The following is a 70158-nucleotide window of genomic DNA, read 5'->3' on the forward strand; positions in this document are numbered from 1 at the left end:
ATTTAAACTCAATTTAATTAACATAAACTGTATCGTTAGCTTGAGAGATAGAGTTTAGCAGTTCATCAGTTGCATTTGACACCCAGCGCTCATTACATCAGGTGCCCTCCTTAGTGCCCATCACCCAATTACTCCTCCCCCCACCCACCTCCTCTCCAGCAACCCTCAGTTTGTTTCCTAGAGTTAAGCATCTCTTACGGTTTGTCTACCTCTCTATTTTCATCTTATTTATTTTTCCTTGCCTTCCCCTGTGCTCATCTGTTTTGTTTCTTAAATTGCACATAGGAGTGAGATCATATAGTACTTGCCTTTCTCCGAGTGACTTATTTCGCTTAGCATAGCACTCTCTAGTTCTATCCACGTCATTGTGAATGGCAAGATTTCATTCTTTTTGGTGGCTGAGTAATATTCTATTGTATATTTATATACATCCCACCTTTATCCGTTCATCAGTCAATAGACAGGTGGGCTCTTTCCATATTTTGGCTATTGCAGATGTTGCTGCTATAAACATTGGAGTGCAGGTGCCCCTTCAGAGCACTATGTTTGTATCCTTTGGATAAGTCCCTAGTGGTGCAATTGCTGGGGCATAGTGTAGTTCTATTGTTAGCTTTGTGAGGAGCCTCCATACTGTTTTCCAGACTGGCTGCACCAGCTTGCATTCCCACCAACAGTGTAAGAGGGTTCCCCTTTCTCTGCATCCTCGCCAACATCTGTTGTTTCCAGAGTTGTTAATTTCTGCGTCCTTGCCAACATCTGTTGTTTCCTGAGTTGTTAATTTTAGCCACGCTGACTGGTGTGAGGTGGTGGTATCTCATTGTGGTTTTGATTTACTATTTATTTTAGGATCTTGTTTCCCGTAATTATCCCAGTATTTTACCTTGTTTGACCCACTGTAATTATTCTAACAATGACTAGTGACATTCCTGCCATGCATCCCACAGAGGTTTTAAGGTCAATTTACTAGGCATTTCATCAAGATATTTCATCTCTGATCCAGAAAGTATTGTATGTAATCTTCTATTTGTTCCAAAGAATGTCATTTCTTTTGACACAATTGGTTGCATGTCTTCTAGTGACAAATTTAAATTATGCAATTTGTATGTCACCAAAGAAATCTTCTGAATTTTCACCTAAAATTGTGTCATAGACACATTAACTTGAATTGGATTCTATTTTGCACAAAATGTTAATATCATGTTGTAATAATGCAATGACCATTTTCTAAGACTTTCATCCAATAAAGTGCAAGAGGGTTAGTTTTCCTCAGCTATGAAATTTGCCAGTTCCACTAATGAAGTTTTCTTCATCTTCAGATGGGCAGGTCAAGATTACATTTGCTGTTTCCAAATTGTAACTTTGAGTAATTCTCTTTTTCATTATCATTGTTTGTATTAGTAATTCAATTTTCATTCAGTAAGGGATAGAGAGTTGTAGGCATTTCATTTCACCTGTTCCAGTTGCAGATTTGATGAGGATAGTTTTCTTACTCATGTATGTTGTTTTTGTAAATGTTGAAACCTTTCACTAGAAGTTGTAATATGATCATCACCAATCTTACGTTGGCCATACACATCAGAAATGGGTTCACCTTCATTGTTTACAGTCTAAATAGTTCAGCCTCCTTTTTTTTGCTCTTCGAAAATTTATTAGACCAAAATTTCCTTTTTTCCTCTAGGTTTATTTATTTATTTTTCCTCTAGGTTTATTAAGATATAATAGACATGTAACATTGTATAAATTTCAGGTGTACAACATTTTGATTTGATACTGACATGTTGCAAAATGATCACCACCGTAGTTTTCGCTACCAGATCCATCATGCCTGGTGAGAACATTTAAGATCTGCTCTCTTAGAAACTTTCAAATACATAATACAGTATTATTAGCTATTATTACATTAGATCCCCAGAACTTATTCACCTTATAACTAGAAGTTTGTACTCTTTGACCAATATCTCCCCATTTCCTCCACTTCTGGCCCCTGGAAACCAATAAACTGTTCTCTGAGTTTTTATTTTTATTCCATATATAAGTGATATCATACAGTATTTGTCTTTCTCTGTCTGACCTATTTCACTTAGCCTAATGCTCTCAAATTTCATCCATGTTGTTTCAAATAGCAGGATTCCCTTTTCTCATGGCTGAAAACATTCCATTTTGTGTGTGTGTGTGTGTGTGTGTGTGGACACAAACATTGCCCACCTTTATCCATTCATCCATTGACAGACACTTGAATTTATTAATTTTTATTTCTATCCTTGACTTATTGACCTAAGAATTTGTAAAAATGTCTTCATTTAAACTGTGTTAAATTTGAACATATTTTCATTAAAAATTCAAATTAAATTAAATGTGAGAGATTTTTACAAACAAAATAATTTGTTTTCAAGAAAGTCATTTTTCTTCTAAAGTGTTTAAGTATGTTAAAAAGTAAATATGAATTCTAATAAATATAAAACTAATTAAAAGCATTTAAAGCTGAAAGTTTTAGTTGATATTTGAAACTTTGTTAGAATTATATTGAATATCAGGGTGCTTGGGTGGCTCAGTCGGTTAAGCCTCTGACTTCAATTCAGGTCATGATCTCAGAGTCCTGGGATAGAGCCCCATGTCGGGCTCCCTGCTCAGCAGGGAGTTTCCTTGTCCCTCTCCCTCTGCCCCTCCCCCGTTAAGCATGCGCTCTCTCTCTCTCTCTCTCTCTCTCTCGTTTGCTCTCAAATACATAAATAAATCTTTAGAATTATATTGAATATCTTTATAAAGATATTCTGGGGCGCCAGGATGGCTCAGTCAGTTGAGCATCCAACTCCTGATATTGGTTCAGGTTGTGGTCTCAGAGTCATGGGTTTGAGCCCCATGTCTGGCTAAGCACTGAGCATAGAGTCTGCTTGAGATTCTGTCTCTCACTCTCCCTCTGCCCCTTCCCTACTTGTATGCATGCTCTCTCTTAATGAATGAATAAAATCTTCTATAAAATATAATAAATAAAAATAACAAAGGTATTCATAATTCTGGAGCTCGATGTCTCTATTTGCAACTGTAAAGAATCAATGCCATGCTTTTCATGTATTGTGTTGACTGTGACGATCTAAACTAAGAGAAACGTGAATTGTTTAACACTGCAGAACATCCCTCACCTGCCATGTGTAACCTGTGCTGGTTTGTGAGTCTCTGTGGAAACTACAAATTGAAATGCAAAGAGAAGCTGGAGAAGGGGCAGTTGGCTCTATTGGGAAATGATCATCTTTTATCCAAGAACTCGCTGCATTCATGTTATCGAGAGCACAAATGTGACAAGTTAATTAATTTGTTTTGTTCTGTCCTAAGAGCTGCCGCCATTCAGACCTCTTTTCATCTAGACAGTATTCATTTCATAGTGAGGCAACCTACCAACTTAACGATATTTAGACACAATTGCTTTTTATTTTGAAGACAAAGGACAAGAGATGTGGAGAAGTGCTTCTCTGAGGGAGGTGAAGGTGTTAGTTACAAGAGCAGATGTCAGAATTATCTGTCCTTTGGCTATTGCTGGACACTGGATCCCCAGGGCAGAAGCATGTTTTTTTAAATAAATTCACTCTTGACTATGTTTATAGTATGAGTCCCTCTGGAATGTGGGACCTAGGGCAGAATCCCTTTACCAGAATCAAAAAGTGTTACTGACACAACCAATGGTCTTACATAATCAGTTTAGCTTCTTACAGAGTACTGGAAGTGAGGAACTCTCCTTTCAGCTTTACCTCCACTGTCAGGTGCAACATCAAGAACCATATATATCTTGAATTTTGGTCTCCTTTCCAGTTGTGTATGTTGGCTGTAATTTCTTTCCCTTCATCTTTTTCTTCTCCTTTAGTAATAAAAATCTGCTTTTCTAGCAACTGTACCTCCTCTACTCTGGGCAGTGTTCAGGGGGATGGGATTTTCTGATCAACCAACCTAGGTTATCTGCTCAGGACAGTCTTGGGAGAGGAGGCATCCCACAGCCATGCTGGGCAAGTGATACATGTTGGTTGATCAGAGCTGCTTTCCATACCCTGACATGATGAGTAGTCCAGAGATGGACACAGGGACCCAGCAGCAACATGGATTTACAGAGGTTGAGATGATCTTTAAGACTTCTCTGCTACAAAATTGTAAGAACTAAGGATCAGGTAAACCTAGAGATGCCATCAGCTGTTTTTTGCTATAAACCAGAGAAAGCCTACCTGAGGGGGGAAAAACCAACTCTGAAGAGTAGGAGCCAAGAGGTTAAAGAAAGACACCTGCTGATGTCATTTGAGCCCCTGGATCCAGCCTTACCCACTGGGATTTGGGGGTATATGATGAATTACATTCTTTTAATCTTGTCTTTTTTCTTTATCTAATTCAGGTTAACTTTTTGCACTTATAACCAAAGTGTTCCAAATAATACACAACTGTCCTCCCACCTGGCTTCTGGATTTTGTTTTCTTTTATGTACTTCCCTGTAGCATTTTCCATATGACTTCCCCATTCAAACCCCTGTGACATTGAATAAAAGAGTGAATGAGGCTAACAAAGACTTACTGTTTTTTTCGCCATATATGGAAGCACTTGCCATCTCCTCCACCGTTTAATTAACTTCTCCGAGATGTGTGTTATTCTCATGGTTACAAAATATCAGCTCACAAAGTTGGAGTGTTTTGCCCAAGATCACACAGCTAGTGCACAACATGAAGCAAGATTTGAAGCCTGGAAACACTGACTCCAAAACCTAAACTTTCCATCCTCCTCTTGCTCAGGTTTCCAACAAACATTGAAACAGAAACAAAAACCTGTTGCCTTAGATCTGATGCCTTAGATCCGTGATGTCTCAGCAGCCTTTCTCTCCATGGTTCCATGACCGTCCACCATGTCTCCCCACTTATTCCATCAATGAGATCCTGGATGTTTTCTTAGTTGGTTTAGTAAAGCACAACTCTTACATTTGCCTTTCATAGCTCTTAGTGTTTTTAGGTCAAATTAGAAATTCCACAGAAAGCATTAGGCACCATGACTAGTACACAGTAAACACTCAAAAATATCTTTTGCTGTTGTTATTAATGTAGACGTCTCAGTATGCATTTCTAAATGAATTCATTATGTGGCCCCAGACCCTCACTATTCCCATTCCCTAACAGACCAGTTCCCTGTAATTAACACTGGAGGTGCGATGTGACCAGGGAAATGTCGTGAAGATTGGCCACCTTCCCTTTGCATGGTTATCTCTCTGGTCTAGGCAAGAGATGGCTGAAACCCTGCTTGCAAGACAGCGTAAGCTTTCTCAAACACATGCTGTTTATCAGGATTTCCAGGGAAATCCAGGAGTAGAAATGATGGACTCGCCACACTGGGATCTGCCAGGGTGATGGCTTCAGCTTCGGAATGACATGTGGACCTAAAGACAAGGGAGGAGAGATGTCACCTCCTCAGTGACCCAGGGAAGCAAAGAAAATAGCTCTGGATTTCGAGTTGGGGGCTGGGAAGGAGAATAAAAGTTAACACTGAGAGGCAGGATGGAGATGACCAAAGAGACCAGCTTTACGTGGCAGCAAATGCCAAACTGAAGGAGTAAAACTGTGTTTAAAAATTATTCACCCAGATACAGTTTGTATCCTGAGAGCTGTGCGTATTGTGGTAAAACGTCCTTGTCCTCTGAAACAGCTGTGGGGGAGGGGCGGAGCAGAAGTGAAGGGGAAAGGATGTGGGTTCCAGGACATGGTCTTCGGAGGAGCCATCCCTTTCCCCACATTTGGTGGCAGTGGAGACGGGCTCAGTGGCCACCCCGGCCACAGAGCCTGCTGTTTAGGGGCTGCCCCGGGCACCTGCTTTATCACATGTTCATGAAAGATCATGTGCTCTCTCCAGCCCAGATGGATACCACCTGTTTCTGTGCCAACATCCTGAACTCATGGGCCCTGAGCAGTAACCAAAGGGTTATGTCCTGACTTAATCAGAGCTGCGGGCCTGAGCCTGCAAGCAGTTCCCGTGCCCTCGACTCTGCTGTCTGTGTGGAAAGCACCCCCTTCCCCCAGCCCAGACACTCAGGGCAAAACTAGTGCTCCCTGCTCTGCAGCGTTCCCTGGCGGGAGCCCCGACAGCTACAAAAAGGGGCTCGGTCTGTCTCTGAATAAATCCTTCTCAGGGTATGGTATCCGGAAAATGTGCTGTAATTCCTTTATAAAGAGTTGATTCTTTCGTTACTTAATTGACTAAAACATGGCTTCTGAACTTAACTTTTGGCTTCTGTAAGAAAGATTTAAGACTGTGTTGACCCTGGCCCACCCAAAGATAAAATTCTCCTTCTCCCAAACTCAAACTCCTTGAGAAAATAGAATATGATATATAGAAAACTCAGAGTCCTTATGTCATCCAGTCCTGTGTCCAGGTTTCATCTAAAGATACCCTAAAAACAGAAAATAAAGCCAGAAAAAAAAAAAACCCATCTGATCTTTTACTGATTCTCTCAAAGGACATTGAAGGAAATCCCATTCAGAACCCATAGATCAAGTACTTCATAAGGATCAGCTTTGCTTATGTTTTTATTAGAAGTTTTCATGGATTGTTTTATTTTACAACCTCTGCCCCATGCTCCCATCTCTCCTGGGGTCCTGGGACCCTACCGTGCTTTTATGGGACTCTCTGTCAAGGGACACGTCGGAATTACACGGAAAGCAGTTATCAGCCAGGAGCACAGCTTAAATTAGTTCCTCAGACTGGCTTCACTCACGTTACAGAAACCGAAGTTGGAGGGCCTTGGAACCTGGTCAGGAAAGACAGTCTCCCTCACCTCCAAAGAGAAGAGCACTCACAGCAGAAGCTTGGAAGAGGCCACGCTTCCTTGGTCCCAGACAGAGGACAACACCTGGAATGACTGTGACCAGAAAACAGCAATCCACCCACGCAGGTGAAGCTTCTTGTCATACACTTGGAGGCAGTCGCCACTTTAAGTGCTGTCAATGCCAAAGAAGGTCAACTCGTAGACTCTCTATGTCATAATCAAGTAATCTAATACAAAGAGAGCAGTCGGGTTCTACCCCACGTCATCTTTTACAAGCAGGACTCCACGTGAAGAGTGTATGCCTCCAGCATTGACTTAGAGAAGCAATTCCGTAATTCAGTTATTGAGAAATTCACCTTGACGAAAGGGTGTCCGTCACCAATCCTGAGACATGTAACAGCATTAATTCTGGGGAGCATCCCACTATTTTACTTCTGATCTCGACAATCACCAAATAGTTCTGTGTTCTGTGCTTTGCCGACTGTGGGACCTTAGTCAAGTCACTTAAGTTCCTGGGTCTATCTTGAAATACTCGATGAAAAGGCTAAGCTAGATCAGCCCTATGTGATTTTCAAGGGTTTAGAGTTTGAATAAATTCATATCATTTTTAATTTTACCTCCTGGGGCGCCTGGGTGGCTCAGTGGGTTAATCCTCTGCCTTCAGCTCAGGTCATGATCCCAGGGTCTTGGGATGGAGCCCCACATCGGGCTCTCTGCTCAGCAGGGAGCCTGCCTCCACCTCTCTCTCTGCCTGCCTCTCTGCCTACTTGTGATCTCTCTGTCAAATAAATAAATAAAAAATCTTAAAAAAAAAAAGTTTACCTCCTGAGCAGAGCGACTCACCAAGAAGCTAGTCTAAGAGGACTTGTTCTAATGCTGAAGATTTATGTAATGTGCATCTTTTCCTATTTAACAGTGTTCCTACTTCTTTTTACTTTGGACTGGTTAGCCTACTGCGTTGGAACAATGTGACGGCTCCCACTGACTGTCGTCTGCAACTCGCAAAGTGCTCTCATGCTGGAAGAGAATTTAATAGGACGTAAGGATCAAACAGTGTGCACTCAGGAGGCAAATTGCCTGAATTTGATACCTCACCACACCTTAGCTGCAGGATCTTGGTGGCTCTGTGGTGTCACCGCTACAACAGGGAATATAAGAGGACCCCCTTTATGTGTCACTGAGGATTAAATAAATTAATACATTGAAGTGCTCTGGACATCCATACAGCACGTGGCAAATATTCAGTGATCATGAGCTACAACGTTCACTGTGACCATCCTGTCCATCGACCTTCACAGGACAGAACAGGCATTCCCGGCGATCCTTCAGATGCCGCAGCTGGAGGAGAAGGCAAGTCAGACTAATCGCCAAAAGTCACAAAACTTCTAAGTGTCTACTGGTAAGTGCGGTCCCCAGGCAAGCTGGTTTCCTGTGGTGAGCTCTCTACACACGGGGCTTCCCCTGTGAACCCCTGCCTGGACTTTGGCTGTTGACTCTTCTAATGAGCTTCACTCCAGCAGAATCTGCCCCCAGGGCAGCCGGGGCATCCCAGTGTCCCATCAGCTATCTTGTTCATCTGTATCACAGCTCTCTTGTGAACCTGCCAGCGGGGCTACTGACTGCACAGCTGTGGGGCTGGGGCACACACCAGTGTCCTACCTTTCCACCGGAAGTGACTGTTCTCCCACTGTCACCTCATTGGTGCCCTTCCGCGTGGCATCCGAACTTCCCTGCACACGGTGGGGAAGCCCGCACTCCTGTCCCACCCCTTCCGCTGCACTGCTCGCTCCCAGAGGGAACTGTTGCTGTCTGACTCTCTGGGTCCCTCCCCATGTACCATCAGATGTTTGCTGATTGCATGGGCGGACGGACAAACGCTGCACTTGAAGTGTTGACGTACTTGAGGTCAGAATCAGGCCCCTGCAGAGAGACCTAATTTAATTCAGCTCAAGGAAATTAGGAGTGGTGGAAAGGTTCCTGGCACTGCATCCAAAATTATAGAGGGATCCAAAGCATAGGTCATCGTCTCTAAAATTTTTTGGACGGGCAAGGCTTCGATTCATGAAGAAATTATACCTGAGGGGGGAAAGGAAGTGATATAAGAGGGTACTGGCAGTCCTTGAGTTAGAAGCCTCTTCCAAAAATTAATTTTTAAGTGAGTTGTTTGAAATTTGGAGTACATTTACCTATTGAAACTTTGTCATAAATTACACTCTGTTCCCAGTATTCATCCACGGTATTTTGCCAGAGATGCCAAAGATGGAAAGGACTTCAGAATTTATCCGGTGAAACCCTCCCGTTTTACGGAGGATGTGGTGTGACTTTCTCAGCTCACCAGGCGAGGGCCTGAAGCCGGAATCAGGTCCTTCGACTCCCTGTGAAGTGCTCACTTCAGTCCCAGTCGCTGCTCATGACAGAAAAGGCCATCATCGCCACAGTGGGCTGTGTTTATGTTAACGTTGATCCAACCCCCATCACGAGGTAGGTTCTGGTGAAAATGCCTTTTCACGCCACTGCAGACCCCGGCGTCCCCCTTGACTGGCCACGGCCTCCACTGCCCCGTGTTGCAAGCACGTCCTGCTGGTTTCTCTGCTCAGGCGGTCCTCAGATCCTCTTCCTCTTTCCCACCCCTCCCGGTTCAGGCTGCCTCTTCCTCATCTGGCCGATTTATCAGCTTCCTGTACAAGCTCCAAAGTGACGTATCCACAACTTCTAAAACACAAACCAGATCATCTCATTTTTCTGCTTAGAATCTCCCTATGAGTCTTGTTGGCTCCTGGATAAACACATGCTCCCTAAGTTATTCTGCAAACTTCTCCAGGACCAACCCTTCCCTTCCTCCCCGTCACGTCCCGCCTGGCCCTCTGTGCTACTGGGGCACGACCCGCTTGTCACCCGGTGCTCAGACCACGATGCCTCGTGTTCTCCCCTGTGCCCGGAGCGCCTCCCCTGCCCTGGCCAATCCCAGTCTGCCGTTGGTGTCCCCTTTGCTCTGCCTCCAGCTTGCCTCAGTCCGTCCCCTGAGCACAGCGCTCGAGCCCCTTACCCGAGGAGTAGTGAAAGAAGACAATTCCACGTAACCCTCCCATCACCTTATTCGGTCACCAGGGCTATATGCGGGAGCGTCAAATCAGGGAGTCTGCGATGTTACGGATCTGTTGCGCTGGCTGAAAAATTCTGGGTGGTTTCCAAGGCAGAGGCCAGATCGCACGCAGGGACTCTGAGTCCCCAGACACCCCTGTCAGGCCTCCGGGTGTGGTCTGGCTCGCTGGCCTTCAGGAGGACAGTCCCAAGCAGGCCCTGCTGGAATTGTCCTCTGCATGGTGCTATTTCTAGGCGGCCCCCATGCTTGTCCTTCATCCCTGGCCGTTCCTGGCTCCGTATCCTTGCTCTGCTTTCTCAGGATCTCAGGGTCCTGGCACGTGTCTCTCTCTCTCATGTCTCCCTCGGGCCCTCCCCTTTTCCACATCTCCTCCAGCAAGGACGGACCCATCCTCCTTACACAGTAGGAGCGTTGGCCCCTTAGGGCCCAAGTGTTTACCTAAAAGCCTGTTAAGGAGGTTCTGGCCTGGGCCATCCACAGCTACTGGGCAGTTTCTCCTGTCTAGCCTTTAAACCCAAAGATTGATCGTTTTCCCAATGAGGGGAAGAAGCGGTTAGTTTTGTGCCACAATGGTATTTCTCTAATTAAAGAGAATTGATGACACTTGTTTACAATAGCGCATTTTGCTGAGTTTGAAGCCTTTGTTGGGCATCAGCACTGACCAGAAGCCACTCTGACCACCACACTTGCCCTCTCCCTCCGGCTGGGTGGCATGCCTCTCCTCCGTGCCCCGTAACAGGGCAAGAGACGGCTCTGGTCCTGCCCACACGGCACCACACTGCACGGTCTGCTCGTACTCCTGTCTCCAAGCACACCCGAGTCTTGGAGAGCACGAGCAGTGCTTTAATCACCTTCGTGATCTTTATCCCAACAGCAGTGCCCAACACACAGTAGGTGCTCAAGACATGATGGTTCTTGTTCTGTCGCATTTCATACCCTCCTCTGATATCTGGGATGCGTGAGAGCGCTGACCCATGCCCTCAAGGGTCTTACAACCAATGCAATGTTAATTATTACTACTACGAATAACGATCCTTTCCTGATATGAGGGGGTAGATGAGACACCAAGAATTATGATGCAAAAAAAAAAAAAAAGAATTATGATGCAGATGGAAGACACAGAAATATATTTAGCTAACCAACAACTAATAGCTCAGATCAGCGGAATGGCCAGCTGTGATGACTCAGCATCAGTTGGGAGCTTCTCCTAAGTCCAGCAGGAGCCCAAGTGCTCTCCCTTCTCTTCAAGGTTCTGGATGAGGTCCCCACTTTGCGGAGGGGTGGTAAGTACTCTGACCCCCCGCGCAGAGTCAGATACCAAAAGGGCAGCTCACAGATGCTCCTTTCAAATCAGCTGCATGTCAAGGAAACATCCTCAAGTCTAGACGAGAATTTATTTTAAAAAAATAAAGACATGTAGCAGAGTCTAAGGGATGCATACAGGACGGTTAGAAAAGGGAGTCTTTCGGGAACTTTCATTCTTAGGAGATGAGGCAGGCGTATGGGCAATTGGCACATGGATATCACTCTATCTCCTTTCTCCGAATCGCAAAAATTGGCAGAGAGGCAAGATCTAGTGGTGATGAGGGACTTCAACTAGCAGGACATCTGCTGGAAGTCTCATGCAGAACATCTGATGAATTCTTGCCTTGCCCTGTTGACAACTTAATCTCTCTGTAGGTAGAGAAAGCAATGAGGGGGAACTGGTACTCAGGACTTAATTATGACCAGCAAAGAAGACCTGGGTCATGATATGCCTGTTGGAGGCAAGTGACTGGCATTTCCAAAAATGAATAATAAAGGATAGGGTGCCCTCTTCTAATAAAATATGGCAGCCACCTCCATTCCTTTTGGGAAACGGGCAATGTATGAATAAGTTAATTAAAATATTCAGATCAGTGTACCCCAGACACCAGGAGAGCCTATTTCAAAAAGTTCAGAGTGAGGGATTATGATCTTGTGACCCACGATGCAAAATAGTAATGGAACTCCATTCTTTAATGGGATGGGCACTTCTGAGACACGAAATCCAAGTAAAATAATCATGAGTCATCCTGATAAAAAGAGAAGGCAGCTAACAAAACCCACGGGGCTTCATAAAGAGCTCTTTGATGAGCTCAGATTGAATAAAGACCTGCACAAAAGATGTTAGGAGGAAAGTGGAACTCCTAGCAAATCTGCAAGTTCACATAGTCCTGCAAGCCCAGGAAGAACATGAATGCCCCATAATTACTGACGACTTGCTGGGTGCCTGGTACCGTTCTCAGCACTTCACATATATTAACTCACGGTTTCCTCAGGAGAACATGATGAAGTAGGTGCACATTTTATCTTGTCCCCACGGATGAGCAATCTAAGAAACAAAGTGGTTAAGTCACTGGCCCAAGGTCAAAAACCAACACGGTGCGGAGCTGGGATGTGAACCTGGCGAGCTGCCTCCAGGACCCTCACTCTGGACAGCGCTTCTCAGGGCACTAGGAGCAGGTGAAAGGGCGGAATGCCTCGGTCTTCAGCAAAGCAATTGCTTCGTATGGCTTTGAGGGGCTCCCCTGAAATGCTCCTTGTGTTGCCCTTTTGTCCAAAGCGAAGAATTTTAAGTGGGAGCAGGTAGACTAACCCATGCTGTGAAATTGAAGCCCTAGGAAAAAGAAAACAGCTTCTCGTTGCTCCAAAATCATAGCTGTCCTGGGGATTCTGTTAGCTGGCCAGAAAGGAAACCGGAGCCCTGGGTGGGAGGGGCGAAGGAGTGACCATCAGGGGACTCGCCATCTTGAAGACGCCCCCTGCTGCCGTTGTCTCGTTTTAGTCCCTGTGGTTGACTGGATGGGGCTCAGTTCTGGGTGTGATGTCTGGCAGGAAGCAGTCACCACCATGCCACCCATGCCCAGGGGAATAAAGCTGACGGTAAAGGGTGGGTGCTGTACCAAGTCCCCTCGATGGCCACGGGGCTCCCCTGTCACAACGCACATGACAGTCACAAGGCATGTCACCCTTTACAGAGTGCTGCCACATGCGTCATCGTGTCAGTCCCCACAGTATGGTTCCATAGTAGATGTTCCTAGCTTACTGAACGGAGGTTTGGAGGAGGGATCAACATGCTTGCAGACCTGGAATGGAGTTAACCACGGGCTCTGGCACCTGGAGGGCAGTGGTGTAAAAGAGGATTCCCTGTGTCGGGGTGTGGGGGGCCCTGGGGGGCCCATCTGGGCTCTGCAGGGGCAGGACGTCCCAGCAGAGATAGCACCTGATGCCGGGAATGTTCACGTGGGGCAGAGGGACTGGCGGCTGCTTCCAGGCTGGTCTGCTAGATTCACACTCCCTCGAGAGAACACCACCGGCAGTAATCATCACAAATGGAGGACTGATGTGGGAGTAACAATCCTGCCAGCTGCCTTGCATCTGCCCATTAAAAGAAAGAAAACTTGGGGCACCGGGGTGGCTCATTCGGTTATGTGTCTGATTTCAGCTCAGGCCATGATCTCAGGGTCCTGGGATTGAGCTCCACATCCAGCCCTGTTCTCAGCAGGGAGTCTGCTTGTGCCTCTCCCTCTGCCCCTCCCCCCACTCGTTCTCTCTGTCTCTCTTTCAAATAAATAAATAAAATCTTTAAAAAAAGGAAGAAAATTCAAGGCCAAAGAAAGAACAACTTACTACTACATCGGCTTTTGTTTTTACATCTTGCTAGAGACAGAAAAGACTTGTCACAAACCAGCAAGAATGCACAGACCAGTATTTGGGAAACATCGGATTAGAGGGTTTTTAAGGTTCTTTCTAATTCTAAAAATTGACCAACTCCAAATCACTCATTCGGGCACTTAATTACGGCTTTCTCCTGTTGCATCCAACTTCTTGACCGTGGACTGGGTGCCAAGCACGGTGCCGAGCCCTTCACATGCTAGGCCAGTGTAGTCTTCCGAGAACCCCTGGAAGGAGTGCTTGCTTACACACTTCTGGTGGAAACTGAGACCCTGAGATGCCCGGGGCTTGTCGCTGGTCACATGGCTGGGAATCCAGCTCTGGTCTCTGTCTTCAGCGCCTTTGCTCTCAATGACCATATTCCAGCCCTTTAGTTATTAAATACTCATATGATATTTCAAGTGTTTTTGGAGACCCCGAGCTCCTGGATGGCAGAGTCCGTACGTTTTCTATTTCTGTGTTTCATGGTCATAGTCAACGCACTATGTCGACTCGGTCGACGAAATCAGCAGCATGCGAGCCGTGCCGGCTGCGGGTCGGCCAGTCAGCTCCGGATGTACGGAAGACACCCAGAAGCCACTGGTTAACGGTTTGGTCAGCAAATTTGTGTAGGAGAGTGAGGCATCTTTGCAATTGGTAAAATTGTACTCTTGTTTAATTTATATGCTGAATCTTCAAACTCACAGGAATCATCAGCAGAGACCGTCTTTTCTCTGACTTAACAACCCAAACAAGGAAAGTCCTGATGTTTTTTGCTTCTCAGACGCCTCTCCGTGCCGGGGAGAACAGCAAGGACCCAGCCTGCCCTTTCTTTCTTGCGTTCTCCAACCACCCAGCCAGGCCTGTCAACTGTTTTACAACCTGGAAGACCAAACAGGCTCCCCTCTGGGTCTTTTCGAGCCTTGGCACCATTAAAAATGGTTGGGAATAACGCAGTGTGAGCCAAACAGTATGAAGGGTGGTTCTGAGAAGGGGGAGAATGTAAGATTCTGGGGGATGGACAGCTTGGTGCCTGGCTTCCCAGCTTCTGTGCACACAGTGCACATCCTGGGCCACTGTCCCGCGTGCCCAGGGGGCCGAGGTACTGCACTGCCGGGGCCACAGGGGAGAGAGAGCCCCTTGCCCAGGGTCCGAGCTGCGAGGCTCTTCCCTGCCTGTTCCCTGCATGTGAGCACGGCAGATGTGATCCAGCCGCTTCTTCCGAGGCTCACCAGCTGCCCTCGCCGCCCCTCCCCCGCCACCCGCCCCTGGGCGCTGCTGCTCGCCTTCAGCCCTGTCCTTCCTACCCCACCACACGCAGGCATCCAGTGTCGGGGCTCAGGGCTTGTGGGCGGCGGGTGAGAAGGAAAGTGAGAAGAGCAGAATCTATCCATGACAACCTGAAGGTGGCAATAATCACATCCACTTGAAAATTGCCTGAGAATGAACTGCATGTTCTTGTGTGGATATGCAAACACATGCAAATGTATGTAAATGTGCGACCCTCTTAACTACTTTCTCCATCTGGTTGTGGCCCCTTGTGGTGAGGCCAGAAGGAAGTGGGCTCCAAGTGATGGATTCTGTCCAGTTCTCCCCTGGGCGGTGGGCGTGGCTGGAGAAACAGATGCTCTGTTGGGCCGTTTGGGGAGGGGGCAGGGCACCTGGGTAGACTCCCGCCCCATAAACGTCTCTGGTTTTGAATCAGCCTGATCGGGCCAGGAGAAGCAGGAGGAGCCGGAGCAGCCGGCCTTCTGTTCCCCGGCCCCTTCCTCATCGCCAGCCCCTCCCATCCCACCCGGGCAGTCCGTGATGCCGCTGTCACACTGATGGGAGGATCACAAGGACAGGAAACCTCCACACCCCTGAGGCTCAGCCTCGGGCTGGGAAACAAGAGGGCTGAGCCCGATTCGCTTCTAGGTCCCTCCCAGAAGCTCGGATCTGAATGTCTGGGATCTGTGATGGAAAATAGAGCAACAGGGCCGTGCGGATGTGACTCACCAGCAGCCTGGATGCAAGAGAGAAGGGAGTACGCTTGAAAGTCAGCCGGGAACACAGGCCTGGGTTCAAATCTCCAATTCTTCTGGGTCCTAACAATTCTTGTGTCGACAAATCGCATAATTTCTGATTTAAGGGTCCCATTTTTCCCCTTTGGTACTTGACCTCTGTCCTGCGTACATGCACCAGTATATACAACAGACACTGAAAATGCATGCTTTATGTCCAGCCCTGGGCAAGGTTCTAGCAATGGAAAGACACGGAAGCCACAGACTCTGTCCTTCAGACGTCTAACCTGGGGGAGGGGCACGCAAGGACAGACGTGAAATAACCCAGGGCGCTAAGATCCCAGAATGCTTTGGGAGCACAGAGGGGGCCGCAGGGAAGGGGACACCTGAGGCAGGCTTGGAGGACAAGAAGGCGTTGGCCAGACAAAGGGGGAGGGGCTGTAGAGAGGGCTCAGTCCAGGGGAACAGCCCCACGCAGAGGCATAGGGCCTGACAGAAGGCGGCTAACTTTGGGGAGCAGCTTGTCACACATCGTGTCTGGAACTTCGCGTGACTGGCAAGGCGGGTTCAGGGAAGGAAGGGAGGGCTGTCTGTGCCCGGCTGAGGCCTGGCTTTCCTCTAGGGTGGTGGGAAGCCGGTGACTCCCGGTGGAACGGTGGGTGTGTTTTCAGAATCTTTCTTGCTGCAGGGGGATTGGTCTCAAGATGGGTTATGGCAAGCCCGAGAAGCCCATCAAGAGGCTAGAAACGCTAGTTCCCCCACGGGCCCCAGAGAAGGTGGATCTGTGCCCACATCCCGCCCTGTGAACCAGAGCTGCTCCTCGGCGCAACTGTGAGGCAGGGAAGCATGAGCCTGGGGTCTGCATCTCTGCTGCTTCTTCCCTTTGGTTCCTGATCTGCCTTGGCTGCTCGGTTTTCTCCTGTGGCCGTTGGCTTTCTTGCAGCAACATTTCTGATAATGAGCTTGCACTTATGGTCTGGGCTTTAATTCATGGCCCAGCTTAGAGGGATTCTGTGTTAAAAGGGGAACCCTGGGTGAGAGGAGGTGTTGGCCAGTGAGAGGCAGAAGGCTAAGGGCAGGCGTCTGAGGAATCCGCAAGGCCTTCCCACCGCCCCACCACGTGCTCCCATCACAGGGCAAGGCTGCCTCCTGCTGCCCGGAGACCCGCCTGCTGGGGTCAGCTCTGTGCCACCAGACGCAGCAAAGCTTGGCCTCTGCATAGAGGACAAGGTGCCCAGACTCGGGGTCAGAAGCTGAAGACCGTGTGTGGCTGTACACATTCGCACGAGTGAGCGCGCCCGCCTGCCCCCTGACTGCGTGGCCTGGTGTGAGGCCCCGTTCCGCGTGACGCTCTTCGCTACCCCAAGGAAGGGATGCTTTCCTTCCTGCGACTTGGGGCCAGCTCCTTGGAGCCCCTAGATGCTCTGTCCTGCCTGATCCTGCACTCACTGCACCCCTGGTCTGCTGACAGTTTCCCACAGTCGCCCTTCCTGGGGTCCCTCCCAGCCCAAGTGCTGGAAGGACAGAAAGGCAGGAAGGTCGATTCTCCATCACCCCGCCCTCCGACCTGTGCCCTGTGGAGGAAGATGAGACAGTCGTCTCTACTTCTGGGAATGAGGGGACCGGGGAAGGAACGGGAAAGTGTTTTTGTGTTGTGTGTGTAGTGTGTGTGTGTGTGTGTTTCTTTTCTCACTTTTTCTAAACTGTGGGAACTAAGCGTGTGCAGGGCCTGTCCCCAGTGCATGGAAAGGTCTGAATTTTGAAGTCCAGTCTGGAGGGCAAGGAGACTGAAGAAGGGAAACGTCCCAGGAGCCAGGCCTTCACCCGCTGGGGGAGGGGTGTGGGGGCTGGGGGGTGAGCGCCCGCCGAAGCGTGCAGCGCTCCTCTCCCTCAAACGAATTGCCCAGCATCCCGTGACAGTGCGGATTCTGACTCAGCGGCGGGTCTGGGGCTGGGCCTGGGACTCTGTATTTCCTCCAAGCTCCGAGTCCTGCCAATACTGGGATCCACAGCCCATATTTTGAGTGGCAAAGGCATAGAAAATGTGCCATTAATCCACTGCCAGAGAGCTGAGGGCAGCTCAGCGTCTGCTGAGCGACTGGTTCTCCCACAACAGGAGCCTCCGAAGGACCCGTGTTCCAAGGGACAGAAACCACAGGCGACTATGTGCGAGGAGCTGGGGCGTGGTCATGTTGGGGTCCCTGGGGCAGGGCTCAGCATCATAAACAGCATGGAGGAGGTATCGCTGCTTTTTGGCAGTCCAAGAACATTTTATGCTCTGCCCTAAATAATACTGTAATGCAGCCAAAGCCGGCCCAAATGCCCGGAAAATGCCTACAACAGCCACAGTCGCCCTTGCGGGGCCGGCCTCTGTTTTAAAGGAACGTTTCCTCGGAGCTTCTCGTTAGGCTGTCTTGGGCACAGTGTATTAGCCTTTCGGTCCCAGGGCTAAGTGGAGACCCAGGAGTGGAGGTGGAGAGCATCCAGCAGTCCAGCCCCTTCTGGCAGAGCTGACGGGCTGGGGGAGTGAGCGGCCCCGAAGGCAGTGGACGCTTTCCCAGTTGCCTGTAGGGCAGACTCTTCTTTAATACTAATGGTGGTGTATTTCCTCCGAGCTAGAACTCGTTTGACAGCTTCCACGTCTGTCAGTTCATTCAATCTCCAGGTCAGATCTGGGAGCGAGGCAGGACTGGCATCTCCACCTGCTTTTTCTCAAGTGGGCAAACGGAAGCCTGGAGAGCCAAGTGACAGGCTCAGAACGTCTCGACCCGGCCGTCCCATCTCAGCCCAGTGCTCGGCCAAACACCGCGTCCTCACCACTGTGTACCTTCCCAGGGCACAGAGGCGACCTTGGATTCCCTGGCTGGTGGCCGGGCGTCCCGCGGAGCGGTGCACTCCGGTTAGTGGAGGGTGTCTAGGTTAGGATCATCCCAGGCTTGGCAACAAGGGGCAGGTGGATATAATCGGTCAGTGGTGCCTTCGTTCTGCCACATCCATTTCTTAATGCTAATTCTACTGAGAGCTTTCTAAAAATATGTATTTTGGCTTCTCTGCTTTCCCTTCCTTTGTCCTCTTAAGGCCCATATCAACTAGTAATTTCCGGCTAAACCTGGGTCTGGAGAGACGAGGGGCCGAAGTGACCACTTCTGGCCACTAGAGGGACCCCGGGCACCAGCTTCGGTTTTTTGCCGCAGTTGGTGCCTGGAAGGGCCCCCACCTCTTGGAAAGATTCATGTCAGGTGCTTATCTGGCTAAGGGTCCTTCATTGTTCTACAGACCAGGTTTGGAAGAGGCCAAAATATCCTAGCTCTGAACCAGAGGACTTTAACTCAAGGATCCAAGCAAAGAGATTAAAATCATCACAAGTGGGACCCAGACACTGGAATCAAAGAATTAGTAGCTCTTTCATTTAACGTATCATCCCAGGGGTTTCAGAGTCTTCTGGCCCCAAATATTCTGATTCAGAACATCTTGAATTGAGTCAAGGACTATTGAAAGCCTCTCCCCAGGCGATTCGGATGCACTGCCAATTTGGGGGAAAGCAGCTGGACTAGCCCTGGCTGGGTCCCCGTGCATGGGGGATCCCTCCACTGTGTCTGAGGATTTGTTACTGTTCAGCCTCAGCTTGAGTCCTTTCTGTAAATGTGAGCTCATAACTCAAATCAGATCTGTCCTCTTATTCTCTTGCAAGATACCAGTTCTGTTCTCCTGTAACAGCATTTAGAAGCACATGCAAGTTATCTGTCTGTTTAGTGTCTAATCTCTGCCGCTCACATTTGTCTCTAAACTCCACAAGGGCCAGGCCGTCCTCAGATGTGTTCGCCACAGTAAAACAAGAGCACAGAGCAGTGCGGAGCTCCATGTGTGAGTGTGTGCGTGTGCGTGCATGGATTGTGTGTGCACACACGTGAGTGTGCCCGTGTGCACGTATTTTTTATAGTAACAAGAATGCCATAGCCCATCCCTGTCATCTGTATTCCAATTGCAGAAAGACTTTCTTAACATTCAGCCAATACCAATCTGTTACTTCCCCCAACCCAGGGTCCCTAGTTCTAAGCTACAGCTGACTTTTCTCTAATGCACCCTTCACAGCACAGCCACTCAGTGACATGAAGATAGCTGGGTGTTTTCTACATCCACCCAGAGTCAGGGTCTCACCCACCTCCCCTGCTCCTTCAGCCCTTCTCTTGGGGGTCTGTCATTTCGGCCACTCCCCTTTAAAGAGCTCTAATTCATTAGTGTGGGTCCCAGAGCTGAGCTCTTGGTTCCCAAACTGGCCAGGGCAGGGCAGGAAGGAGTGGTGGCGCACCCTGCCTCATCCCCTATTTCAGCTTGAGTCTGCATTAGCTTTTTGGCTGCCGCACACACTACTGAATCATCTTTAGCCTGTGGCCAAGTGAAACCTCTAAGCTGGTGGTTTTTTTTTTTTTTTTTTTTTAATAAGAACGTCTGTCGAGCCAGGTCTCTTTCATTTTGTTTTGGTGCAATTGATTTTTTTTTTTTTTAAACACAGGTTTTGCCTTAATTTCTATTAACTCATATTTAATTTCTGCGATTTTTGCTTTCCCAGTGGGCGTCCCTCCAACTCTGTGCTCCCAGAGATTTCCATGGATTGCTCCTTGTCAGTCAGCCCAGAATGTGGCAGGAGCAGCCCTGTCCTGGAGACTGAAGGAGTGGCCACAGAGGAGAAACAGGGGCATGCTTTTGGAGCCTGCAGACTGCTGGCAGCAACAGTCCACTTCGTCCTCATCTCTTCCTCGGGTCACAGACCGAAAGGGACCGACTAATTTGTAAAGGGCTTTCTTCCCCGAAGCTCCCCACCCTTTCCCTCTCCTCTGGGTGATTGCCCTCATTGTACTGACTTTCATAATCCACCACACCCACCTTGGAAGAGTGTGGAGGGAAAACACACCCCCCTTTCTTGTATCTTCTTGCATTTTCTCTGTGTCTGTAGAGAAAGAATGTTCCCGGCCACCCCAGGGAGGCAGGACCACCCGCTCATGCAGGGCTTTGTGATTGGCTACGGGTCTGCCGGTGTGAAATAGAAGCCAGGACCGGGACTGAGCCGTCAAGGTGACCAAGGATCTTGCGGGGTTTCCATGTGTCCTGGGACCCAAATTCGTGAAAGCTTATTAAGGAGAGAGCTGAGAAGTCCTGAGAACCTAAGAAGGAAGGGGACAGGGAGGGGCCAGGTGGGTCCAGGGAGATGTCGATGTTTAGAATTGTGTCTGGGTCCTTTTTGTGGCTTCTGGGCCCTCTCCCAGTGTGCTGACCTTAGGAGTCACTCAGTACATCCTTTAAATGAAATGCGTTACACACCCCTAAGTGCTTTAAAGGGTTAACCTGACCTAGTGCCCAGAACTGCAGAGAGAATGACTTGGCCACAGTGGGTGGGGGTGGACTCCAGAAGGCTGGAGAAGGAGCCAGAGCCCAGAGGTCTGGACGGGGTGGTGGCAATGGGCAGTGGGGGCCACAGGCTGAGCTGGAACTGAAGCGGAGGAGAAGGAAGAATAAAAAACCAGCAGCAGGGAGGCCAGAGCATCTCGTAGGTCCACGAAGGGTGTGGGCTCCCTCCTTGAGTGTGATCAAATCTGAGAAGGCTGCTGGATTCCAAATTGGATTCTGAGCCACTGGAAGACTGTCTCCTTGAACTCAGGACATCCCTGGAGACTCACTTTCCCCCAAGTAAAGATGAAGAGTGACAGGTCTTCCAGCTCTCCCCCACTGCCCAGAGCTGTACTGTCCCAAAGGAAAGTGAGACTCGCTCTTCCGACCTGGGCTTGGGGCCTATGGAGAGCCCCCTGGCTGCAGCTGGCCCACGTGGACACAGAAAACAGGTTCTCAGGCCAGAAATCTTTTATTTTTTTTCCTCTGAGATGTTATTTTAATTCAAGTTAGTTAACACGGAGTGTGGTGCTGGTTTCAGGAGTAGAATTCAGTGATTCATCACTTATGTACAAGTGCCCCCCTCGATGGCCATTCCCCACTCATCCCATCCCCCCACTCTCCTCCGTTCACCCAGGCCAGAAATCTTGTGCTGATTTTCCTCCAGTTTCTTCAGCCCACAGATGATTTAGGGCTGGGAGAGAAGCCCTGGAGGCCTTCGGGAGGAGGAACTCCATGTCCTGACATTTGTTCTGGGGGAAATCTGTGCTTACTTATTCCTCAGTCCCAGGGGCCTGTAAGCCCTCCAGGTTGGGGCACCACACTTTATTTGTATGAAGTTAATTAATTCACATATTTAGCACCTACTTCCTGAGCTCTGACTATGTTCCAGTCACAAAAGAGAAAAAGCTCCTGCATTCCTTACACTTGTTTTGGGGGAGGGGAAGGCAGAGAAGCAGGAAACTGGCCACCAAACAATGAAGAAAGGAGACAATTTCAGAATGTGATACACACCATGCTGGAAACATCCCCGGTGAACCCGTTGAGAGTTACAGGGTGGGGTAGGTGGGGGGTCTCTCTCATTGGATGTCAGGAAAGGTGAGTCTTGGAAGAGGTGATACTTGCGTTCCGATATGGAGGATGAGAAGGAGCCAGTCACGGAAAATGCACAGGGAAGAGCGTTCCTGGCAGAAGGGACGCCAAGTGCAAAGCCCAGAGTAGAAACGGGACTTGCCCATTCAGAGAACAGAAAGTTCTTTAGGTCCCTGGGCCTCAAGCTTCCTGAGCAAGGGGGAGATGAAGGCACTGTCTGATCACGGAAATTCCTGTGTTGAGTTTAACTCCAAGGGCTGTGGGGAAGAACTCCATGCCAAATTGTGGGTGTAATATTCTATTTTCCTAAAGAGAGATTCATCACTTTCACTGGATTTTCCAAGAGACCTAGGATTTCCCCTTCCCCAAGCATTAGTAATACCCGACTTTGAGGGAGAAAAGGAGGCTCAGGTCCTTCAGAAAGAGGTCGTTTGCAGCCATAGACAGTGTGTCATTCTTTCAGGACCTAGGGAATGACGCCGGAAAAAGGTTCAAACCATTAGCCTGGAGGAGGACGAGGCTGGGACTTGGAACATTATCTGGGAATCTTGGGAGTAGGCAACTTTCAGTGCTCCCAAAACGTGGTACAAGGAAAGGCAGAGAGACTTGGCAGTGTTGGGTAGATGGGGTTCTAATGCTGAAAACCTTGTTCCCAAACACCTGGATGGTGAATTAGACACATCTGAGAAACTGCAAGGACTTCTTCCTCTTGTTTATACAACTATGTCTGAAAGATGTGCTAAATCTAAGTGTGACATCAAGATGGCTGAAATCCCTTACAGCTGTGCACCCCCCCCAATTCCCCTGAACCAGATTTTCAAGGGGCTCTCTGGATATCCTGCAAGGGTAGTCACAGGGGGGAGGAGAAAGCTGACGCCCACCTCTGTTGAACTCATTTCTCAACCAGCCCCGCCCCCTGGCCCACGTCCCACCTGCCCAAATCACCCAGAAGATATGTGGATTCGATCTGGAAGGACTTGGACTTGTTAATTAACCTAAACAGTCACATTCGTCTACAAGGTGCATTATTGTTAATTAAAGCTGTGATTCTCCTTGTGCCCAGACGGCGGGCTGCTCTTGTCAGAATAATTAGATAGCATACGATGGTTTTCATGCAAATCCCTGGCAATTAGAGCTGCGATGAATTGGATTTGAAATCCCAGTGAAGTTCTCAATCAGAATTCCCCCAGAGGGCCGCCTCTGGGGGAAGGTGATGATGGGGCTGTGGGGTTCGGACATGGGAGTGGGAAAAAGGGTGTGAGGACAGGTATCTGTTTCCTACAACCTCTGGGAGGGGCCCCCGGGGCCTGGAATAAATGACCTGTGGGTGTCACTGTGATCTTCAGTCTTCCCCCAAAGGAATAAGTCTCCCTCCAGGAGTGCAGGTGGACCTTCCCCAGGGCCTGGCGAGCGCCCCATGCTCGCCTGCTCCCTGCTCTCCTCTGTGGGAAACAATTGTTCCCCTAGCCCGGAGACCCCCTAACTCAGACACAGGGAACGTCCCTGCCAACCCTAAGATGAAATTCTGAAGGGTTCTTAGGAAACAGGAGCTGGGTTCCTGAGGGGTTGCTGGAAAGATGCCAGGTTCAGAACAGTTTTGGGGAAGCTGGTGGCATGTGGTGGGTGGGTTAGACGGCTTGGGGTGACAGCCTGGGGTAGGAGGACCAGAGGAAAGCCTTGAAGAAACATCTGAGACTCACAGAAGAAGCATCCCAGTGCAGGAGACCGTGCAGGAAAGGGTCGTGGGGAAGGACTGGGGTAAAGCTGCAGGGCAGGGGTGGGATGGGCGGGAGATAAGTGTGGGGAGGCCCTCCCCAAACCTCCCTCCCCAGCCTCCCGGACCTCTTATCAGCCACCAGCTTCTGCCTCGTCCTTGGCTGGGTGAGGGATGTGATAGGGGGCTCTCTGGGCTTCTTTCCAGCGAGACCCTGCAGGCGCAGTTTGTGTCTCCTGGGCTGGGGTCGCCGGGGCTGGGGCCGGGCTGGGGTTCACATTGCCCCGGGGCTGGAGTACAGCCCCCTGAGCATCAGGTTGACCCTGGAGAGTTCTGGACGGACAGCACCTTGCGCTTCCCCTCCGCTAGGTCAGCCTCTTAGGCAGGGCCCTGAGCGGGGTTGGGGGGTGGGGGGTGTCCGGGGTGTCGTTGGAGGAGGGGGTTGTGGGGGGATGTCAGGTAGGATGGAGAGGGGGAGGGGCTGGCGGGTTCCGAGAAGTCCTCTCTGGAAAGCGGCTGAGAGAGAAATCCCTGCGCCGCCTTCGCGAACTGTGGTTGGAGGCCTTAGCATAATTTAGGTTTGTAAATCTCTCTTTTTCCTTCATTTTCCTTCTCTCTTCCCTGTCTCAGAACGAACGCCTCCTGCGGCTCCTCGGGCCCTAAGTCCCGCCTTTCAATTTAGGATGCACCAATCAGCCGCTACCCTGATGGTTGCTAAGAGACGGGAGGGGGGGTTGGATTTGGAGGCTTGGTCACGCACCCACCCAGGAAAATTCCCGAGGATGTTCCGGCCCGCGCCTGGGCGCCTCCTGCACTCTCCCAGTTACCTCCAAGCCCAGAGTCGAGCAGAAACGGTGTAGGGGAGCCAGGTTAGAGCACGTCTGTACAACGCGGGAAGGCTGTGTGGGGATTCAGACAGATGGAAGGGACCCTTCAAGTCTCCCCAGCTTTCACTTGGGTTGGAGAGAGAAACTCATTTTTGGGTGCGTGGCATCCCGGGCAGAGGGTGAGTTTGTTGGTGGCAGTCGAGGATCTTGCCCTTACAGAGAGGGCTTATCCTCTGTCCTTCCAACCACTACCCAGACCTGGAGAAAAACCTTCCAGGACTATGACTATGGGCAGGGCATGGGGCTGTGGTGTGAAAGGTGGAAGGAAAGACCCGTTTCAGGAGCTGGGGTTCAAAGGGGGAAAAATCCATAGGATTCTAAGTGGAAGGTAAGTCAGATCAGGCCCCTCCCCTCAAAGTGCCTCAACCCCCTTGACTTCTTGGGTTTTAGTTCCCTGTATGCATCCCACACAGACACACAGAGAAGACTCAGCATAGAAGCCAGGGGAAAGAAAACCCATTTGGGTAAGGGAGTGAGTCATTAATCCTGATTCCACATTCGGAAAACAAGGATAGAGGGAGGAGCCCAGAGGAGGGAGGGTCTGAGAGAGGGCACACAGGTGTGTGGTGCAGACACAGACGGGGAGGCAGCCCCACGTGGACCCGTGCTATTCCGTGCTTGCACCTAGCAAGGATGTAGGTTCCAACAGATGGAGACACACAGATGCACACACACATACACACACGTGCACGCTCACACACACAGGGATTTGTGTCCTGCTGAGAAACAAACCTCGGGGAGATGATTCCTAAGAAGTGGCTTTTGGAATTATCTTGATATGTTCCCTGGACAAAGTGAGGCCCCCTGGGATGCTTCTCTGCCTGATCTCCAAGCAAAGCCAACAGCTGTCAGGGAGATAGTAGTCGGAGAGGAAGGCTAGACAAGTCAGACAGGGCGGGGGCCATGCTCTCGGCTCTTCTCTCTTCTCTGGTTTTCTCTCTCCGGTTTTTATTCCTGTTTCCTTTGCTTTCCCGAGCAGTTTCTCTTCTTCCTTCATCTCTTCTGGTTTCTCAGGCGCCCTGCTCCCCTCATACTCAGGCGAATCTCCTCCCCTTTGAGACGGCAATAACCTCACACCTCTGGAGAACATCTCTGCGCCCTGAGGAAGTTTGTATGTCATTCACTTTCTCCCCAGGCCGGCTAGAGAAACAGATGCCTGCAGCAAGGTCTGGCCTGAAATGCCTTTCTCTCCATTCTCCTTCCTCTCCTCTACGTCCCCGGATAAAATAAGAAACCACAGCTTCATTAAAGCAGCGTAGACTTTAATTCAGGTGGACAGGCAGGAAGAGAGCTAGGACTTGCCTCCCTGGGTGTCCAGATGAGAAGGCCGTCTCAGAGGCAGGGGCAGGGGGGGCGGGGCGGCGCGTGCAGTCTGGTGGTAGGACAGGGCCAGGAGCAGGGGTGTGGCCACACAGTGCAGAATGGCCAGGGCCTCCGCCAGGTGCTGTAGCAAATCCAGAGCCTGCTGGGCCAGACATGTCCACAGGACCAAGGCCTTGGACCTCACGAGGAAGTCCAAGCCCACAGCTACCCCATGAGGCCACCAGAACACAAACCAGGCCCACAGGACATTGGCCCAGGGACACTGCCACCTGCCCTGTATTTTCATCAGCACCTTGGCTCCTAGCAAACCCAGTGGCAGCAAGGTGAAGATGGCGCAGCAGGTGATGGCATGCAACAGCGGCAGAAACCAGTGGCTCTTGCTGAATGTCAGGGAGCAGAATCCATGAGAAGTGTCAGTGGCCAGGGTGGCCGGCAGCCCCAGCAGGACAGCCATTCCCCAGAGTCCCACACCAAGCCTCAGGGTGAGGTTGGGGACCTGACCTGTGCCCATTTTGGGGCCCAGGCAGGCATGGCACCCTATCAGCAGAGCCTGGGCAAAGGCTGAGCCATACCAGACCATGTGGGCCAGGTGGCACAGAGGGGTGCCCTGGAGCTCCTTAAGCCCTGGAGCCAGGAAGGGCACCGCAATGCTGAAGAGAGTGCTGCCCACGGCCAGCTGTACTAGGAAAGGCCGTTCGGGGCACGCCTGCCAGTGGAAGAGAGGTCTGAGGAGGGCGAAGAGGACGGCTCCCCCGGCCAGGATGCCCAGGACGCTGGTGAGGATGAAGAAGGGCAAGGAGGAGTCGTCCAACAGGCTGCAGGAGCGGCAGGGGGCAGCGGCGTCCACGTTGCTGTAGTTATAGTTCAGGCCATAGGAATCATTAAAGTCATCCCAAATATCGTCTTCAAAGGTGAACTTAGTAGAGTCCTCATTCGCCACCTGGAGGACAGCCCCAGAGGGGACAGTCAGATCATCTGTTTACCCCACTCAGGAGTCCCTGGGAATAAAGGGAGCAGGAGGGGGAGACGGAGTGGAGGCCAGCCTGGAGGAGGGGATGCAGTGGGGACAGCAGGAAAGGATGTCACAGGAGCCTCGGAGCCTGGGAGGAAGAGCAGGGGAGGGGAACGGACAGTATGTGAGAGCCGGACAAGGTCAGGGCCAGGGCGCCAGGGACCTGGATGGATGAGGGACCCCGGAGACCAGAGTAAGAAGGAGGAGAAGGAAACAGAGGGAAGGGTAAGAGATGAGGGGAGAAGGAAAGAGGTGCAAAGGCCCTGAGGCAGACAGAAAGAGGTGGTGGGACAAAGAGATGGGGGACTGTGGGCCCAGTCCCACACTCACCTGGTGCTGCAGGCAGTTCCCCATGGCGCTGCTGGGCTAAGGGCAGGCAGAGAGAAGGGCTGGGAACGTCCCGTGGGTGGCTGCGGCTCCAAGATAAGTGCCAGGGGCTAATGAAGGCCATCAGTTCTGGGCAGGGCCAGGGGATAGGCAGTGGGGGGGAGCCGGGCATTCAGGAAGCCTTCGCCCCACACCCATGGCCCGCCTCAAGCTCAGGCCCAGAAGGGGCAATAGCCCGGGGCTTCCTGTTTTGAGGTTGGATTTCACTGGTGGGGACCTGCACTCAGGAAAGGAAAAAGATGGCCCGCAGATAGTGGGTGTTTTCCCGAAGGTGGAAAGGGGGGCTGAGAAGCCAGGGGGGTTTCCAGCAGGGATGGAGTCTTCGAGCACCAGGAAGGAAGAGGGGCCAGGGGTGACTTGTGAGGCAGAGATAAGAGACCTGCTGGGAAGGCAGAGGGAAGGGGCAGCTGATGACTCTCACTGAGTCTCCACCTCCTTGAACTAGATCCAGAGAAAGACAGCTCCAGGGGGACATTCGAGGGAGGGGCTGTGAGTGGTGCCTGAGGTCAGACTGGCCCCTGTTGATAGCCCTGTGCTGTGCATGCCGTCTCTGTGTGTGGCTATGTGTGTTGTGTGTCGCGAGCACATAGCCGAGGGCTAGGTGGTAGGTGGGTGTTGGTGTTTCAACGTGAGGACAGGAAGGGCCGGGGGCCAGCGGTCAAGGCTGTGTGAGGAAGCTGCTTCGGGGAGCGGCTGGGCGTTGGTCTAGCCACCTACGGGCGCCGGGAACGCATTCTCCATACCAAGCATGACGTGCTGTCTGACGAGCTAAAGCAGGCTCTGGGGGACAGTGGGGCAGCACATTCTACAATGGGACTGTCTCCCATGGGGCGCTCTCGATCATATTTGTGTTGGGGGACAGAAAGGCTCGGAACGGCCTCACTGGCGGGCCTCTCGGCGATGTGTGCAGTTCCTTACGGGGGTGGGGCTTCTGTTTCTCTCCGGCTGGCAGAGGGAAAGCATTTACTCCGCACATGCAGGCTCCTGAACCCACACCTCTGCTCCTGGCAGCCTCACCCCTCCAGGGCTTCTGCACCGTCTCTGCTCTTTCCCTGCCTTTTCTTGGGTGGGGAAACGGCTGGGACTTCGGGATGGGTGAGTCACGGGGTCTCAGGAGCTGGTTAGGCGACACTATCTCATTCCAGGAAAGCCTGGGGTGTTTCAACTCAATCTCACCAGGAAGCCCTTTTGCATTCAGGTAGGGGTGCATGGAGTCAGAGTTGGGGAGCCGAGATGCAAAGGTGGGTGCCTTACGCAGATCGCCATCCCCTTTCTTCCCAGGATGACTGCTCCGGTTTCAGGCTCAACGTGAGCGGGGCTATTCAGTAGCCCTGGGGAGGGTCTGTCCTGCTGTGGGGCCAGCTGCGTCTCTGCCGTCATTGTGTCCTTCTCCGGTACTGCCCGGCGGGGGGGCAGCGGGGAGCAGGCAGACACCCCTCCCCAACCATGCGAGAAAGCAAGGACCCTGCCGGAGGGGATGAACAGCCTGCTCTCTCTCGGAGAGCTCTGCTGTCTCTGCGCAGGGATGCCCTTGGGGGAGGGGGCCACCCCTGGGGGTTCCAGGCGCAGGGGACACCAGCAGAACCCCCCTCACACCCCGACTGGAGCAAGAGCAGCAAGAAGGAGGCAGCCGGACGACACGGATAATCCAGATATATTGAGGGTGGCCCCTCGGAGATTAGCACAGGAGAGTTAGAAAGATTATAAAGATACACGATCCCCTCCCTGCTCCCCTCCCCCCACCCACAGACAGACACACACAGCACAACAGCCCCTCCCCCCCGCCCCCGTACAAATATGGCTTCTGTGTAATATGGACAGAGTGGTTCAGCTCAAAGAGGAAAGGTCATTTTCCCAAAAGCGGGTGCTGGGAGACAGGGAGCCGACAGGCCTGGGGCCCTAGGCTGCCTTGTTGCTGTGAGGGGGGGCCCTGGCTGAGGTGGGGGGTTGCCCGTGCTGCCCAAGGGCCCTAGCCAGCGGCTGGAAGAATCACGTGGATATTACCTGAACTGAGGGGGGTGGACAGGCCTGCTGGCTGCAGCAGGGAGGACGCGCTGGAGGGAGTGAGTGGGGCCCCGCTGGGACAGGGAGGGCGAGCGACCTCATCTCCACGGCAGCGCAGGAAGACAGAAAATCAAAAGCAGGGGTGGAGATGGGAAGGAGACCGAGGCTCACTCCCAGCCCTCGCCACCCAGGGGACAGACTCTGGGGGGGAAGAAGTGACAATGGTCCTTCCAGGGTCAGTGCCGGGGAGAGGCCTGAGGGGTGCATAGCAAAGGCTGTAGCACTGACTCTGTGGCTCTGAGAAGGGAAATTGAGGCAGGGTTTGAATGCTCTGTTTTCGGGACAGATGAGATGGGCTACTGAGCAAAACACACCCTGGGACTGTTTTCTCCATGACAGATGGGCACCGAGGGCGACCTGGGACACATGGGGATGGAGCCACAGCCCAGGTGAGGTCCACAGCCCAAATCAGAACCCTCCCCGCCTGAAGCCCTCCTTTGCAAAGCGTCCCGCAGCCCCCACCCGCCTGGGCGCTCCCTCCGTCCCTCTTCCACACGCGTGCATATACACACAGATGCAAGCACAGACACGAGAACCACACACTCACAGAGTTCACATTACTCCCCTCGTTTGGGCAGGACACAGCTCAGTGCAGTGAAGCTCCTTTTAGTATTTTTGTTGTTATGTCTGCCTGGCTGCTGAGGGAACGGGAAGGGGCAGGGCAGGCAGCACAAGACGGGAGCAGCGGTTGCCGTGCGACAGTCAGGGCTCGGGTCAGAGCCAGGGGCCCGGAGCAGCGCCTCTCCCACAGCTGCTGGAGCAGTCCCCCCGGGGCCGGGCTTCATTCGTCATGGGGGGCAAGGGGTACAGGCCCCTCTCTGCCATCCTCCCCCTGCAGAACTACCCGCTCCTGGCAGGGACCTATGTCCTTCCCATGTGGGAGCCCCGGGTCCCTGCGTGGCTGCCTTCCACCTGCTGGCTCACACCTCCTGGGGACGCCCACTCACCCCTTTCCTGTCATGGTGGAGGAGGGGTGACCGGGCGGCCCGCTTCCCTGTCCGTAACTTGAGGTGCGTGACTAGCAGAGGAAAAGCCCCCTCCAGCTTCTGCTCACCACCTCCCCATTCCCCCAGGAGGCCAGGAAGCGGTGGAGGACGGAGGGCGATGGGGGAGGCCCCCACACCAGCTCGGCTTGGCTCCCGGTCCTCACCCCTCCGCTTTCGCTCTCCTCCTATACTCCAGGGTTTTGCTTTCCTCACCCCTCCAGCCTGGAGACGTATTTGATTTGGGATTGTTATAAAAATAATAATAACCCAAACGCAGAGAAGCCACGGAAAGGGCTGAGGGTAACCCTCCCTCCCCACCGCCCTCCTCCCTCCCCATTCCAAACCGAGTACAAAACCGCACCCAAAGCAGACATTCTGTACAGGGGGGTGGGGGGCTGGGGAGCAAGCGGGAGGGGCGGCCCTGGGGTCGCTCTGTACAAGTCCAGGTTGGTGATGGCCCCAGCAGTCCCCGTGGGGCCCTGGGGTGCAGGAGGTGTGCAGGCGCCTCTAGATGAAATATTCCTTCTTGTCGTCTCCGCCCGACTGCCCGCCTTCTGCGTTGATGATGGCCGTGTCTGCATCTGGGGCGTCATCAGAGCCTTTGGCCTCATGTGTCAGGTAGGTTCCTGCAGAGACAGAGAGACCCCTCCTGTCAGTTGCAGGAGCAGTTTCCACTCCTCCAAAGCCCAGCCCGCACCCCTGCCCTGCTGGCCCACGGCCCCCCTGCTCCTGCAACACTTCTCCTGCCTGGAGCTCTCTACCTCCCCACCTGACCAGGTCTGCATCTTGCTGCCAACACCCATCACCTGACCACACCTCCTGAATAGTGAATGAATGCTGCCCCTAACTAGAACCTCATTCATAAAACAAGAAAAAAAACCTGCGTGTACGTTTGTGTATGTGTGCATGCGTGTGGGTGTACGCGTGTGCCTATGTGCCTGCACGTCTGTACAAGTGTGCACGCGTACACCTGCGTGTGTACGCCTGTGTGCCCGTGTGTGGGTGTGCACACGTGCATGTCTGCCTGCACGTCTGTATGAGTGTGCACGTGTGCACTTGTGTGTACAGGTGTGTGCCAATAGGTGCATGTATGTCTGTGTGTACCTGTGCGTGTGTGTGCACGTGTGTGTGTGCACCTGTACGTGTAGCACTTGTATGTACCTCTGTGCATGTGTGCTCCCGTCTGTGTGTGTGTGCACACATGCACACCCTAGGTGGGGACAGGGAAACTGCAGGTCAGCCGTGAACAGGGAGCTGAGGTCTGGGTCAGCTGTGCAGCGGGGCTGCTGGCTGAAGTAGCACAGAGGGGAAACTCTAAGGAGTGGGCAGGCATGGAAATGGGAGAGGAGCAGAGATGCTGTGGGATGGAAGGACAAAGAGATGAGAAAGGAAGCCAGAGCAGAAAGAGATGGGAGTGGCAGAGTGGGCAGGTCTCCACTCAGCAGGAGACCCTGGGGGCAGAGTGGCAGGGCGGGGGCGGGGGGAGGGGCAGCATGGACTGAGATGGAAGGCTCCCTTTGACTTGGAGGACCACTGAGTGATGGGGCTCTACTGCAGGGTTGGTGGTGCTCAGTCATCACAGGGCTGGCTGTCTTCTTTCTTCCTCTCACCCTCCAAGGGCCAGTGGAGTCCCCAAAGGAGCATCGGGCAGCCAGCGCCCTGCTGCCTCCCTGCCTGCCACCCCCAACCCCGGCTCCCCACTGCCTCTGACCTTTGTGCCTGATCAAGTAGTGGCCCAGGAAGATGAGCAGGATCAGCAGCAGGAAGACGATGAACGCCACGATCCCGCCGATGATGGCGTGGTAGGTGCTGGAGGACGAGGGCACCGGGCTGGGGTCTGCGGGGGGGGAGCACACAGTCAGACCTGGAAGAGCCCTTGTCTTAGCACATCTCTGGCCCGGCCGTGGGCCGTCTGACCCGGCACAGGACACGGGCTGACATCCGCTGAGCGGACCGAATAGAACGGCAAAGGGGACGTGCCTGGTTTTGCACCCTTCTTTCTTACCCCTCGTCTGGAACGCAGTAATTCTCCTTAAAAATTGTGTATTCGTGAAATAGTTGACAGATCTGCTCACACTCAACCCTTTCAGCTGTGTTTCTGGCACGGAAGCTCTGGTCAAATTCATCCCGTTAACACCCATGTCGTCCCTTGTTCTCGCTCTTGCTTTTACTTTCAGGGGGATCAGACTATTCCTTCTCTCTCTCTCTCCTGTCTGCTTGCCCTTCAGAGCTGGCCTCTCTAGGGGGCCCCCAGCCTATTCCTCTTTGCCCCAAGCCCAGACAGTGAGACACCGATGAAGCTGCGAAGGGGAACTCTGACGGCGCCTCCCAGAAGACCATGAACTGAGGTCACGGTGTGAAGAGCCGTTCCGGGGTCCAACTACATCGCAGTCCTCCAGCATGCCTCCACCGGGAGGCCTCAGACTCCAGCGTCACATCCCAGCCTCGAGAGGTTTGTGGGAAAGGCAAGGACTTCCTTCATGGATGCCCCTCCCCTGCCCACACCCTGAGCTTCTTCCCATGATGGCCAATGTCTCCGCCATCTTCCTTCCACGGCAGCATCTATGGCAGGGTTGGGGAGGGGGTAGATCCTCAGAGTGCACACTGGGCCAGGCACGACGAGGACAACACCAGCCTCGTCCAAGTCCCAAATACCCGAGGAGACAGCGCCCAGGCCCAGGACAGTTCTGATGTGTCCAAAATTACATGAGCCATAGGTGTACCTGTCCCACCCACGGGAAGGCTACTGTTTTCCTACAGAGTCAGCTTGAGTCTTGATGCCTCACTGACTCCTTATATATTTTGTCTTTCCTGCCTCACGTCTCCTCGAGCTTGACTGGGCCAGCTTTTTCGTTCCTTGACTGTCTACGCCTAATTGGAAAAGAAAACATTTATGTTCTGATTTTTTATGCTCTGCTGGGGAGGGAGGGAGAGGATGGGCCTAGGGGCTCCATGATATGGTGGGGTGGGTGTGAAAGTGTTGAGTGGGAAGAAGCAGAGGGACGTCGCTCCTGTCTTTCTCCCAGGCAGTAGGTGCACACAGTCTCACATTAAAAAATCATCATCATCATCATCATCATCCTGGATAATTGTTCCAGAGGCTATGGAAAGGGAAATCCCTCAGAAAAACAGAGCTTCCCATGGCCAAAATGACCTCTGGGGTCATCAGTTGCAGATCCCTGTCTCTGCTGGAACTCCGTTTTCCCTTCCCTGTTGATAGGGTCGGGGCTGCTCTGGAGGCCCCAGGGAAGGAGCTGCAGAGCCTCCTCCCACCACCGGGTGTCAGCACTGGCTGAGGACGCAGTGAGACGGGACCGTGGGGGAGGGGGCCGGGAGACCAACCACCAACCGCAGGGGCCACGGAACTCTCTCTCACCACCCTGGTAGTCACCCTCAGAATTGGCCGGGGGAGCTCTGGGGGCTGACACTGGTCCTCGCTGCTGACATCCTACACCAGCGTTGTCTGTGGTGCTGAGGCAGCTCCCACGTGCTGAGTTCTGTCCTTGGAGTCAGAATCACCCCATCTGCACAAACACCCCGGTCCCAAGGTCTCAGGTCTCTTATCTGTCACCTCACCGACTGAACGGGCATTTCTGGTAAGGGAGCCTCTAGTGTTCCCCCGACAACGCATTTCCCCTATTCTGAGCTTGTAAGGTTTTCTGGCAGGACCCTGCTGCCACTAAGATCTTCAGAAATTCTGCCCGCTCTCCAATAAGGGGACCTCTGTGCCAGCCTGTCACTGCTCCTGAGGTTTTGTGGTCACAGCTGTGGGAAGAATTTCAGAGAAGAAGCATCACTGGTGTCTCTGGGAGATAAGGCATCAGAGAAAGTGGTCTGTGTCTCAGCATCATACCAACGGGCGTCTGCGTTCTGCCTGAACCCACCACCCTACCCTGTCTGCAGCCAGGAAGTGGCAGTGACACGCCGGTCCCATGCTGGTCACCAGAATAGCAGCCCTGAGACAGACCCGTGGAGAGGGGAACCCCCACACCGGCCCTGGCGAGACTCTGGGGCCTCTCCACACAGAGGCATAGTTTATTGCTGCCCGGGGAGAGTAGGGGTGGGAGGATGGTGTCAGGTGCACCACTAGGGCTCACCAGAGCCCACCATTCTGATGGCTTCCGTCTTGCACATTCCAGAGCAGACCTAGAGCAGACCTAGAGCCCAAGTACCACACTCCCATGGTCGGCCCTCTTGCCCTCAAGGCACAGCGAGGGCTGCTCTCAGGAGAGGGAGACACAGAGCGTGGGGTGGGCAGACAGGCGAGGAGGATGCCTGGGGAGGGCTGGGAGGGCTCACCATTCACGTTGAGCGTGTAGTATGCCTTGTAGCTGCCCATGTTGCTGGTGGCTGTGCAGCCGTATGTCCCGCTGTCGCTCTTGTTGAGGAAGGGGAAGATGAGGGCGCTCTCCTGGGTCATCTTCAGTGGGGGCACACTGCCTTCCTTCTCCCACAGGTACTGCTGGGGGCTGTAGAGGCAGAGGAATCACACATGTTTGGGAGCGAGCAGGTCAGGGGGCTAAAGGGAACAACAAAAAAATACCTGGGAGGAGGAAGTCAATGATGGTTTGACCCAGGCTCAGGGGCTACAGGGGCCCCAGGCACAAGCTGCTGAAGGGAGGGGTGACCCTTCGGGATTTGACCCCAGGATGAGGGTGGTTTCCTAACTCATGTCTGGCTGTGTCTTGGGGGTTCCCATGGGGACCTCGGGGGCAGCTGGGAAGGGCCCCTCTTCTGCTGCTTTGCAGGAGATGCAGTCTCCAGGGATGGACGGTGAAGGGCAGGGTCAGGGAAAGCGAGAGGCTAAGAACAGGAGGGAAACGGGGAGACTCTAAGGGAAGCTCAGGGTCTGAGGTGTGGAGGTGTCAGGCCAGGAAGCCGATCTTCTTACACGGGATTGCCACGCCCCTCACAGTGGAGCAGCAGCTTCTGGCCCTCGCGGGGGTGCGGGGGGTCTGGCCTAATCTTCGCCGTGGGTGTGTCTGTGGAGAAGGAAATGATGTCAGTGCACCATTGCCACACCGTCCAGGAGAAGACCAAGGACCACAGTCCCGCCATCACCCCGTTGTGTATTAAGGCTTCAACTCCTACCTGTCTCAGGCGTGGGCAGGGCTGGGGACACAGACCTCCAGCCCCAATCTCTCACGAGCAAAATCCATGGTTACTACTCAGTGTGCACGGGATTTGCATCGCAACCCCGTAGAGGTAGGATTTCTGAAGCTCTGTCTGTGGTGGACACCGAAGGGGTGTCCTAACAGAGAGCCGAGAAAGGCCCCTGGTTCACCTGGGCCTGGCACAGAAGTGGGACTTCATGCACATTTCTGATGGAGCAGTGAACTTGACCTGGGTCGTTTCCTGAGCTCACAATCTCCGCACCCTCTCTCCTCTGCTCCTAGGGAACAGCCTGCGAACGCCGAGTATCATTTTCAGGGTCAGAGCAAAAGTGAAGGGAGAGTTTCCCAACAACAAGAGATGGGGGTCATATTTAGGCTGCAGAGATGTGCTCTGGGAAGAAAGGATGGCGTCTGCCACGGGCACCAGAGGGCTTCTAGGAGGCTAGGGCCAGATGGCTGCTTAAATACAGCCAGAGGCTGGTTTAGAACAACAGATAAAGGGGCCGAGCTTCCCCTGCGGACAGAGCCAACCTTAACCACCTGCTTATGAACATGTTTCCATCAAATCAAACAGGACAAAGAGAATCAGGCCAGGTGAGAATACAGGGGCCCCACCCCCATCGAAACCTCTAGCACCTTGCCTGGAGTCTCACGCTTGTTAACTGACTGCTGATCACCATTGGGCCTCGAGAGTCAGCGCCAGAGGATCTAGTACCCGGCAGGGAAGTCTGTGGGGTTCGGACATGGGAGGGGGGACCAGGGCCTGAAGGAAGGATCCCAAGGCCAGGGGCCCCGCATGCATAACCGATCAGCAGAGAAACACCTTAGGGTGATTGAGAACTCTGAAGTCTGCTGAGTTCTTTCCTCGGTGTCTTCCCCTTGACCCTCATGCTAATCGGTGAAGCACGCAGCGGCCCCTGGGAGAGGGCAAACTTTGGTCAAAGAGGCATAACCAGTCAGCAGCAGTCCCACCCACAGGAATCCGGGCCGTCTGCAGCCAAATGGAAAGGGACACCCCCGGAAACCTGCCTCACGTTCAGCTTTCAGCAAGGGGTCTAGCGATTTTAAAGGGCACCAGAGTCAGTCCTGGATCTTCCATAAAAAAGAAGGTTAAGCAGTTGAGTTATTTGAGGATAATGACAAGCCTCTAGAGATGTTAGGACAAGAAATGCATTGTTTTATGATTCTCTGTATTCTGTCTTTGCACTTTTTCTTTTTTCTTGGTCCCACACTCAGAAAATTTATAGTTTCTCATGAGAGGGTGAAAGTTTCCTGTCTATACTCAAGGCAGAGTCCACAGAGAAATGAGGACCCTTGGAAAGGCTTGGAGTAGGGACTGTGACAGTGGTCATTGTAGGTCAGAAACCCGAGAACCCTCCGGTTTTGGGGGCTGGGGCAGACGATGAGGACCACAGGGAAAATCTGGAATCCTGAAATCACAGTGTGTTGGTCTAGGAAGAAGCCTTAGTGATCACCAGGTTCATCTTCTCTTAGAGGAAAGAAAGAGTCCAGCTCACTGGATGAAGCCATTTCCTTAAGCTGGCACAGCCCCCAGCGGTGGGGGGCAAGGGGAAGGGGAGACCAGCCCTGCGTCTTCTAATTCCCGGCTTGTTACAGTCACTGCCAGAGCTCACAATCTAGCGGTACATCCCTGGCCTAGCTCAGGACTTGGTAAACTTGCCCTGGGGCCAAATCCTGCCAGCTGTGTGTTTTTGTAAATAAAGCTTTATGGGAACACAGCCACACTAATGTGCTGACATACAGTTTATGGCTATTTTCCTGCAGCAACAGCAGAATTAAGTTGTTGAGACAGAGACCGTGTGACCCCCCCAAAGCCTCAAATACTTGCTATTGGGCCCTCTCCCAAGAAGCTTGCTGACCCTCAGCCTGGTGTGTCACCTGTGGACTCATCGCTTATCTGCGTGAGGTGCTACACGTAGCCACGCGTGCTCTCGTCCCCTACCCCCATTTCATACCTGACCCTTCTTCACCCACAAGCCCACCACATACATAGAACTTCAATGCGTTGGGAAGTGGATCTGTCAGCTCCCTTTAGAGACTCATGGTTCACAGAGCACACGATGTCCGCCCCGTCGTCCTCCCGGGAAACCTGGAATGTCACTGAGCTGCTCACGGTGAAGGTTTTACCATTGGGGTCTTCCTGAACGCGGGTTGGTTCTCCTGGAGTACAGAACAGACACGTCCACGCGCATACACACAGACACAGTGTGAGCCCTAACATACAGACACAGTGTGGGCCCACGGCAGGCATACAGATGGCGAGTCTCCACTTAGACAAACTTAGAAAGTTGTGAAATGGTGATGTACACACAGGGAGAATGTGGGCCCTAACATACACACTCACACACACACACACACACACACACACACACAAGTGTGCACAAAACACCTGTCCTTCTCCTACACCATGCTGATGCGTGCACACACAGACATGTACCCCTCTCTTCCTCACCCATCCTACCCTCTCCCCCTGAGCCCCAAAGCAGGGAAAACTTACCGTGGAGCTCTTGGTCGCCCTTCCGCCAGGTGAGCTGGGCTGCAGGTTTGCTTCCAGAAGACTGACAGTTTAGGGTGGTTGTCTCCTTTTCCCGTAATGATGACTTGTAGCCAGTAATGATGGGCTTCTGTGGGATTCCTGCCATGGAGGGGGGACGGACAAGATAGGAAAGAGAGGCACCATGAGGTGACCTCAACTCTACCTGCAGAGATGGCCTCTCAGGGACTCAGGATGCATGAGTCCTACTTCGGGTTAGAATGGGTAGAAGACTAGAGAAATCATCTTTTTCTCCCATCTCCTCCCTAAGAACCCACAGGGAAGATCTAGTACGTAGTCCGGCACCCCATAGCACCACTGGCTGGCTACAGAAAGGATGTAAAGCCCAGGGGAGCACGGAAGGAAACTGAAATACAGGACCCAGCTGAGAGCACATAAGCAGCAGGAGGGTACTTGGACCTTAGAATCAACAACTGCAAAGACTTCTCGTGTTTCCCTCATACAGTCTTAGGAGGTACGCAGAATAGACGTCAGCATCTTTTTTATCATAGTTTAGGAAATTCAGGCTCAGAGGGAGTAAGAGATTCCTCCCAGAGCACACGGTAAGTAGAGCAGAAAGGATCAGAACCCCGTACTCTGCATTTTGTTCCATTGCAAAGGAAGCACAAACTGAAGTTTCCCCAAATGCTCAGAGACTCGCTGGGCCTCTGACTGCCTCAGGGGCTCACCTAAGAGCTGTGTTTGCAAAGTGGCATGCTGCGGAGCCCCTGGGGTTAGGGAGCCTCACCGAGAACAGTGACGAGGGACTTGGCCGTCCTCACGGGCATGGTGAAGATGGAGCAGGTGTACTCGCCCTCGTCCGCCAGGGCCACGTTGCTGATGCTGATGCTGAGCTCATGGGGAGTGGATCTAACCAGCTGGATCCGATTATCACGAAGGGCTGGGGACATTGGGAGAACGGGGAGCAGGGCTTTTACTGGCACTTTTCACGGTCATCTTCCAGTTCCAGGCCAGCGTCTTTGGGAGAAGGGCTCCAGCATGGTTTGGGGCAGGGGAACTCCTCCTGAGTTTGAGCCCTCTTTACGCCGTCACATTCCTGAGCCACTGGGCAGGCACAGTGGCCTCAGGGACACTCAGAAAAGTAGGCCTGAATCTTGTGGGGGTGCCTTGTGAAGTACTTGGGGCAACACTTGACACCAGCTAAGTCTTAGGGCTGCTTTGAGGTTCGCCCCCGGAGGACGGAGCTGTAACACCATGGTTTCTCTGGAGTGTGCAGATGAGCCCCTGGCTTGTTGCCTCCTCAAACAGCACACCTTCCAGGTGCCCAGCCTTCGCACCCCAGGCACATGCTGCCCTGGGCTCCGCGGATCCCCGCCCCAGTCCACAGCTCCCCTGGAGAGAGGAGACCTGTGGCAGTACCTCTCTTCTCTCCAAAGTAGAGAGTCTGCTGGGCAGGGTTGGACCACTGCAGAGACGAGTCCTCGTGGTCCTTCACTTGGCACTTGAGCACCACTGTCCCTCCGGCCACCACGGTCTCATCCGACGTCCAGGGCTGGCTATCTGCAGGAGCGCAAGAGGGTCAGCGCCCTGAGGAAGCCCGGCCCCTCCACCCGCTTCTGGGCCAAAGCGTGCCTCATCTAACCCAGATGGTCCAAGGCGCCCGTGTCTGTGTTCTCTTAAGGCATCTTGGGAGAAGGAGCAGAGGTGGTGGGGAAGGGGAGACAGACCTTATTTCCTCTTGTTTGCAATACACAGAAAAACAGTCATTTGTTGAATGTTTGCTGAGTGGAGGGGAACACAGGCGTCCCGATCTACACAGAGCACCGCACATGCAACTCTCCTGAGAGGCGCTGCCGTTCACTTTGAAAGCACGCACACGCACCTGTCAGTCTACGCTCCGCCTCCCTGCCTCCGCCTGCCTCTACGAGCAAGGACGGGAGAGGCGCTTGAGACCAGTAATCCCCAAACTAAAAATGAGGAGAAGGCCAAGCCAGCCCTGGGTCCCACATTCATTTACATAAGAGGGAGCTGATAAAACTGTGGAATAAGGAACCAAAAAGATTCAAAAAAAAAAAAGAAGAAGAAGAAGAAAGAAAGAAAAGCTGAAACATTTTGGCATAGACTTTACTTCCTCCCACAATAACTTCCCTTCATCATCAGCTGACACTCTTTTGGTACCAGGACAACAGTCTTCTCAACACACCAACCCAAATCACCCCCCTCCTGTTATTTTAAAGGATTAAACTTTTCCCTGCCATGCGATGGAAATACTTTCTCACCCTTCTCTTCTTAACCAAATTAAACAAACAAAGGACAGGCAAGGTATCCTAGGGAGGGGCCCTCTAGTTGGCCTGGTCGGGAGCCCTCCCCCTCGACATTGTTCCGTGTTCCCCACAGCATGGCTTCTGCTCCCCATGCTCAGTCCCTCGTCTCTGGGACTGACTTTCTGTGACCTGAGAGCAGCAGCCTCTGCGGGACTAAAATCCACAACACCCTCCAGCTGGTTCTGAAGCATCTTCACCATCCCTCCGGTGGGGCTAAGCTAGTGCAGCAGCATTATTCTCTTAATTGGAAGCCAAGAAACTTACTTCCTGCATTCCCTAATTGAGTAGTTTTAAATAGTCCCCATTCTCCCCCTGGCACTGACCTTACCCCTGCCCTCTCTGTTATTCCTTTCCTCCCTGGTCACCAGAGCTCCGTTTCCAAGAAATACATAATGGATGCTCCTAGCGGAGAAGGGGCTCCAAGGAGAGAAGGTGGCATGTGCTGGGCTTGGTAAGAAGCATGGGTGCTTTGGGGTGTCCGTCTCCACGTGGGAGCACAAAGTCTGGCCGCTGGTTTTGGTGTTTAGAATAATAACAGAACTGAGGGGGAGCTTAGGGATCATGGAATCCAATTCCCTCATTTTATAGATGTAGACAATGAGGCCATGGACATGAATGATTGCCTACGATCGTTCTGCTAACCAGGGACTCCCATGGGGACCGCGCCCCTGTTCTTCGACTCTCAATGCAGTGGCCTTTTCATGGGAATGTTCCTCAAGTAACTGCCTGGCTTGAAAATTTAAATGGTGACTTCAAGATTAGTGAGCCAGAGATGGAGCTGGCTGAATAAACTGGGACATGATTTATCCCTGAAGCATCTGAACGAAAGGTTTGGGAAACCTGTCATTTACCGCTCACCCTATACCAAGTTTTGACAAGCGATCGATCCCCTTATCTGTGGGTCTCTTTGAAGAATTCTACCTCGATTGTGTCTTCCAGAACCTCTTTATTCTGAGTAATACCCTCCTCCTGGAGTCATTTTACTTTGGGGGGAAAAAGGTGGAGGGGATAGAGAGGTTCTATACTGGAGTAGGGAAGAGGTGTGGGTACGAGAGAAGTTGGTGGTGTGGAACTAAGGACTAAGATGTCAGATGGAGCTGCGTGGTAATGAGGGGTGTGAGCACACAGGGCAGAGGCAACATGAGCGGGAGATGATGTGAGGATGGTGGAGGGGACCGAGGGACATTGAGATGAGGGGCCTGGATTCTCACCTTGACTGGCCAGCATGTCAGGGCTGCTCCAGACTGTGGAGCTGATGGCCTCGCCGAGTGGAGCCAGAGTTCCCAGCTCCAAATCCTGCTCCTGCCAGTAGCCTGGGGAGAGAATCTCCATCAAGGATGAGCCCTACATATTTGCTGCTATGGTCTGGGACACTTTGGTGGTTGGGGGCGGGGAGAGGGCAGGCCCTTAGTGAAAAGCAGGTTTGCCAGGATCCCTAAGAGAAGTGGGTTTCTCACAACGGGGAGAGATTTAATGAGAGTCCCGTAGAAGGAAGTGAGCTCTTCCTCCGAAGGCGGGATAAAAGGAGGATGCTAAGTTTTACCAGTCAGTCATACAACGTCAGAGCCAGAAGAGACCTTAAAGGTCCTCTGGTCCGGTTCTCCCACTTTACAGATGAGGACAATGGAACGAACCTACAGAGGTTAAAAGTCACTTTGGTGAAAGTCATCTCAGTAAAGGAAAGATAAAGGAATATTTTTCATTCTTTATCCAGGATCCTTTCCGCTACACCATATTATCTACTAAAATAACAACAGATCTAACCGTTAGATTACTCTTGATTAGTTTACTCTTAACCCTTTTCGTAGACCTGTGGAATAAACGCGCTGGTTCCTGTTTTGCAGCGTGGAAGCAGGCTGCAGGGACTTGCCCAAGGTCATACAAACGGAAGAGCGAAGACTGGAAATGTAAGCCTGATCCCAAGTGCAGAGCTCTGCTGCTTTCCAGCTGAGGCCCCTACGACTTCCTGCAGGCCTGGGAGCCCCCGCGGCCACCTGCTAGCGCGCAGCTGGGACTCTCGGGGGCACCCGGGCCGCTGCCCGCTTGATCCCCCCCGCCCCCGCTCTGCTCCTTGCCCGCTACAGCCAACTCCGGGGCCTGAGTCACCGCTAGTCTTCCGGCCGGCGGCCCCTGCAGCCGCCGCACACACGCCGCACGCGCCAGGGACCGGCTCCCCGGCTCCACCTGAAGACGCGGGGGACAAAGAGAGCCGCCCCGAGAGTCGGCCAAAGTCTCCCGCCGCAGGCCCAGAACTAGCCAATCACCGGCGCAAGGCTCAGTGACGTCATCGGCTGCCGAGCAGAGTCCGGAGCCGCCGCGCGTCCCGGGCCGGGAGTCGCGGGAACTTGGCCCGCAGACCCGCGGGCGCGCGGGAAACGGACAGGCCAGCGCTGCCCCCGCGGTGCTAGGCAGGGTCGGGGATGCGGGCCAGGGGTGCGAGATCAGACTGAAAGGTGGGCCTGAAGATAGGGAGCGGGACGAGGGGGGCATTGCGGAATTCGAATGAAGGGGAGACGGGGCAGGTGGGGGTGGGGAGCAGGGGAAGGGAGGGGAGAGGCGGAGAAAGAGGGCTAGGGCCTGAGAGCGCCTCCAAGGGTCAGCGGCCTCCAGGGGCCCTCACACACACCCTCCAGGAGATTCGAGAAAACATCTCCAAGAGGAGAAGCACCAATGCCCAAATGGGGAGGAGAGTAGAGACGAGACAGCGGAGCACCTGCACCCCGTGGAGAGAAGCAGGCGGCAAAGTGTTGGTGAAGGGAGGCAAGAAGGCTGAGGCTGCCCGGAGAGGTGGCCAGTGCTGGCACGGGGTGGGCGGGGGGCTCTCAGACCCTGCAGTGCCCCCCACCCCACCCCACCCTGCGCCAGGCCCTTGCCCGCTGCCTTCCGCAGACTTAAAGGCTGGAGGCAACCTGACGCTGGTGAGTGTTTGATCTTTTCCAGGTTGTGTATTTGTGGGTGCTTGGACAGAGGGGGTGGAAAGGCAGATTGGGGTGCTAGAGGGACAAGGAGAAGCCAGAGAGGAGTCAGTGCTCAGATGCCCACCCCCAGTCCTGGTGCTGTGTGCAGTGGGCACAGAACAGGCCTTTGCTCAGGTGAGCGGAGGGAATAGCCATCTGAAACTTTGGCACAGGACTTTTCAGTTTGCAGGGCGGATCTTCAGCCACCGGTTCACTGGCTGACAAAACGACCTTGAGAGACGGGCAGCCAAACAATCGCTTTTTAGAGATGAGGTTGAGAGAGGTCCCGTGGCTTACCTAGAGGCACACAAACAGCGCACCTCTCAAGAATCTCCTTTCTCTCTCCCCGGGGGCTCTCAAAGCTTTTCCAGCAGCTCCTTTCTCTTTCGTGTGGCATTTCTGCCCATTGTGCCACTGTCCACTTGTTTGCTGATCAGTTTCCCTATCTAAACTCTGAGCTGGTGAAGAGCAGAGGCCTGACCTTATTCAGCTTCGTAGCTTCAGCTCTTAGGGCAGATCGGGTTCCTGGTGCATTAAATTGGCTCTGGTCACTCACTCAGACACACCTGGTGCTGTGCTGGGTCCACTGGCAGTCATGCAGGGGATGGATATGCCCAACCGCAGCACGGATTTCGTCTCCACTCTCCTGCTCCTTCTCTCCTCTGTGCTTTTTGCTGCCTTCCCTCGGTGTTCTCCCCTATTTCTATTTTTTTTGACTCTCCCCTCCTCCCGGCTTTCGTTGGCATTTTCTCCCCCTCTGTAGGATGAATATGGGACATGGGAAGGTAGGCCATTCAAACCACATTGAATGGTGCAGATGAGGGGACTGATAATTAAAACGGATACTCTCCAATAAATGGTCTACATTGTCTGTAGATTTCCAGGGAACTCAGTCTGGTTTGTAGCGTTTTAAGAAGCCGGTGAACATATAACTGTGTATGTGTGTATGTTTTTATTTTTTCCTTTCCCTGCTGCAGTGATATTTCTCCCTCTAGTTCTGAAAACTACTTATGATCTCATGTCTTCTCTTGAGAACTGTTAGTATGCCTGAAAGTTTCCTCACTGTTCTTATAACATTGTGCACCTGTAATGATAAATTCAGAATGGCTCCCAGCAGTGGACAAGGGATTATAATGCTATTAACAGAAACATGGATAAGTAGCAGAAATTATGACCGGGGTTGCAAAGGCCTTGTGACTTTGGGTTCAGATTGTGCTGTTCATTTATGACATTAGCGTAGATTCCTTCCGTGCACTCCAACTGCAAGGGAAAGCTCAGGAGCCCTCTGAAAGGGTGGCATCGGACACTTCTGCAGTGGACACAGTTGACCTTCTGCTCAGGCAGGACACTGGAGGGCAGTGCAGTCTGGACCACAGAGCCCCTTGTGTGTGGGTGTCGTGGGGGGTGGGGGGGATGAAATCAGGCTAATCATAGGGAAAAGCAGTGAAGAGATTCTATTCAAATGGGCCTTGTGGTCTTTCTGCTTCTGAGGCTTCACTGAATCCCATGGTCTGCATATAATACTCAAATGTGTTGGGCTGGCCTTCGAGATCCTGGGCAGTCTGATGCCATTGTGATTTCCAGCTTTGTTTTTCCTTTATCCTACCCGTATCCCAGACATGATGCCAGTCTGAGTTTTGTATAAACCCTTGGCTTTCCTGCCTACATTCCCTTTCCTACCATAACCCTGCTGATAATGCCCTCCACCCATCTTCATACATCTAAGCCCCACCAGTGCTTAAAGCCTACCCTCTGTGGCACTGCCTCTGAGAAGTCTTCCTTAATTGTCCCAGATGGAACTAGCTTCTGGTTTCTCTGAGTTGCAACACTTGATCTACTTTTCTTAAGCTGTGCATTGCTCTGTGTGGTACAGGAAGTTTGGCTTCCCTCCTAACTATAAAGATTCCACAGGTGGGGTTGATATCTGATTCATCTCTGTATCCACCATTGACTCTAATGCAGCAGACTGCACATGGGAGGGGCATAATAATACATATTTAATAAATTAATCCAAGATGCTGAGCGTCTTCTGTTGTGAGAACTCGGCTCAGCCTCTGCCAGTTGAGAGGGACCAGCAAACCAAACAGGAGGAGGAAGAAATAGGACACAGGAGAGGGTAGACCATCCTGAGGCTGAAGCTCTAGGAGCTACAACAGGGTGGGGATCGATATTTATTGATCACCTTGTGTGCGTCAAAGCCCAAGTTAGGTGCTCTGTAATCATTATCCAGAACAGGTATTATCATGCACACGTTAAGGATGAGTTGGCGAGGACTCGGAAAAGTTAAGTAATTCATCCACGTGATGTAGCCAGTAAGTGTTGGGATGGGACAGTCGTCAAACTTAGACCCCTCTGACCTCAGAGCCCAGACTTCATGCACATCTCTGCTGCACTGTCTCCCTCTGTGTGTGTGTGTGTGTGTGTGTGTGTGTGTGTGTGTAGGAGGGAGAACAGGGTTTCTAGGGGTCAAGATTCTTTCCTGCATTGCTGCTGGGGTGGCTCACGAAACAATATTCACAGGCTCATCTGTAAAATGATCAATGTAACAATGTAGCAAGTTGGGAATGGGGGCTTGTGTGGTGATGGGACGGCTTACACTCGCCGAATTTCCTTGTTAATTGGATTTCTTCATGTGGCTTCATCTATACCTCTGGGGGATACTTCATTTACCCCCAAGAGCTTTACAATGGGGGACTTTTCCGTTAACCAAGCAGCAGATGCGTGTAGTTAAAACCAACAGAATCCTCTCACATTTTCATGGGACTCCAGTGTCTGGGCTGAAAATCAAAAGAGTGTCTTGTTTGCCTTCAGTTGCCTTGGGGGTTTCTTAATTCCTGGTTTATTTATCCGCGGGTTCTAGTATCTTTAGGACTCCTGGCATTTTAAAGGACAAAGTAGCCTTTTCCCCCACCCATGTCCTTCTGATGCATTGTTCACATTAAGACTAGCAGAGGTGGGAACTGGGGACTGAGCAGCGCGCCCTTGAAGTGCAGTGCTACCTGTGACTTAGGTTTTCACTCATAACACATGTCCTCACAAAGAGTAAGCGCTCAATAAATATTTATTGAATAAATAAATGAGCGACGCCAATGAATGGCAATGTAGAATGTCTCCTGTCTGAGGGATGCTAGGAGGGACGCCTGAGAGAATGTGCCAGTATGAGTCCCGATTGCTCGGTTCATGTCTTCCCTGCCCTGTCTGTTCTGGGAATCTATGGTGCGTTGCCCTAAGGCCCGTGAACAGGGTCACAGGTGGGATGGAGGGACAGGGACGACGCGCTCCCAGGTCACCACTGCCGGCCTTGCAGACACCTGGGTCCAGAGCTTCGCTTTCCTGACTAGAGAAAACCAGCTCCCTGAGTAGGAGTTGATGATGATGGTGATGGCAATGGTGATGTGATGAGTCAGCATTTCTAACTCCACAGTTAAAAATATTCTTCATCCCAGCCTACTTGTTATTCCTCACGACTACCATGACAGGTGGGTGGAGGAGTGTTATCTCCAAGGGAAAAACACACTGGGGGCTGTGGCCCAAAATACTGAAGGGACCCACTTTTAGGTTCATTTACCCACACCCTTTACAAGGTGCCCCGGCCAGGGGATCTCTCTTGGGTTCCTCTCTAACCTGAGCTACTCGTGAATCCTTGTGTACGTGTGGATCACACCCACAAGAGAATGGGTCTGGCAAAATCAGATTTAGAACTCAGTCCCTGGACCTTTGCTGTGTGCCCAGAGCCTCACGTTTAACCGTGAATGTCCGATTCTCTGTCTGGAGGAAGGTGGGCCAGTCCTGTGTGGGTACTGATTTAGATGCTAACTCTGAGATCTGGGGGGAGTCCCTTTGACCTGAGAGAATTTAGAGCACAACACCCTGATCGAAAAAGAATTTGTTTCATACTTTTACACTTCCTCGTGTGCTGCTGGGAATTACGCTACTTCTGCTGATGTTACCGTGGTGGTTCTTGTCTAGGGCACTGAGGGCCTGAGTGTCGAAAAACTCTTACTTCCACTTTCTGTCCCTTTCGAACTCTGTCCTCCCCTGAGCTCTCAATCCCTCTTTCTTTCTCTCTATACTATAGTGCAGTCAGACAAAAGCTGGGGTCATGAGAGGTGGGAGTTTTGTCAATTTGGGATTTCCTGTCTTTCCAGGTATGTTTCCTGCTCTCTCTGTGGCTCCACTGGGATCGGCCTCTATCCCCGCCCAGGTTCCAGGATCGCCTAAAGGGTGACCTGGCTGAGCTCAGGGATGCTCCAGCTCATGGTTCCTGTGGGACTTGGGAGCTCAGTCACGCCCCAGCAGCCTGCCTCTGTCACTTCGGCCTCCCCTCCACTCTCTCTCTGGCAGGGCCACTGAGACCCCACTGCTCGTTTCCTCCCTCTGTTCTTTCTGTTGCCGTCTGGCTTTTCCTCCTGGAGTCTTGTTTACCTCCTTTCCCTCTGGCTCCCAGAAGCCTCTTGGGCCCAGAAGGCACAACTCTCTCAGCCTTGCTGTACTGTCCCAGGAGGCATGCAGTATATAAGTGAAAATAGACGGTAAACAGAGTGAGAAAGAGAACCTTCGCTAGAAGAAGTGCCTGTTATGCTGATTTGTCCCATGGCCTGCTGAAGCGTGGCCAAGAGGTTCAGATCTGCAGAACCAGGGATCCTATGCTAGTAGATAATCCAAGAGATTTAGGTTTGGAAGGGGCTGGTCCAGGCTTCAACAGGTTTATTACTGAATGTTGGCAGATGCCTTTTGGTTCCATCCTAAGCAGGTCATTGAAAATGAAAGGCTTTTGTTTCCTGGGCTTGGAATGGTGTGTGGCTAAGCTTTTCCAGGCTGAATGAGGAGGAGGGAATCTTTGGGTTCGTTGGCTAGCTCGCCTGTGGTGGGTGTGAGGGTGGGGTTAAGAAGAAAAGCTTATCTGTGTGTTAACCCTCTTTTCATTAAAAAAAGAGAACCAAACCAAAAAACAAAAAACCAAAAAAACTCCCCAAAACCCCAAAAGCAAACTTTGTTATTCCAAATGTTAGAAAAAAGTACCAAACTATAATATGTCATGAATAAATACATTTTGTATATTTCCTAAAACTCATCTGGTCATTTTCTACTGACCCCTAATGGCCAGAGGTAGTTAATCCTAAAATCTTTTTGATTCTCTCACACAGAGGATGGAATCGATGTCCTTTCTTACCCCCTCTTAGCAAACAATGATTCCTTTCTTCCTTCTGTTATGCCTAGTCCTCCCCAAAATATTTTCTCCTCTATCATTCTTAGAAGCATAGACTTTGAGAGGTGACACAAACCCAAAGTAACATCTGGTGCAAATCTCATTTTAAAGAAGAAAAACCAGGGCTCAGAGAGGTTGAGCCCTTGGGCAAGGTCACACAGGCAGTCAGTGGAACCCCTGGTTAGAAGCCCATCCCCAGTGGTTACTGTCATTTGGTTGCAGTCCTGTGGGGCAAGGGATTCAGAGGCTAAGTTACCAGCTGGTGTGATTTTACTTTCTGTGACATCTACCCTCTCTGCTCCCCATCTCTGTATGGTAGCGAGTCCCCCCAGGACCCTGGACCTCAAAGCAAAGAAGCCTCCTAAACACCAGGCAGGTTAGAGGTGGGATGAGATGAGGTGTGAGCTCCTGCAGCTGTGAAGAATGGCATCTTCACAGACTCAGGGCCTTACTGGCTGCTTCCACATCTCTCCAGAGAGGACACCAAGAGGCAGAAGGCACTTCCCTGCCCTTAGCTGTGAAAAGGCTGACTGAGGACAGGCTGTGTGCGCACACACGTGTGCTGGCCTCTGGCGGTGGGGAGTGGCGGGATGCAGGGCTGGCCGTGAGGAGGGGGACAGCTACAGGAGGGGAGAAAGCAGAGGAGCATGTCCTATTCTTGAGCTCAGGAGAGAGAAAAATCTGGAGGCAGAAGTGGGCTTGTGGTAGGCTGAGGGGGCCCCTCAGAGACTTAGTTAAGATTCTGAGGAGCGGAGACTGGGAAGTGGGTGGCGGAGAAGGAGGTGGGGACAGCTGTTGCTTTGATTTGCTATTGAGTCAGTGTTCTCGGTGCATTAGCGCTGGGAGGGAGCCCCAGGCTGGCCCCCACAGATACAAGCCCCTCTGTAGCCAGTACTGTCTTGTAGCAAGAACTGCATTTGGGAGGCAGAGAGGAAGGCGATCTGATCCCCAAAGAGCCCTCCCCAGGCTGAGCTTTTTCCTCACAGGACTGGGCTGTGTCCTGGGGACAAGCATCTACTGTTCTGGACTAAGAGGCTGGGAGGGGATGAGGCAGAACAAAGAGGACGCCTCGGGAGGAGCTGCTCCGGGTCTGTGCAGGGGGGCTGTCTCACCCGTTGTTGCTCAGGTAAGCCTGCAAGGCTGGGCATGACATCACTCCCTTGACAGTAGCTCTGAGCCATTTTGGGAGCGTCCATTTACCCCACCTCCTCATTCCCCTCCTACACACGCTCACGCACGCAGAAATCAGGACAGGTGGGACCCGGGGTCTGCAGGCTGATGCGGGAGTCAGGAAGCTGGGCTTTGTCTGAACTCTGAGATGTCCCCCTGAACCAGGGGCAGGTACTTCATACCCCTCCCCTAAATTTACCTTTCTGCTTTCACACGTATGGAATAGAACCGGGGAAAAATCTCCCATCTTGGAACATACATGGGAAAGGACACCTAACAGAGGCAGGGGGGAGTACACGAATGCAGAATTCCACCAGATTACTGGACACAGTATGTTTGCAGAAAAGGAGGGACTGGGAATGGGCAAGGTAGCCCGGGGCACGGGCGAGAGGTAAAGAGCGGGTTCCCTGAGGGACCCAGTCTGGGCTGCGGAGCCTCAGGCTGCTTGGGCGCACGGACGGCCTCCCTTTCTCGGCAGGCTCTTGTACTCTCCTTGGCGCGAAAGTCCTACTTTAGATACCTCAGCCCACTGGCTTGGTGTGGGGGATAACAATGATGGGAAGAGTTTTACTTGTTCGAAGTCAGGCAAGAAAGCGTTCATCTCTGCTGCTTCTAGTTTTACTATTTCCCTCCACTGCGTCACGAGAGTCAGGTGTGGCTGGGGGGTTCAAGGCAGCCGTGAGGAGCATTACATGAAGACAGATATGTTCCGCTCTGCACACCCACACTGCTCCAGGCCCCCTCCCTCAGTCCTAACAGACTTCATCTCTTCCTTTCACTTTTTTCACGTAAAAAATGTGTTTTCCAGAGGGTGGCACGTTGTCCAATTAGCCTGACTTGGCCCCTCCGGGGGCAGCTGAGCACTTCTGTGAAACAGACATATTCTTCCGTGCTACAGACTTCATGGTCCCCACAACGGGGCCTCACAGATCTCCTGTTCTTTTCTTAAACCTTCATGGAGTCCCTTCTCTGAGGAGGGTATATACTCAGTTTTTTTTTTTAAGATTTTATTTATTTATTTGACAGAGAGAGATCACAAGTAGACAAAGAGGCAGGCGGAGAGGGAGAGAGGGAAGCAGACTCCCCACTGAGCAAAGAGCCTGATGCGGGACTTGATCCCAGGACCCTGAGATCATGACCTGAGCCGAAGGCAGTGGCCTAACCCACTGAGCCACCCAGGCACCCCATACTCAGTTTTTGTTCTCCATGATGTACATATATATTCCAACCGAGTTACCCTCTTTCTCTCATTCAGCATGTGTCCCTCAACACACATCACATGCTAGAGTTTTCACTATTTGTATCTCTGTTTTTATTTGTTTCTGACACAAACACAGCTTTTCTTATGACCCAGATACAGAGCCCTTTTCCGCAGCCCATTATTAGTCAGAACCCCTTACTTCCAGAAAACCATATGGCTTAAACTCAGAGATTCTCCCCAAAGCAGAATTTAGGCTCTCTCTTCTGCTCAAAAACCCCAGGAGAGGGACAGAATCCTCTCTCCTCCCAAGGGCTGAGGCTCAGGCCATCTGTCACTGACACTGGACTCCAGGGCTTGGAAACCAGAAAAGGGTTGGCATGAAGCAGTAATTGAGGATAAATGAGAATATGTGAGGCCCACGGGCTTAGTAGTGGTGGTTTTTATATTTGATTGAGATGATAGAATAGGGATCAGAGGAGAAAACACATAATATGTGTTTGGAGAGACTTCATCCTTAGGAATTAGAGTAAGAGTTAGTAAGAATGAATACAATTGTCCTACTGTCATTTTTGCATTTGCTGAGGGACAACTGGTTAGGAGCAGATGGCAAAACTGGCCTCTTGTTTTCTAATAAGGAAAGAACTTGGCTCTAGGCTCTTCGGAGGTTGACCTAAGCCACGCTAAGTCTCAAGTTACTTGTCGTCAGTGTAATTAGGAGAGTCTTGCTGGGTTTCTAAGAAGTACCAGGTATTTCAGTCAGACACTCTAGAAACCAGTTCACTCTCTGGAGCCTTTTACCATGAGGCTTTGGCTGGAATTCTAGAATCAGGATTGGATGCAAAGAATCGGGGCAACAGAAGAAGACAAATAAGTGTAGGAAGCCAGGATTTGCACATTCACAATGAAATCTGGTATTGGAAGTACTGGTTCCCCACTCTGCCCAGCTAATATCTGGGATTATATGATGGAAGTGCAGAGCTAAGTAGTGGTTAGCTTAGAAATGAATGGCTGAGAGAGCAGCCTTCATTTCTTGTTCCTTTTTTCCCCTAGGGCAAGGTGATGCATCTGACCTTCCTGACCCTGAACTGGAAGTAAATGAACCGAAGGTGCTTATAATTAGCAATCAATACACAAATAGTGCAGGTCTAGCTGGGGTAAGGAAAAATAAATCCTTAGAGAAGAACTACATTTAAGTTCTTTTTGTTGTTTAGCTTTCTTATCATTCTCCTGGAGATCTCTGGGAGACAGGGAGAGAGAGGTTTAAGGAATCCCAGAGGGAGGAACTCAGTGCAGAAGAATGATACACATTTTGAAAAGAAAATATTGGAAGCTCTGCATTAGAATCCTTTCTGAAACATGTCTGCTGCCCATGAGGACAGGGGGCTCAGAGAGATGACTAGATAGGAGATACTCCAGCTGTTACTGTAACCCAACTTCTGTCTTCCTGAAGGCTCGCTCATGAAGATAAATCACTTCCATTACCTGTCCTTGAGGAATGAAGTTTCTCCTTGTTTCACATGAGGAGATGGAAGAGGGGCCCTGGAAATTTATCCTGGAAGCTTGCCTCCCCAACTAGATGCTGTTGTAGGTCATTCACCAGTGTTAACTCTTAGAGGAACTATTACTGAGAAATTGATATGGGGAAATCAGCATGTAGGGGACGATAAGCTTGTGTGGTTCCAGCGTAATGGGAGGAACAGGCTGTCTAGTCTCAGACTGGCAGGGGGTGAACGTTCTCCACTCCTAGCTGCATATGACATCATCAATATTGGCAGATACCCCCAAAGAGTAGCAGAGTCCAGTTTAAAGACACACCTCTTGGGGCGCCTGGGTGCCTCAGTGGGTTAAGCCTCTGCCTTCAGCTCAGGTCATGATCCCAGGTTCCTGGGATCGAGCCCCACATCAGGCTCTCTGCTCAGCAGGGAGCCTGCCTCCACCTCTCTCTCTCTCTGCCTGCCTCTCTGCCTGCTTGTGATCTCTGTCTGTCAAAGAAATAAATACAATTTTTAAAAATTAAAAAAAAATAAAGACGCGCCTCTTGAGATTTGGCCAAGGACTTGGCCTCTGGGATAAGATGGTTGTAAAGATGGGGGACATGAGTCAGGGTTTTGGTATTTGTCTTGGTGCCTCTCGTATATTAAATTCCTCCCTTATCTATTCGGATAATTCATCAGTATGTATTATCTTTGTATTCACTGCTAAGGCTGAGGGAAAAGAGAAAATAAGCACTGTGACAGGGCAGTTTGAGTTGGTCATCAGGCTCAGGGTGGTTTAAGAGGGGCGTACTTAGCAAACTGAGGGGGGCACATTTACGTGTTCCACACTTACAGGGCAGATGTGGTACTACTGTGTATGAGCAATACTGTCTTAATCTAAAACAGGACTACTTGTAGTTCTGTTTTTCATTTATGACTCCACATATGGCAAAACATCCAGTTCTTCCAAGGCCATCTGAGGTCACCATAGGCCCTCGTCTCCTGAGCATTTCAAACAGTTCTTCTTCTCAACCTCAGTGTCACTTGCTCTTTCTGTCCCCTTTCTACAGTTGTTTAGGTGGTCGTGAGCACCTTTCATATGTATATCTCAAGGTTTGGTCCCCTCTTCCTGGTGGAGCTGGTCAGGGATCATTGCCAAGATCATATGTGTTTGTGGTGAGGGGAAGGAGGTGCACCTTAGGAAAGGTGGAAATTGGGAAGTCTGGAGGGAGGGCAGGACCACGGAGAGCAGCAAAGAGAGCCTGTAGTGGCTGTGGGGGCTAGCACCATGGAGAGCTCAGAGCTCCAGTTCCTTCCTCAAAAAGCAGACGGGAACAGGGATCATGGATTAAGGCATCCAGCTCTCCAGAAGTCAGACTGAAACCACAGACATCAGGACTTCTGTTAGGATCATGCTATACCCATCACTTGCTCTAAAAGGCCTCCTGAAATACTTTGTTTGAACCTGATATCTATCTATCTATCTATCTATCTATCTATCTATCTCCAAGATCATATAAAAGTGAGGACCAGGGTGTGGTGCATAAACAATGAATTTTGGGACACTGAAAAGAAATAAAATAAAATGAAAAAAAAAGTGAGGACCACCACCAGACTGAGTTTGTCAACATGAGCCTTAGTAATTATGATGATTACCTGAGTATTAGTGGTGGTGGAGGGGGTTTTCATTTGCCACAGTCAATTATGAATAAAAGTACTTTCTAATGAGGGAAATAGTGCCACAGACCTGTGTCCCCTCAGAGACACCAGGGCATGACAACACCAAAGTGTGTCTTACCATCAGATAGGCTGTGAGATGTGCCAGAGTCAAGGTGCCTGAACCTTCCCAAAATTGCCATGGACAGTCCAGTCTTCATCATGTGTGGGAAAGAGGAGTGGATCATGCCTCTTAAGAAGGCATTTGTGTTCATGACATAGCTGGGACATTTGGTAAGTCTCTTTACACTTAGATAAATTTTGGTAAAGGGACAAGTCTAGTTCTCTCTCCAGTACTTGTTGCTGCAGTGAAGAATATGTAGCTTTGCTAAACCTCTGTTTTGCAAAAGTCTCAGCAGCTTCGAGACACTGGAAGGCTTGGCTTCTCAGTGCTAGATGGGATGGATCTCCTCGTTATAGCAGGATTGGATTGGGTTTTTACTTGGGTTATAGGAACTCTGAGCACCAGCTTGTTCTGACCTTGTAAGGAATCATTACTACCGCTGATCCTAGAGGAAGAGGCAGGACCTTGGCCCCAGAGACTTAACTCTTCTCTATTTTATAGTTGCTTGGGGTTTTTGTTCTTAATTTGACTGAGTTTTTAGGGACCTGAATCTTTATTGGATGGCTTGTTTCTTTGGGCTCTTTTCCTGATGGTTTGTTTCTTTCTATCTCTTATAAGCATTCCCATGGGGATTGCTGTTCTCAGAGTTTATGCATAGACCTCTAGGACATGACCTCATCCAGGAAACAGAATGTTCCAGTATATGGGCTTATAGCCAGTGGTTAAACAGGAAATGTTAAATTTTAACATGAAAAATGAGAGAGGGAGATAAAATTACCAAAATTTTCTAATGCCTTGGGGATGTTTCATTCAGTGGTTAAGTAAGGAAGTAGTCCAGGCCACCAGTTGCTTTCATGGAGAATCTGCAACCTAGGTCACCATCCTTAGGTGACATTCCCTTACTGAGAAGCAGATGACAGAGTAGGGATCATAGAGCAATTTACTGAAGCAGGAAACAACAAAGAATGTTATGCCTCACAGCCAATGTTCCCCCCGCACCCTGAAGATTTACCTCTTTAGTGATAACTGTGAAAATATTGGTCCTAGCATGTGACTTAAGGACAAGCAGCTTTTGATCCCCTTCTGCATCGTATGTGGACTATAAGGAAGTACTATCGGTGAGGAGTACCAACGTCAGATCTCAAGATCTACAGAACAATGGCACAACTACCCAATCTGCTATTGCAAAGTGACCAGCACACCCAAAGATGCCATCTGTGAAATTTTATGGCTGCAGGACTGTGAGTCACTCTCCAAGTGAAGAGGGAATGTCTCCAACAAGGCACTCTTGAAATTAGACTTGGACCTCCAGTCTTCCTCAATTGGAAGAAGAAGGAGAGAGCATCTGAGGGCAGTGGGCAGGCTTCCTTGCTGTCAGGCGAGGACAGAGGACCTCAAGCTGTGTGTAGCAGAGCACTCGGGGGTCAAGATTGTTGGGAGTGGAGGGGGGAGATAGGAAGAAGGGTAAAAGACCCACAGGTCTATCTTCTCTCTTTCCAGAAGAACAATTCTCCTTTGATCTGTTTTTCTTATGTGATAAAGGAATTTCACATCTTCAAAACTTAAAGTGAGTGCTCGCTTCGGCAGCACATATACTAAAACTTAAAGTGAGAAAATCACTGTCCTAGTCCTGGAAAAAAATCCTTTGACCAGCAGTGCTGCCTAGTGCCAGAGAGAGCTTGGGGGCAGAGCCCTTGGTGGGACTCTGGATGGCCAGCGGACATGTCACAGCTTGGAGCCCTTGTCAGATAGACTGGTTCTGCATGGAGATCACAGATCCCTGCCACACCAGCCTCTCTCTGAAGGCCTCAACTTCTCAGTGCCAGGAAAACGCATGTCTATCCTTCCCAAGGGCTACAGCTGTACTAGGGAGAGCATGGGAACAGGAACAGAACGGTTACAGCTGCAGGGAGGAAGAAGCAGAATGGAGGAGGTCTGCCAAGCAGACCCGAGGGCAGCTCTGGAGTGAATGCTTTCTGGACTTCTCCGGCACATTGGGCATGAGCTCTACACTGGGCACCTGGCCAGGGGGCTGAAGAATGGATGGCAGTGGACAGAAGGTCACTGGAAAGGGAAAGATATTCATGTGTGGGGCAGTGCGGTGCAAGGTTAAATTGCTACAGGCTGAAGCAAAGTCAGGCTGTTCACCCATCCTCTACACTCGCTCAGCTCCCAGGGTTCCGGAAATGACTGGAGAAGGAGGAGCCCAAGGAAGGTTGGTCACAGTGTTGAATATTGAGCTGCTTATCAGAGATTATCACAGAACACATTAAGTTCATGGGGTTCCTACCTACCAAACCTGGGGTTGCCAGCTTTTGCCGGGACTAGGGGGGAAATGTGAGAGGGAAGGGGCAGGTGGCAAACTGAGTGGGCAAACAGGTCATGGACCTCGAGCTACAGCACGAATGGTCAGGTTCCCATAATATTTCCCGCCCTTCTCCAGCCTCTCAGTCCCTGTTCAGCCTTATGAACCCTCCTCCAGGGCTCTCTGTATCCCAGCAGCACCTGACATTTGTTTCCCTCCCTCTGCGTGGAACTAGCTACTCCACCACACACCCAAGACCACTCAAGCCTCCATGTGTTAGAGCATGTTGTGCTCATGCTTTTATGTCGCATCTCGTTTTGGGCAAACATTGTCAGGGAGACTATACACTGCCTTGCCCTCTGCCAGGGGACCCAGGCCACGTCAGGGGTACCACACCCACCTTCTGCAGGATCCTGGTCAGAATGGTTATCAAGACCACCACCCATGAGTCTCAGAGCTGAACTACTCCCTCCTGCATCAGAGCTGGCCCTTTTAGGTCCAGAAATTAAGAGGTGGAATTAATTTAGGTAAAGACTGTGTGTGGCTGTATGTCTTGTACACCAGTAAGTCCCAGGACTTTGCACATCAGACATATGTCCACTATCCAGACAGATAACTCTCTACAAGGAAAATGAGGTTTCATTTGATTCTTCCTTGGGAACAGACCTCCCTCCCCATCTCTGACTTCCTGACCGCTCCTCTGGAAATTCTCCATTCCCAACTTAGTGCCTCGTACTCTTTCCCTCCAACACTGCTGGGATGTTTTATAAATGTGAGGGCAGAGGGTTTCTCTTCCTCTCAACCCAACACCTAAGTAATGCTGGGCTCCCGAATCAAGGGCCAAGATATAATACTGTGTTTGGTGAAGAAAGACTTGGCTATATACAGAGTAACTCTGTTCTACGATGTTTATGTCCTAGAGCTGAAGAGCTTCCAGCTTTCTGGGGTGACTCTGGGCCCCAGGCTGGGACCATCTATCCCCACTACTGAACAGGTACAGTTTGGGGTCACACTGCCTATGCTGAATGCAGTTAGTGGGACGAGAAATCCAGGGGCTGTAGCTGAAAGTCAAGGCCTAGTAGAGAATCATTACTGAGACGTACAACCAGCAATCTCTCCTTGCCTTGCACCTAGCTGGCCCCTGGACTCTCCTCACTTCCTCAGTGAGATAGGGTCATGACTGCAGTTCTCTGGGAAGGGGGATTCCACGGAGGGGAGGGGCTGCTGTCTCTGTGGTTGACCGGGGTGGGGACTCCCTTTGGGGTGTTGATGGGGGAGGCATGGAAGGAGGTCAGCCAGCCAGCTACAGGGAGGGGATCCCCAGCGTCTTCATCCCAACTGAAGCTCCTTTACGGGGATGGAGACAGGGCTGGGGAAGGAGGTCAGGGGAGACGGAGCAATTATTCCTCCGGCACCCTGGCTCTCCGCCTGTTTTCTTCAGATGAAATTCTTTACATCATCCTCCCCAGTTTCAACCCCTCCCCTCTCCACCCCCGCCCCGCCTGGCCTATGCCCATCCCTGCTGGCCACTGGGTCCATAGCCCAGGAGCCGCCTCCCCTTTCTCCTCCCCTGCGGTTCTTTCTGTTTTTCGTTGGCATCTGTCCGGGCATAGCCACCACCCTCTCTCTCACTCCCCCCACATCCTTTGCTCCGCAGAGGGTCCTGTCCCCCTCTCCCCCAAGGCAGCCCAGCCCTCCTCTGACTGGGCGGAGAAGACCAGGCGATGCATTCCGTTAGTTAGTCCCTCTCCTGCCTGCCCTCCCTCCTCTGGGGACCTGAGGCTCAGAGCCATGGCTCCCTTCCTGGGCTCCCTACAAACTGTACCCTGCCACCCCATGAACCGTTAGCAGCCTTTAAGAAAACCGAGGGGCCCCCACAGGGCTGACCTACATAGCCAGTCCAGGGGCGGGAGGGCTCTTCCCCAAGTCCCCTGGCCCTGGCCCCGCCATCCCTGCTGCCCCCACTCTTTTCCTTGTCTCGTCCCTGACAAACCCAAGAAGGTTTGAGTTCCCACCTGGGGCAAAGGAGACCAGGCGAGCTACCCCACCCCAAAATCTGGCAAAATCAGTGCTTACCCCAGGACAGCTTTGGTTTTCTCGGCAATCCTCCTTCCATATCTTGATCCTTCCTTTTGCCCAACCTTCCCCCACCTCCTCCGCTCCTGTCTGGGTTTCTTTTCCCAGCTGCTGCCACCGCTAGGGATACTGCCATCCTAGGGCCCCCCGCCCTGTGTTGTTGTTTTGCTCCAAGGAGAAGCCCCCCCCTTCCTTGCCCACGCCCCCCTCGGCAGCCTCACCCAGGCCCCCTTCCCTGCCCACTCGGAGCTGCGCCGCTGGTGGGGGGGGGCAGGGGGGGCGATGTTTGCATACAGCAGTTTGGGGGTTTGCACTGGCTATCCAACCCTTCCAGACACATACACAAACCCCCGACACACGCCCTGACTGAACCGGCGACAGATCTCACTCCGCCCCCAACACACACTGACACAGACATACACACAGATACTGACACAGAAACGCAGAGGCAGACACCAACACAGACGCGCACACCCAGACACACGCACACGGACATCGGCACAGCCAGAGCCCGGGCTGCTGCGAGCAGAGCGAGCCCGGTGCACACGCAGACAGCAAGGCATACGGCAGGTGCACGGCCGGCACAGCCCAGCCCCACACCGACACGGATGCCGGGGCAGACCCACCCGGGTACAGCGGCGGCGGCGACTGGAACCCCGCTTCCAGACAAAGCCCACAGGCTCCCCCCGGCCCCGCTGGGATCGGAGCCCCCGCCCCGGTATCCCCCCACCCCAGCGCCTCCCCCTCCCCACCCAAACTCACCGTCCTGGGAGAGGTTGGCCCCGCCGGGCGCCCCGCAGCAGGCGAGGAGCAGCAGCAGGGGCAGGGCGGAGGGGCCCCCCATGGCGCGTCCCGGCCGGCTCCCCGCTGCGCGCTGGCGAGCCTGGGTCCCCGGGGGCGGGGGCTGGGCAGGGGGTGGGCGACGACGCTGACCGACTGGGCGCCCCCGAGCCGCTTCGGAGCCCGGGGCCGAGGCGGGGACCGGGAGGGAGCCGGCGCTGCTGCAGTCGCGGGGATTAAATAGGGCGCTCGGAGCAAACCATTCCGTTGGAGGTGGAGGGGGGGCGGCGGGGGGTTGGGCTGGTCGCGGGGGGGCCAAGCTGCCGCATTCCCCACTCCCCCCGCCTCCCACACCCCCTCCGCGCCCTCGTGGTGCCTTCCACCTTCTCCCCCGGGAGCTCCGCCAGCCCGGCGCGGGTGTGGAGCCTAGGGAGGGAGCTGGCTCAGCAGTGGGACCGGGCTCGCACCCCTCTTAGGCTTGGGTGGAGGGAGGGGAGCCGGGCAGGGCCTTGGGCCAGCTGGCGAGAGCAGCCACTGCAGGCCTGGGCAAGGGCGTGCCCACTAGCCAGAGATCCTCCGGCCCCGCCCTCCCTCTTTTGGCAACTGGGGAACCCCATGAGCCTGGGTGGGGGGGCTATCAGGAGTGTTGCCCAGCGACATCTCCCCACGGGTAGCCAGTTACCCTGCCCATTCTCCTAAACGCACACCTCCCTAGCTCCTCTGACCCAAGAGCCCCCCAGCCCCAGCCCAGTTATCTGTCCAGCAACAGTGTGCGGCCCCAGGCAATTTCCCTTGAAAGCCTTCTTCCAGCAAACCCCCAGGCCATGGGAATCCACATTCCCTCAACCCCTTGTTCAAGCACTGACCCCCTCTAAAACCCACTCCAGAGTCTTGCCCAAGTAAGCAGCCTCCAGAGCAACTCTGTAGTTTCACCTTCGTCCTGCCTACCCTCCCTTCCCTCTCAGCCCTTCCCCCCTCCCCCGTATTTTTGCTTCTTTCTCAGTCTTCCGGAGGAGCTCATTCTTCTCAAGTTTTAATAAGTAAGATTCTTGGGTGAATGCTCTGATCGGCCTTCTTTACGGAGCCATGCCTCTGTGGCTAATGCGGCTCTTGTCCCTGAGGCCAGACGTAAGATGGATGAGAGGCGAAGGGCCTTTGCACTTGCTTTTAGTTCCAAGGTCCCAAGTCCCTAGGGTTTGCTGTTCTGTGTGATCTGTGTATTTCTGGAAGACTCTTGGTACATCTCAGAAAGGGATCCCTGGAAGTCAGTTTTGCTCAAGCTTCGGTTTTGGGTATACAGCCCCAAATCTTAGACTTTCTGAATCAAAGAATTTGAGCTATGTAAGGATTCTTCAAAAGCATTTGGCAGAACCCCTCATTGTACAAGTGCAGCTAAGGTGATGGGTGTTAACTGCCTTTCCAAGGGTTAAGGTCACACTGACAGTTAATAGTAGAAAACGCAAATGGTGGTTCGGACGTGGGGCAGTATGTCTTCTAACCCCTATGCCAGTACCCTTTCTGCACTGGGAGTACCTCACCATGCGGATCCTTCATGTTTGGGTCCTCTCTGCCCCTTCTGACAGGCTTTCTCAGCCCTCTGTGATGGGCTCAACTGTCTGCCCCCTCGTAGTTCAAGGACAAGGATGGGGGAGGTACTCCAGAACCGGGAAAGCTCTCTATCCATGTTAGCCACTGATGGAGTGAATGTTCTCTGGCAGATTCCTTCAGGAGGCCAGAATGCTGCCGCACTGTTTCTCTGTTTCTAGAATCCATCTGGGGTCTCTGGGAGAAGAGCTGTTTTTGCCCCTTACGTGTTTGCTGAGCATCTGGTAGTTATTTGGAATTAGTTGCAGACGTTTTTGACCACCTCGGGCTGTCTGACTTGCTTGCATTCCCCTATTTCAGTGACTCCAAACCATTCTGCTCCCTGGGGTTCCCTGACATTTAAAAATCTCCGAGAGATTAAAATGGAGGGGGGCAGAGTGTGATTGAAGGCTGTACAGACCAGGATGCAAGAGAGAGGAGAGGCCCGAAGGGAAGTTCGGGCTTTCTGATAGTGGTGGGACCAGGCTGGCATGAGTTTATGCCTACAGAGAAAAAGAAGGAGTGGGTGTGTTTTCAGAGAGAATGGGGCTTCAGAAGGGAAGGGTCAGGCTTTCCCAGTTAAAGGTATGTATGTATTTATTTATTTATTTATTTATTTATTTATTTATTTATTTTATTAGAGAGATAGAGAGAGACCACAAGGAGGCAGAGCAGCGGGCAGAGGAAGAGGGAGAAACAGGCTCTCTGCTGAGCAGGGAGCCTGATGTGGGGCTCCATCCCAGGACTCTGGCATCATGACCTAAGCCGTAGGCAGAGGCTTTAACCCACTGAGCCACCCAGGTGCCCCAACCAGTTACAGGTCTTGATGGGTAAAGAGTATTATCTTTGGAGGTAGGAAAAGCCTTAGAGATCATCTGCGTGGGCTTAAGAGAGGACAGGTGAGTATTGCGGGACTAAGAGGGGATGGGCAGGATGGGACGGCAGGATAAGGGATTAGGTCTCAAGCTCCTCTAACTAATCATCTTTTCCATCTGCTGCTCTGCTGTGATCCCCTTCTGCCTGTCCTCACTTCCTTCTCTATGGACTGCTGGGCCGCCACGCCCCTCCCTTCCCCCAACTGTAACTGCGAGGGAGGAGGACCCAGGGTGGGAGGAGAGGGGAGAGCTGTTTTGGAGGGACTATTAAGAGCTAGCACATGAGACTCTGGGATGCTCTTTTCCTACTGGTTCCTCTTCCCTTTTCTGCATCATCAGCATCGGTTTGGCGGCAGCACGTTAGGCCCTGGGAATAGGAAGCAGACATTGGCTTTTAGAATTACAGAATGAAAGAGCATTAGAGTTGTAAGCAACCTTCAAGATTACCTCATCAATGCCCCTTGTTGAAGGGATGAAGATGGGGCGAGGAGAAGTTAAGTGACTTCCCATGATCATACAGGTGCACAGTAAAGGAGTTACCCATGTTGGATAGGGAGGCAGATAGTCCCCTCAGGGGCAGGAGGAATAAGGAGAATTATCATCAGTACTTCTGAGCAGCGTACAGATTGAGGAATTGCTCACTCCTGCATGTCTCTGAGGGGAAGGGTAGTTTCTCCTGCAGATGTGGATGTCTCCATTGGGAATAGCTCCTTGCCTATAATCATTCTCATGCCCTTTGTACATGCATGCACACCCAGCGTCTCAGTCCTATTCACTAGGAGGAGAGAGTTTTTGCAAAGCAAGTCTGGCCTACAAGGATTATCTCCATCATGTAAATAGGTAAAATAAAAGTATCCATGTTGGGTTGTGATCTCTATGGTTACTTTCCACTCTGAAATGCTGTGACACACAATATGCATTTCCAAGAGACTTGCACAAAGTGTGGAGTAGGTTGTCTGTGGGATTAAAGAGCTGGTAGTTACAGTGGAGGCTGGGGGAGGGGGCGAAGCAGAGAAGGAGGGTGGGGAGAAGGCGGGGTTTGGCTCCTGGATGCTCCTGTCCACTCAGCAACAGCCTGGGGAGCTGGGGGTGTGGAATGTGTTGGCATCGGTGCTGGGCTAGACGCAGCTGTGTGGGCCCTGGGCATTCCTTTCCCCACGCTGGCTGCTCCTGCTTCCGATGGGAGGGGGCCTCCACCGAGGGGTGAATCCTAGGTATTACTCATCCAACAGGGGGATGACCGCACCTGTAGGAAACAGCTCAGAAGCCTTGGCTCAGTTATGCTCTGGACTCTAATCCTCCTCGTCTCTAAGACTTTCCCTTTATCAGTGAATTCTACGTGGGTTTCCACATTGCTTTCCTCTTTAATTTTCCACCCAACTAAACCAGTACTCCTCATACTGCTTCCTTCTTCCATTATCCAGTTTTAATTAACCCCATCCTTAATAATCACCTCTGTATGCATTTTAATTCTTACCTTAATTGAATTCTAATTTCAATCCTAACCCTAATCTATTACAGACTCTAACTATTAATCCTCATACCAACCCCAATTTAATTGTCAATTTGAGCCAGCATCTTCATTCTAACCTGCTATGAGCCAGCAACTAGGACAGCAACACAGATATAATAAAAATGATCACGGGTACCGAGCCCAGTGTTTGCCACATTTGGCACTGGGTACTTTACGTGCAGAGCATCTCATTGAGGGGCTGGAAAGTACCTGAAGGTGGTTGGAATTATTAGCTGCCTTACAAATATGAGGAAACAAAGGCTTAACGAGATTTTGTCATTTGTCAATAGTGGGTCCGAATCTACTATTTAAGGTCTGCTTGAGCTGAAAGCCTGTGCTCATTCCTCTTTCTGTCAACACATACTTTCTGATCAACCCTCTCCTAAAATCCTAACTATATTTGACTAGAATGACTTCTAAAATACTGAGCTTCCCTACAGTGTATTATTAATTTAGGGTTTTTATTTGTTTGCTTAGTGAATTGTGGTACAAAATAGAAACCAAGCAAATACACCAACCAAGAAAAAGCCAAAATCTCCCTGCCCAGAAACCTCATGGACCCTTTGAAAACATGAATGTATTTGTGAAGTTGAAATAATCAAACTACAGACAGAAATACTCTGGAAGAAAAGCCTCCTTTCCTTCCCAGACTCATCGAATTCTGCCCACCCCCCACCTCGGGGCGGGTGGGGGGAGAGGGACGTTGTTGGCGTTGAATTTGTCCAGCAACACTGCCTCCCATAGCATATCACAACAGCAAAAAGAGTCAAGGTCAGTACCTGCCCATGAAATTGCCATGTCTGACTTAGGCTTGAGAATCACAAGACAATTTGAATTTATGATTAACAATAACTGTTAAAGGCCAACGATATGCCAGGTGCTACACAAAGTTCTTTCCCGTATTCCTTTTGGCACTCCCGAGCTTTCTCGACAGCGTGCATTACCCCTCCTGGACAGACAGGAGTGATCCTGTCTGAGCCTCAGGTGGAGAAAAAGCTTGGAGAGGCCAAACAACTGGCCCAAGGGCACAGAGACCCAGGTTTCAGATCCAGATCCATCTTACCCCAGAGCCTACGTGTTCGGCGCCTGGGTTTAGCCAGCAGACTTGTTAGGTAGAAGAGGTCATTTGAGCTTTGTTCTGCAGGAGGGAAGAGGCATTGCTTGACATTAGAGAGGAGGCTGACCTGAGAGACTGTAGGAGGACGCAGATCGATCTGGGAGGAGGCATGCAAGGGGAAACTGAGCAGGATGACAGGGACATGGAGGGGAATGAGCACAAGGTGCAAGTCATCGGGGACGAAACAAATACGAGCTGAGACTGGGGACAGTTTTTGTGATAAATTCAGGCAAATATAAAATCATGCAATAAATGTGTGTGCCACTATTTCTTTGGCAATGGGGTGATTGATGTATTTCGGAAAGACAGTAGACGCACAGAATCGTCTGCAAACAAAAAATGCACATTTTCAGTTACATGGGTATCTGCAGCCTCTCCAGTGGGTATCTTGGCTTTTTTCTCCTTGCGTTCTGTGCTCCAGCAGTATTAAATGGCTTGTAATTTCCCAAACACACTGTTTTGTTTCATGCCTCAGTGTCTTTGCACATACTATTTCCTATACCTGGATTGCCCATCTCATTAAGCCTGATGAAACTGGTGCTTGTGTTTATCTATCCAAACTTTGATTAGGAGCCGCTGCCTCTGTGAAGTGTTCTAGCCAGAGACGATCACTCCTTGCTAGGTGCTACCACTAAAGGGGGTATAAACTCCCCCAGTTATCCTTCTTTCATGGTGGTACAAGGATTTGTCTGTGTTTTTCTTCACTGACTGTGAGCTCTTTGAGGGCAGACATGATATTTCACACATCTTGTATTCCCAGTGCTTAGTGTAGAAACAGAAAAATAGTAGATTCTGTTAATTTTACTGCATTTAGCTGAAATAGCGTATTTATAAACATAGAAGCTTGATGAACCATTTTTCTCCAGAAGTACATACATGTGTATAACCAAGCACATTTCACTGGCATGTCCCCTGCCGTTATGTATGCCTTCAAGTAGATACAATGTATCCAAAATAAGTTGAATGATTCTAATATACATGTACACTATTCCCAACTACTTATTCAAGATACATTTTGTCATTCTGGGAATTGACTTGAGAGCTTGCTACATCCTTTTGCATATCTTCAGTTGTGGAAAATTTTCATCCTTTGAGGATGGCTTTTAATTTTGAAAATAGCCGAATGTCCTTAGGATCCAAGCCTTATGGATAAGTGGTGGTTCGTGTTGGGTAATACAAAAACAGGATTTGACCGAGAGGTAATAGTAGATGACTGGTTGACTAACATGGTGGTTCTTAAGGCAGTTCCCAAAGAGAAGTTCTAGAAAATTTCTGAACAATGGCATTCTGGTCTATTTGTTAATACAAACAAAATTAAGCAAGAGTGTTGTCATTTTGTACTCACACCTGGTGGACATATTTGCTTGGATATAAAAACACAAGAGATCGTATGTCCAAGAATAGAACTCTCTGATGGTTCCTTCATTCTTTCATTTGTAGCTATGGAGTTTTTATGTGCAATGCACAATGCTAGTTGAAATCGGGTGTTTTGACCCAGCTGTTTTGTTGCAATCTATAAAAAAAAAAATCTGTAAACCCTCAGGTTTTATTTTTTCCAATTACAAAATAAAATGATCAGTGGCTCTTCTTAACCTCTCTCCAATTTCCAACCCAGTTTTGAGTCTTATTTTATCTGTGAGGAAATATACGAAAGTCAGGGATAGGATAGTATTCAGGGATTCAAAATACTTGGTAATTAAGACTAGTCTGGCAGTAATGGTTTGCTTTTTAGAATCACAAGATAGGAGTGAATGTTAAAAACTGCTACAGCAAAATGTCAGTGTCTGGTGCGGGGCTCTTGAGATGAGCAAGTCTGAAACTAACCTTTAAGGAGCTCAGAGTCCAGTAGGGAAAATAGGCATGTAAGCACATAATTGCTATACCGTGTGATAAATACTGTGATGCGATTCCAAATATGGCCCATAGAATCACAGAAGAGACAGGGATTACATTTGTGGGAAACGTTAAAGAAGGACTGGGAGTCAACCAGGTATAAAAAGGATGAAGGCATTAACAAGAGAGGGGAGAGTGGACACAAAAGGAGGAAAGCAAGAAACAGCACCGTCAGTTGTTGCTAGATTGTGAAAGGAATTTATACCAGAGATATCTCCTAATTCTGCCGACCAGGAGCCATTGGAGGGTTTTAAGCAGGGAACTGTTAGTGCCGGATTTGCATTTTAGAGCGATAGCTCTGCCAGTAGTGGATGGATGGACTGGAGGATGCCCATCATTTGATTCAGAAGACTGACCCTTCCGGGGACCTCAGATCTGGTACCATGACATTGAGTAGGACCCACAGAGTGTGGGCTTGTCTGATCCTGTGGGCAGAGAAGAGATAATGCCCAGAGCCCAGCTTTAGGACCCAGCCATTTGTATTACATCCCCCCCCACCCCCGTGGACAGTGCTGTGGAGACAGGAAGGGGTTGTGTCCCCGAGGAAGGGGGCAGGTACGATGGCCAACCATCCTGCTTCCCAGGGACTGAGGCGCTTTCCAGACTGTTCAGTGCTAAGATTGGGAAAGTGCTGGACAAACTGGGGTGGTTGGTCAACAGACAGTTGCTCAGTGGCACCTGGTACTTGGACCGTCTCCCGGGCAACCCGCCGGGGGTCATCTCCAGGGCACACTGGAAGGAAAGGAAAGCTGAGTTAGTTCATGTTTTAGGGGCGGGGAGAGGTGGGAGTCAGTGGGGATAGTGGTGATTCAAAATAGCTGGGCCAGTTGAAGGGAAAAGAGAGAAGAAAGGCTGAGTAGGAGACAGAGTGTGGAGGTTGGCTTCTGCCTGGGACCCCACCTCCGCTCTCCGAGGCGCTGGGCTCTCTGCTGGTGGTAGGGAACATTACAGACTGAGAAGAGCAGGCATTGCCGAGACTGAACATGTGTATTTAGCTTCTCTTTCATGCACAGGTTCCGATATTCATGCATTCACTTATTCATCCAGCGTTCCCGGAGGGCTTACTGTGCAGATACACTCTCATTTATTTAGTCTTCTCATTGACTGGGAGGTAGAATTATTCCCATTTTCCAGATGAGAAAAAAGAGTCTCAGGAAATGTGGTAACTTCCTTTGAGTCACACATTACCTGGCAGAGCTGAGGTCTCAGCCCAGCTGTGTCTCCAAAGTGCCTGGCATTCCAGCAATCCAGCATATCCATCTGGCACAAATGATACAGCTACTCAGGGTGCCTGGCTTTGTAACCTCATAATCAAGATTCCCAGCCTCACTGTTAGCAAGTGCCCACAGAGGAGGCCCAGACCCCGACAGTCCTGAGTCCACGTCTCCTCACAGAGACCCTGCTGACTCGTGAGAGGACCCCATGTGTAAGTCGCTTGGTAGAATACAGTTACGTTAAGTTTTAAAAGCAAAACATGACCGAGTTTCTCGGTAAGTAGTTTTCTTGACTTTTTCTCTGCAACCATCGCTGAATGTTTATTATCTACAAAGCCCTGAGCACTCTGGCCCTTTCCTAGCTCTCTGACGCCCTGTAACCTGGTGGCCACGCGATTCTGCCTTGAGCATCCGTGTCTAAGCCGCACAAGCCTTGGCGCTAGCTGCTGTGCCCTCTGGAGCCCGGACCTTCCCCTCTGCTCTGCAGGAGGCTGCTCTCGCTGGCACATCTGGGCTTCAGTGTCGTCTCCTCTGAGAGGCCTTCCCACCGCCTTGCAAACACCTCTTATTTTCAGCTACAATCTTAATCATGTGTCTCTGGTTTGTGTATTCGCGGTCTGTGCCGCTTTTCCCGGTAGAGGAAAACTCCACAGGACAGGGGAGCCCTGTCAGCTTGGATCAGAGGTGTTGCCAGGAGCTGAAGGATATCGTACGTAACAACGTCTGGCGCATAGTAGGTGCTTATTAAATGTTCGCGTAAATGCACAAAAGAGAACGTTCTCACTCATCACGTGCCATGTAAGCTGTTTCCCTCTGATTCATGAAAGAAAATGTCTCTTTCTCTTCACTAGCCTCGATGTAGCATCTTCTGCAGGCTCTGAGACTGTTGGGAACTTGCCCCTCAACCTCCTGGGTGTCAGGTGAATGTGTCCTAACTCCTGACTTCCTGCCTATTCTTATCTCTTTGGAACCTCGTCTCTGACCGCCCTCACTTAGATGGTTGGGTTCAGAACAGGTCCTGGTGGGTGAGGAAGGCCCTGTCTGAGGATTATGGGCATCTCATGCTCCTCCTGGCTCTCTTGTATGTTTTCCTGCTGTTTTGTCTATTTATTTATTTTTTTCAGGAGGGATGACCACTTTTATTTATTTATTTTTAAAGATTTTATTTATTAGAGAGAGAGTGAGTGAGAGCACAAGCAGGGGGAATGGCAGGTGGAAGGAGAGGGAGAAGCAGGCTCTCCACCCAGCAGGGACTCCAACGTGGGGCTCCATCCCAGGACCCTGGGATCATGACCTGAGCCGAAGGCAGACGCTTCACCCACTGAGCCACCCAGGGGCCCCATTTTTTGGCTGTTCTTGATTTCAACTCTCTCATGGTCAGTTATGGTCCATTTTGGTTTGAATACCTTTGTAAGCCCTACAGTTCCAGAGCTTGCTACTGCTAAGGGTAACCTTTGCCAGGTGACACCTGATGAGATTTGTCACCCCAGGGCTTCCTCATGGACTAGTTCTTGCACGTGTGCATACCTGTTGGGCTGCCCAGTGCTGCTGCTGTTCCCGTGGCTGAACCATGGGGGCAGCCACACTTGGGGTGTTTTCAACTCTACTCATGGGAGCCCTGGCTAGTGTTGGGCCGAGTGACTGTGTCCTGTTCTATGAAGCCTAAGCAAATTTGAGGAGCCACTCCTGACTCACTGAAGATACAGTGAGGGGAGGGAGAAAGTGTGGGTTTTGAAGTTAGGCTCCCCTGTGCTTGAAGACGGATCCACTGAGTCACGTCCTTTGAGATCAGTCTTTTCATTTGTTAATCATGAGACATCACCATCACTGTCCTCGCTGTCTCCTGGTGAAGAGGGAAGACATTCATATTCATGGGAAATACTGATCTGATATAAGAGCTCAGTACATGTTGTCCCTCTCTCTGTGCGCCTTCGCCCTGGAGCAGAGGTAGGAGGGATTGTCTCCGGCTGCCTGGGTGGACCACAGATTCTTGTCTGAGTAGAAAGTGCTACCTGGATCTAGAGATTCTGTTCCAACTTCTTGATCCCGCCTACCTTGAGCACGGCTGTTCCGCCTGCTCTCTGCTACCCTCGTGTGGCCACCCTGACCCCGCCCCATTCCCGGTCCTCTGCTCCCTCGGTGTGGCCGCTCTGCTGTAATGCAGCCTCTCGCAGCTTCTTCGCCAAAAGACTCTTCCGTCTCTCCAACACACACATAAACCAGAGTTCAGTTTAATTTTGGTCTTGTCTGGTCAGGTAGTATGAGATCAGTTCTTCTAAACATTCCTCATCCCGTCTAATATGCATCTCATCCGTGAGAGATGCCACCGGAGAGACGGTGAGAGTTTGGGTGCCAGTAAGGTCGCTTTGGGTTTCAAATCCCATGATCTGTTGCTTGTTCAACACAAAGTTCCCTGACCCGTAAGTACTGAGACAACAGTATATTGCCGTGGATTATTATCTTTTTAAGATTTTATTTATTTATTTGACAGAAAGAGAGATCACAAGCAGGTAGAGAGGCAGGCAGAGAGAGAGAGGGGAAGCAGGCTCCCCGTTGAGCAGAGAGCCCGATGCGGGGCTCAATCCCAGGACCCTGAGATCATGACCTGAGCTGAAGGCAGAGGCTCAACCAACTGAGCCCCCCC

At 51.4% G+C, this 70158-nt stretch overlaps 2 protein-coding genes across 3 annotated transcripts; both read right to left on the bottom strand.

Annotated features, from left to right (window-relative positions):
* Positions 1 to 25885: 25885 nt before the first annotated feature.
* On the bottom strand, positions 25886 to 29032 carry ACKR1 (atypical chemokine receptor 1 (Duffy blood group)). Its single transcript, XM_047704459.1, has 2 exons — positions 27306 to 29032; positions 25886 to 26903 (listed from the first exon to the last, which is right to left on the bottom strand). Exons 1-2 carry the CDS (start codon positions 27327 to 27329, stop codon positions 25932 to 25934), a joined length of 996 nt encoding a protein of 331 aa, XP_047560415.1. The 5' UTR covers positions 27330 to 29032; the 3' UTR covers positions 25886 to 25931.
* A 984-nt stretch (positions 29033 to 30016) lies between these two features.
* CADM3 (cell adhesion molecule 3) lies at positions 30017 to 59540 on the bottom strand. Of its 2 annotated transcripts, XM_047704457.1 has the most exons (10): positions 59301 to 59540; positions 41577 to 41678; positions 39461 to 39601; positions 38829 to 38981; positions 38045 to 38182; positions 37537 to 37707; positions 35304 to 35394; positions 34712 to 34881; positions 32124 to 32249; positions 30017 to 31038 (listed from the first exon to the last, which is right to left on the bottom strand). In XM_047704457.1, the coding sequence occupies exons 1-10, from the start codon at positions 59380 to 59382 to the stop codon at positions 30920 to 30922; spliced, it is 1293 nt and encodes a 430-aa protein (XP_047560413.1). In that variant the 5' UTR covers positions 59383 to 59540; the 3' UTR covers positions 30017 to 30919. The 2 variants fall into 2 exon arrangements, with proteins under 2 accessions (XP_047560413.1, XP_047560414.1); XM_047704458.1 differs by lacking the exon at positions 41577 to 41678 and having other exon boundaries at positions 59301 to 59538.
* Positions 59541 to 70158: the final 10618 nt, after the last annotated feature.

The sequence above is a fragment of the Lutra lutra genome, chromosome 15, assembly GCF_902655055.1.
Source record: "Lutra lutra chromosome 15, mLutLut1.2, whole genome shotgun sequence".
In the NCBI taxonomy this organism is placed as follows: domain Eukaryota; kingdom Metazoa; phylum Chordata; class Mammalia; order Carnivora; family Mustelidae; genus Lutra; species Lutra lutra.

Coding starts and splice junctions, on each gene's coding strand:
- ACKR1 (XM_047704459.1), bottom strand. CDS start 27,329: ATGGGGAACTGCCTGCAGCACCAG. Junction 26,904..27,305: donor GGAACTGCCTGCAGCACCAG/GTGAGTGTGGGA, acceptor GCTGTCCTCCAG/GTGGCGAATGAGGACTCTAC.
- CADM3 (XM_047704457.1), bottom strand. CDS start 59,382: ATGGGGGGCCCCTCCGCCCTGCCCCTGCTGCTGCTCCTCGCCTGCTGC. Junction 41,679..59,300: donor GGCCAACCTCTCCCAGGACG/GTGAGTTTGGGT, acceptor TTCTCTCCCCAG/GCTACTGGCAGGAGCAGGAT. Junction 37,708..38,044: donor GGGCGACCAAGAGCTCCACG/GTAAGTTTTCCC, acceptor TCTGTACTCCAG/GAGAACCAACCCGCGTTCAG.